The sequence below is a fragment of the Rhamphochromis longiceps genome, linkage group LG10 (assembly GCF_057381845.1).
Source record: "Rhamphochromis longiceps isolate RC_006_pf linkage group LG10, R_longiceps_female_GT1.1, whole genome shotgun sequence".
Classification (NCBI taxonomy): domain Eukaryota; kingdom Metazoa; phylum Chordata; class Actinopteri; order Cichliformes; family Cichlidae; genus Rhamphochromis; species Rhamphochromis longiceps.
This window is the reverse complement of record NC_140566.1, coordinates 19259715-19320662: the sequence shown is the minus strand read 5'-3', so window position 1 is coordinate 19320662 and position 60948 is coordinate 19259715. Positions and strand designations below refer to the sequence as shown.

At 43.0% G+C, this 60948-nt stretch overlaps 3 protein-coding genes across 8 annotated transcripts; 1 reads left to right on the top strand and 2 right to left on the bottom strand.

Moving 5' to 3' along the window:
* Positions 1–2138: 2138 nt before the first annotated feature.
* Positions 2139–8961, bottom strand: alg5 (ALG5 dolichyl-phosphate beta-glucosyltransferase). Its single transcript, XM_085420746.1, has 10 exons — positions 8619–8961; positions 7525–7693; positions 7282–7328; positions 6588–6656; positions 6359–6451; positions 6139–6252; positions 5963–6022; positions 5717–5868; positions 3705–3790; positions 2139–3454 (listed from the first exon to the last, which is right to left on the bottom strand). Exons 1-10 carry the CDS (start codon positions 8679–8681, stop codon positions 3339–3341), a joined length of 969 nt encoding a protein of 322 aa, XP_085276872.1. The 5' UTR covers positions 8682–8961; the 3' UTR covers positions 2139–3338.
* A 1091-nt stretch (positions 8962–10052) lies between these two features.
* On the top strand, positions 10053–12472 carry exosc8 (exosome component 8). The gene is made up of 11 exons (XM_085420745.1): positions 10053–10101; positions 10451–10487; positions 10575–10638; positions 10720–10793; positions 10884–10929; positions 11023–11128; positions 11235–11280; positions 11372–11468; positions 11616–11736; positions 11850–11956; positions 12334–12472. The coding sequence occupies exons 1-11, from the start codon at positions 10085–10087 to the stop codon at positions 12450–12452; spliced, it is 834 nt and encodes a 277-aa protein (XP_085276871.1). The 5' UTR covers positions 10053–10084; the 3' UTR covers positions 12453–12472.
* Positions 12473–12474: 2 nt separating this feature from the next.
* Positions 12475–30713, bottom strand: supt20h (SPT20 homolog, SAGA complex component). 6 transcript variants are annotated; one of them, XM_085420739.1, is made up of 24 exons: positions 30558–30713; positions 29949–30044; positions 29770–29805; positions 29492–29617; positions 27945–28071; positions 27745–27848; positions 27454–27570; positions 27291–27344; positions 27004–27143; positions 26639–26795; positions 23416–23472; positions 23189–23266; positions 21413–21582; positions 21282–21314; positions 21065–21176; positions 20802–20907; positions 18970–19125; positions 18291–18603; positions 18090–18205; positions 17837–17892; positions 17122–17235; positions 15437–15527; positions 14654–14742; positions 12475–13557 (listed from the first exon to the last, which is right to left on the bottom strand). In XM_085420739.1, the coding sequence occupies exons 2-24, from the start codon at positions 29949–29951 to the stop codon at positions 13408–13410; spliced, it is 2505 nt and encodes an 834-aa protein (XP_085276865.1). In that variant the 5' UTR covers positions 29952–30044; positions 30558–30713; the 3' UTR covers positions 12475–13407. The 6 variants fall into 6 exon arrangements, with proteins under 6 accessions (XP_085276865.1, XP_085276867.1, XP_085276868.1 ...); XM_085420741.1 differs by having other exon boundaries at positions 12475–13542; XM_085420742.1 differs by having other exon boundaries at positions 17122–17199.
* Between the last annotated feature and the right edge of the window lie 30235 nt (positions 30714–60948).

Genomic DNA, 60948 nt, shown 5'->3' with positions numbered 1-60948 from the left:
TTTTATAATCTTGTAGAGGACATCGCACATAGTGTGAACTTCCGCGTTTATTATGAAGGCTCAGTCTTAGTTATTTCCGGCGTTGTTCGTTGCGGTCGCTTTGACGCAGGTTTGTGAAGCTCGGAGGCTCCACTCCTCCAGCAGCCCCAGCCGAGCGCCACACAGCCTCGGCGGCGTCAGCCTGGCTGGAACCGCAGCGCCTGCATGCTAGATCCCTCCGCCTCCCCCCCCCCCCCCCTCTCCTGGAACTTTCTCAGGATTTCAGATTTAGCGCTCGCGGCAGCACGCACGAGCGTTTGTGTTCGAGCACCTGAGCTCCCAATCACCTAATCACGATATAAAGGAAAAGAAAAATAGAGAAATAAAAATCCCCAAATCACACCTGTTCTAGTATTGCTGAAGATTTCACTGACTTTACCTGATAAAACTCTAATAATTATTGTACTTAAAGTGTTTATCAGCGAGTTTTTGTTACACCCATCTCTCTGCCTGTGAGGGTCTGTTTGCTGTCATCTTCTTCCTTTACAGCAACGAGCACCTGTTGGGCGCAGGCCAGGCTATTGGTGCAATGTACCGAGTATAAGACTAAATCTGCTTCTATATATTAACTCTTAAGTTATATATAAAGTCCAGCTCGGGGAGGATCAAATCTGCTATCATATCCAACCACCTCACACTGTTACTTGCCTGTGGCCGCGCGCACGTGCACGCACATGCTGCACCTGTAGGCTTAAAAAAAGAAAAGATCAAGTAAAACATCTTCCCGTTTAGTACTCAGTCTTTATGCATGATTCCACACATGCGGTGAAATCATCTTTATTTATATATATAGTTTTTCCTCGTCTTAAAAATCCAGGTTTGTTTTTTTATCCATTGTTGGGAGCGCTGAGGTCTTTCTCATTGCGGATGGATACGATCCTTTATTGGGAGTGCCGTGACTGGTCCAGTTAATGACGCAAGCCCGGCTGGCGACAGTGAGTCTACAAGTTTGACATTTTCAGAGTTTACAGCAACTGCTGCGGGATGTAACAACACTCCCAACGCGAAGTGAAACTACTTTGAATATCTCATAAAAAAACATTTTTTTTCATCTTAACCACCAGGTAAACCATCAGGACACACCACTAAATTCAATTGGCCGGTGTGCGCCTAAAAAGGTGGGGGACTAAGAGTCCAAGGTTTGGTTCGGGGACCGCCAAAGAAGCCGCGGGAAGGTTTCAGAGCAGGACCGAGAGCAGTGGGCTGTGCAACCTGTTTGATCACCGTTTTAGATGCGAGCACAACAGCCTGGAAGGGTTTTAATCGCCCATTAGAAACACAGGGCCTATTTTGTGGAGCATTACATTTGGTTTCTTGAAATTAAATTAAATTTCATTTCATATCATGGAGCTAATTGGTGCCAATCGAATGCTTTTGTAAATCTTTAAATAGGGCACCCTAATTTTCTGCAGTGCCAAATCTGGAGGCAGGAAACTAGAAATGTGCAGCTTGCGATTCCCCACTTCTGTGTCTGGTAGGGCAGACACAGCCAGACGAGCGGGGCACAAACAGGATGCGCTCCCTGGGGCTCCGGGAGGCCCTCAGAGACATCTGCATGAGCGCGAAGCACAGACCTCAGGCTTGCATAAGAAAACAGCACTATTAAAGTTCATTTACTCAGACCACAAAAACGCTTGCTGGACTCCTTCCAAGATGTCCACACTGGGCCTGGGAGACAAACAAAAGGATGAATATTGAGATAAATACCGCAGTCCAGGGTTTCCTACTTTCTTTCATGTTGAGGAAAGGCCAGATCACACTGCCTACTGTGCTGAACATTTCCTAGAGCTGACCCCAGATAACTTAATCAGTTAAACATGATTTATACCAAATTAAACGTTTAGTGGAGTTAGAGCCTGCAGACATCTAGTAATAATATTTCAAAGGTACTTTCCTGACCCTGGTACTCTGTGTAAGAAGCCTGAAAGGTGCCTCACTGCATGTTTGGGAACATCAGTCACAATTAGTCAAGTTTTAAGACCCATTAAAGATCCTCGGCCCTACAACAAGAAACTCCTTTAGCTTCAGTATTAACAAAGACATGTCATGTCTTTACCAAACACTGTAGCTGCAGTAAGCATTGTTACAAACACAGCAGAGTAGTTTAAGTTTCTATGTATTGTATGAAACCATGTCATCACTTATGGTTCTTTAATCTCTACGTCAGAGGTGTCAAACACGAGGTCTGGGGGCCAGAATCGGTCTGGCTAAGAACTCAATTTGGGCCACTGCTCGAATTTGGGAAATATAAAATGTGAAGGAGGGCATTGATTTTGGATTTGAATTCATAGGTTTCATAGCATTTCCTGCTGATAAAGAGCTGGACCATTGCAATTAGACTTCTTTTTATACTAAATGGGGCTAACTGTGTAGTTAAACATCTTTACACTGACAGAAAGGGCAGTTTCGTTGCTACGGCCAAAGATCAAAGTGGGCTGTATGTGGCCGACCGTGTAAAATGAGTTTGTTTACTGCACATTTCTATCAATTTCTTTCTCTTTCTGCTCAGGATAAATCCTGCCTGTCACTCGGTATCAGCTGGAATAGGCTTCAGCCCAACTGCAACTAAGGTGAGAAAAGCAGTTAAAGGATTGGATTAATGGATGTTTTTCCTCCCATTCACCAATCTGATTACATACTGTAAAGCATGTTGTTGTTTTCATACCATCAGTCATTCGTTGATTCTATTTGACAGCAGTGCAAATTGGGAAAAAAAAACAAAAAACAAAGAAAATCAGCAAATTCTGACAACTCAAAATCAATCAAATGCTCATATTTTTTTGAATTAACAACAGTTGTCAGTTACATTTCTGTAGCTCAACCTATTGTTGCAGCTTTGGTTACTAACAATTATCGAGTCATAAATCACTGACTTTTTTATTATTCTTGTTCATGTCATTAAGCCCATCAACCCTACAAAATAAAATTAGTCCTCCACATAACACCACTAAAAGTCCTTCTCGCGGCTGACTGGGCACAACATGATGTAACTTAGTTCAAGGACAAGCCACAGAGATGTTCTGTAACCCATGGCAAAAGATTTTTTTTTTTTTTTTAAACATAAGCCATAACAAACAGTAATCAAATAAAAATAAAGGCAGGATCCAGGAGGAAACCACAACTGTGTCATTACTTCACATCCAGTGATGCCTGGAAAGGAGAAGTATTGATACACCGTGCTTTGCTTCTGATTACAGTGAATGATGGACACAGCTGTAACGCTTCCCCCCCCAAACCACCCAAAGGCTCGGTGGCCGTATCATAGGCCGTCTCTATGATACAAGGGCTCGTCTGATTGGCTAATCAGTCTTATGCGACGACTGCAGTTTCCAGGCTCCGGTGATGTAGCGCAGGCGAATGAAAACCAGGTCTCGTCCCATCTGCAGCCAGCTCCAAAATGGTACCAGCTTGGACCCTGTTAGAACAAACCCAGAGGCGCTTCAGCTTCAAGTCGTGCTTTCATAAGACAAATACTGGAAATATGCCTGTGTAGATCAACTTCTACAAATGCCTACAATTTTCAATTATTACAAAAGGTCTAAAAATAAATGCAATCAACCACAAACAGACTTCCAAACACACCCTACAGAGATATTTATAGCCCTCCAGATAGGTGGCATGGTGGGAAGAGACATATTTCATAGAGAGAGAAAAAAAAGTCGTACCTTCTATTTCAGTCCAGTTGACTGCCACCTCAGCTATGGGGATTTTAAAACACTGGGCGATATACAGGAGCTCCACATCAAAAGCCCTGTGAGAAGAAAGTGGATTTAAAGTTCCTGTTTTACTGCAGGTTAAAACCTAAAACCTCACTATAACTCCATCACCTGTGCTAGGTATAAATCCTCAGGACTTCTTAGTTATTTAGTATTAATTAAGACTGTTTAAATTTCACCAAAAATTCACTTCTTGGAGTTTTCACCAGTTAATTATCAGAAAACAGATGAAACATCCTTGTGACTAGTGTTTGTTTCTGTTACTTTGTATCGTGGACAGTTTGCTGCTCACCTAACGGCCACTCAGGAGGGCTCTTAGCAAGATGTCTGAACCACCTTAACTGTCTGTTTTTGATTTGAAGGAGAAGCAGATATATTCAGAATCTATTTTAAATTTCTAATGGAGAGCCCAGCAAGCTCATTTCTTTCACTTGTATCTGCACTCTCCTTCTTTTTGGTCTCTACCCACAGCTCATGGCTCTGGGTGAGGGTAGAAACGTGGATTGACCAGTAAATCAACAATTTCACTTTCACACTCAGTGCTCTCTTCACCACTGCAGATCCATCTGTGAATATCCCAATCCACTCTTCCCCCACCCGTGAACAAAAAACACAGGATACTTAAACTCCTTCACTTGGGGCAGCAGCTCATCCATGTCCCCGAGTCAGCGGCGCCACACCATTTTATGCCTGAGAATTGTGGACTCAGACTGCTTAAAGTCCTAATTCACTTTAAGCGTGTGTAAAGTTTATCTGGTTGCAATTTGTAACATGACATAAATGTGGGTCTCAGCCCTGAAAATTCCTCATGACATAGATTTGCCATCCTACAGTTCATCTGGGGTTGAGATGACACTAAGAGTACACCAACTGTAATTCCCTGAGGCATGGATTTTGCACATATAATGTCCACAGCTCCACCGAGACCTTGTACTGCTCATGTGAACGTCAAAGCTCTGTGTAAAGTCTTCTCCAGCACATTCCAAAGAATCTCAGCGAGGTTAAGGTCTGGACTCTGAGGTGACCAATCCTGCTCCCTCAACCACTCTTTGACTCATGAATCCCGGCACTGTCATCTTGGAATACTGTGTGTTGATTTAATTGATGTAACTTTCTGGGTTTGGACCCGACCAACTGAAGCAATTGCAGACATAACAATAATCTTGTACGGTAGGCATCACTCCATCTGCCTCTCCTCTCAACCTGATGTAGTCATCAGGTTGAGACGACTCATCCACATGACCACATGACCTTTTTCCATTGCTCCAGAGTCCAATCTTTATGCTCCATAGCAAATTAAAGCCATTTTCTCAGATTAGCCTCACTGATAAGTGGTTTTCTTAAGGCTATGCAGCTGTTCAGTTCCAGCCCCCTGAGTCCCTTTTTGCAGTGTTCATTGTGCACTTTGCACAATTAAACATAGCCCTGACTTCTACTGCTTTCATAAAATGGCTTTATTTTTTATTTTATATTTATTCATATATATATATATATATATATATATATTTTTTTTTTTTTTTTTTTTCTCTTTGCAGCTGAAGTTCAATTTCTTTGAATTTCTGAATAAAAGGACCTGAACAATCACACCACTGCGTTTGGCAACAAGCACGTTCGCAGCTCAAAAAGCGCACTTTACTGAATAAACAACGATGTGGAACAAGTGAAGTAACACTATTTTAGCTCAGACACACAGCTAGACGTCGCTCTGGGTCCGGCTCTCTGAAATTATTTCTCTGCCTTCTCAGATGTGGCCTCAAAACTTAATTTGACTTTTTCACAATGCGCTCAGTGTGTAATGGCCTTTAGACAAAATTTTCCAGGAATCCCTTTGCTAAACATATGACACATTGGTTAAGATTTGTAAATTTCTGCTTTTAATATAGTCGAGGTGAATGCACATTAGAGCTAATACTTTAAGCTAAGACATCATCATGTGCCAACAGTGGAGGCTGTTTCCTTACCATCGCTCTACATGGAGAGAGGAGAAGGTCTTGAGTGCAGCCTCACGTGTGAAAAGCTTGAAGCCACACTGAGTGTCCTTGATCCCCTTCACGCAAAAGAACCACACCAGGAAGTGGAAGCCATACATAAGGAACGTCCGAAACAAAGACCGCTGCAAAGACACCAAAGTGTGGTTATTTACTGCTCTGAAATTTGTTTTCGAACACATTATTTTTTTTAAGCAGAATAAAATAAAACCCTGTTACCTGAGCTACAGAGTCTTTCTCTAGGTGAGCTCTGGATCCACATGAAATTGCCATGTTCTCCTAGATGTGAGAGCAGCACATGAGGCGTTAGGCTTGGCCACATTTTAACCACTTTTACACACTTACATATCGAATAAGTGAGACTGAATTTAAAACAGAACAGAACACCATCACACCGGTTTGGGGTTGAGGTCATTGAGTCCAGCCTCCACTTTCTCAATGTCAGAAAACTTTGTGGCTCCATCAGCATCTGCCATCAGAATGACTTTCCCTCTGGAGCTCAGAGTTCCCTTTAAAAGAGATAAAAACAAAACAAAAAAACCAAAGTCAGCTCCAAACTGCTGCTTCAGGGTTCCCATTTGGACACACACTGTAATCTCACATCTACAATCTCACCATCCGCACAGCTCCTCCTTTCCCTCTGTTCTTCACCAGCGTCAGGACGCGCACTTTATCAGCACTGTACTTCGTAGTGTACCGCAAAGCAACCTGCCAGGACAACACAACAGTGTCCACTCATGAAACCGATCTATACTGGCTGAAAATGTTTAGCTGAGCAAAACGGAGTTGTGCTAAAATAGAAGGCCTGGTTAAATTTGCCCCAAAAAAGATTTAAAATTATTACCTCTGTGGTTTTGTCTTTGCTGCCATCATCCACCACGATGACCTCATAGGTAAAAGAGGGGTTTTGTTTCTGCAGTCAGAAACAAAAACAGACAAAAAAACAAAAACAGGAGAGACTTGTTTCACAACAGCCACTTTACCCAGATCATTGTTGCCACCTACTGGTAAGTCTGAGAATAACATATCCAGCAATATATGTTTTTGTTTTTTTTAAAATAATGAACGTTATCCATCATCAGTGCAGACAAAAAGGCACTAACATCAGTTATTCAAGAAACCTAAATACACAAGGTTGCGGAAAAAAAGGAACCAGTGACCAAAAAATGTAAACAAAATATAAAAAAACTAAACAAAAAACAAACTTGAATTGTATCTCTGATAAGATACAACTAATTTAAGGGCTTTCCTGTCATTAAAATTTTTAAACCATCTGTTTATACATAGTTTAGCCTTAGAGTATGTACATTTATTTATTAATAAATGTTCTTAATAAAAACACAGTCCTGATAACAGCCTTTTTTTGTTTGCTCTTTGTGTGTCAGATTTTGATTATAAATAAATATCCCAAATGTAATTACAGTTACTGTTAAATGTGGTAATTGGATATCTGGTGATACATGTCGTTGTATATGCTTTTAAATGTGCTGCTTTTTACTGTAAATATAATTAAGCTTTAATTCAGGCTCTGCACTTACCTGCCTGTTTTCCAAGTACTCCATAGCTTCATCCATCATCACAGGTACTGAAGGGACACACAGTAACACACATATAATAGCAAGTACAACCTACTGCAGGTGCACAGTGACATGACGACTGACTGCACCAACCTGGATGGATTGCACTACTAACGCCTAAGTGAAAACTGTGACTATTTACAGTGTGTGTCTAATGTGGGCATTCATAATGACTGACTGAGCAGAAAAGCAGACTTTACTCACATCGGAGCTCCTCGTTGTAGGCCGGGACCACCACAGAGAGCTCCCTGGAATGGGGATCATGCAGACTGGGGAAGAGCCGCTTCTCTCCGGTGGCGGTGAGAAAGTATTTCTCCTTCTCATGGCGTGTCAGGTCCACCATCCCTGCGGTTAAGTGTGCTATTACGAGCAACTGAAAAGTGAGAAATATGAGAATTGCATTTGATTTACAATTGAATCTTTCTTGTGATGCATTTTGGCCAAACATCTCCAAACCACATAAGTCTTGTGGTTTGTTTAGATCCAAGACTGAAAACCTACGCTTCGCTCCCATGTTGGTTTTAGAGAGAAGACCTTATAAGACTTTCTAGACTCATGATAACATATGGTACATATTTGCTCGCATGCTTTTAGATATAGACCAGTTTCTAAAGTTTTACATTTTAGGATATAATAAAAAAATAATCTCGTCCTTAGCAGATCTTAAAATTGATTAAATACAACCTACAAAATATGACATAGGAATGCAGAGAGTAATTAGCAGTCAGGTGCCTGCTATTAACTAATGATTAGCAAGTTTGAGCACCTCTATAAAAAAAAAAGAAGGACGACGTTTTCGGTCTGTGTTACCCATCCCAGGGGTGGAGTAACACAATGCCAAGGAGGAAAGCGATCAACTGTGTCTGTCATCATCAGCTTGCTTCTCTGTGCTAGAGAAGCAATTGGTGGTTTTATATATGCTTTCTATAGTCAATAGGACTAAAGCTCTGAATAAATACCAATCAATACATGACTTATTTACAACCAAAAGATCCGGTATCAGCCAATGTCTAGTTTTTCTGAATTAAATGTCCGTTTCATGCTCAGATATTTTTTCTGCATGACACTTGACCCCTCTGTTGCTTTAGAACAGAATGAAAAGGAAGTATCATAAAACTGAGGTACATGAACAGGCCTGTAAAAGTCTACAATGGCCCGAGTCAAACACAATGCTCAAGGATAACTTGGAAAAAGTACAAAAGGAAAGATACCCACGCTATCACTGTAACTGTATTTGGGCAACTTCTCCCAAAACAACTTAGCTACAGCATCTCTCATCCAAAGCACTGATTACTCACCACGACGAAAACTACAGCTGCCAGTGCGACGAGGGCTTGAACTATTTCACAGAGGAAATCCATTTTCCATCAGGTTACCTACTCTACACCCACTGACAGACAGACCACCTGCAGGGGCTAGCTCAGAAACTAGCTGGCTTTCTCCTTTCTTTTGCTTTTTGACACACAGCCTGTGCTCTAACTTCCTGGTGTGTCCAAATATATGTACCAAATTACGGGCTTACGATATTATTCAGAAGGTTAAAATGTTAAAAATGAGTCCTTATGTTTCCATTGCTGTGAGGACACTTCACCTAACTCCACTTCCAATCACAACTGAACACAACGACGATACGGAAGTAGTGACTGTTTTTCTCCCACATCATCATATTGGAGGAGGAGAACAACGAGCGGCACAGTACCGCTCGGCGCTGGGGCACACTGCCTCATAGCGGACAGGGGTGGAAATGGTGGCAAGGACTCTCTTTAACATGTACGGTACACAAAGAGAAAAGGGAGGTATAATGCTAGGAAGAATATGATTATTTGTCAAAGCAATAAAGACTTTTCTTCTAGTCCGCAACATTTTGTTGTAACATTTATGGAAAACAGGGCGATCGTGGCTCAAGAGTTGGGAGTTCGCCTTGTAATCGGAAGGTTGCCGGTTCGAGCCCCAGCTTGGACAGTCTCGGTCATTGTGTCCTTGGGCAAGACACTTCACCCGTTGCCTACTGGTGGTGGTCAGAGGGCCCGGTGGCGCCAGTGTCCGGCAGCCTCGCCTCTGTCAGTGCGCCCAGGGCAGCTGTGGCTACAATGTAGCTGCCATCACCTGTGTGTGTGAATGTGTGTGTGAATGGGTGAAAAGGAGTTTGCATGTTCTCCCCGTGTTTGCGTGGGTTCTCTCCGGGTACTCCGGCTTCCTCCCACCGTCCAAAGACATGCAGCTTGTGGGGATAGGTTAATTGGATAATCCAAATTGCCACTAGGTGTGAATGTGCGAGTTAATGTGAGTGTGAATGGTTGTCTGTCCCTGTGTGTTAGCCCTGCGACAGACTGGCGACCTGTCCAGGGTGTACCCTGCCTCTCGCCCTATGACAGCTGGGATAGGCTCCAGCGCCCCCCGCGACCCTGAAAAGGAGAAGCGGAAGCGAATGGATGGATGGATGGATTTATGGAAAACAACAACCTGCATCCCAGCAAACAGTCCCCCAATTCCCTAAAGGTCATATTTTGGACAAAAATGATTTTGTAAAACCTATCGGAAATGTTTCCTGAAAATGTCCTACAAGTTCAACAAAAATATAAAAAGCAACTCAATAAATGGCTGGAGTTTATTTACTTGCAGATAGATTTGATCAGAGACGACTATGGACAGTATAATGCTATGATTTGGTTAGAAACGCGTTTGGTTAAACTTTGGTTATGCGCTTCTTCCTACCCGGCTACCGTAGGTCATAGCGCGAACCAACGTGGTTAATCAAAACATCATGGCGGCTGGCTTCAAGTAAGAATATACAAGCTCTCCGTTCTATGTTAGTGAAAATATCACTTTTAGTTTGCTCTGTTTATTTTTTCCTGTACTTACCAGCGGAGCAAATGCATATTTGGTGTTATAATAAATTAAATTATTTATTACACAAAATAAAACGAAAATTCCGGACATCATGCACGTGACATACAGCGCACTTTATTCATTCTTGTGTCACAGCTGTAGTTTATGACTGGCTCAGATATTTGTCATTGACGTGTATAGCAAGAGTACTCGGTCACTCTCTTCGCTGTGCTGTTTCTGACGGAGCTTCTGATGTGTCTGTGCTATGGCTTTCTTTACCGCGTTCCCTTTTAACTTGCAGGACTGCTGAGCCTCTGGAGTACCACCGGAGCTTTCTGGTCAGTGTTGAAAACAAGTTTATCCAACACTTGACAGACAAGTGTTGCTCTCTGGATAGATATGAACTGTTATTTGTTTCTCTTCAGAAAGAAAACTGTCGGCCTGATGGACGAGAGCTGACCGAATTCAGAACCACAACACTGAACATAGGTGAGACTTCCCCACAGTGTGTGTGCGAGAGAGAAGTTTCTGTAACCTACATAGGATTTTTAACTTTATTTCCATGTTTAGGGTCAATTTCCACAGCAGATGGCTCAGCCCTGGTGAAGCTTGGAAACACCACAATCATATGTGGAATTAAAGCGGTAAACACATTTGCTTTTCCTTTTTGTTGTTTTATTTCGTGAGTGTGGACCAGGTTGATGAGTACTCACCTATATCTCCTCCTCCTGCAGGAGCTAACAAACCCTACAGTGGAGGCACCTGGTAAAGGCTACATTGGTAGGTGTAGTAAGAAGTCTTCGTTTTCTCCCATTCTTTCTTTGTTAATTATCTGATATCACATCATTCAAACATTGATGTCATCTCTGTCAGTGCCCAACGTGGACCTGCCACCCCTGTGTTCCTCTCGCTTTCGTCCGGGACCACCGGGAGAGCAGGCCCAGGCTGCCAGCCAGTTTATCGCTGATGTCATTGAAAGGTGCGCGACTTCAATATATGTTAGCTTTTTTAGTTTTTATTTTAAATGAGTGACAGTTTTTAAGCCTGGTGCTGGTTTAACTGAGTTTTTATGTGGCTTTTTGAAGCTCTGAAGTGATAAAAACAGAGGATCTGTGCATCGACAGAGGAAAGGTAAACCCAAGAGTCGCGGAGCTACACTGACACACAATTTGACCTTTAATTATCCAGCCATGGGTACTAAAACTGCGGACTCTTGTTGCAGCTCTGCTGGGTGCTGTACTGTGACCTCATGTGTCTCGACTATGATGGGAACATATTGGATGCTTGTGTTATCGCTCTGCTGGCTGCTCTAAAGAACAGTATGTAAATTTCTACTGTAATGTAAATAAAAAAAAAAAATTAAAATAAGTCCATGTGTCGTAACTGGTAATAATCAGTAGTTGAAACAAATCAGTAGTTTTTCTTTAAGCAGTACATGAACTTAACAGTATCCTGGCTCCTCACAGCACGACTCCCAGAAGTCACCATCAACAAGGAGACCTCTGCACCAGAGGTGAATTTAGAAAAGAGACGTGAGCTTCAGATTCACAAACATCTGGTCAGCGCTTCTTTTTGCATCTTTGATGAGTAAGTTTGTCTAGCCATTATAAAAAAAGAAAAAACCCAAAAAACAAATTTATAATTTCTATTTTTAAGTGACATGTGCTTCTTTTTCTAATCCTGGCCTAATCTTGTTGCAGTTCCATACTGATTGTGGACCCCACAGCTGAGGAGGAGACTCTGTCAACAGCAAACCTGACGGTGGTGACTGATGAGGATGACCGGCTCTGCTCTGTGCACAAACCAGGTGAGAAATAAGTTTGAAGGGATTTGCCTTTCTGAGACTGCATGGTATGTAGCATGAATCTAATTGGGTTGAAGATATTTTGGGCTTATCCCTTACTGGAAGAGCCAAAGCGTGTAGCTGATTTGCCAGATTTAATGCCAATGTCCTTCCTGGCACGATGATTTAGTATTAACACGAAAAAACCATCCTCAAAATACCCCTGTTGTATGAATCAATGCATGTGTAATAGTAACACCAACATAAACTGACGGCTTCAAAATGAACACTCAGGTTCAGTCAACAGAAATTAAAAAAACAACAACAACTCAAAAATGCCAAAAAGACATTTTTAACTTAACTGGGAAATACTGTTCTATACATTGCTACTTGTTGCTCAGGTGGGACATCACTGTCAGGAGAGAGGCTGCAGGAGTGTATCAGCCGAGCAACAACACGACAGAGAGAGATCCAGAAACTCATTGACAAAGTTGCACACAGTGTGAAGAAGGCACAATAATGACACTCGGACGATGTATTTATTTATTTTTTATCTAAAAGTTGTATTTTTCACTGTCAATATATATTCTTTTTTTTTTTAATAACAATAAAACTGCTGACAAAGACCGCTTTAAAAAATTATTTCTCAGTGTCCGGAAATGTCTCACACACACACTCAGTTGATGCCTCGTAAGAATATGCTCATGGCTCCTGTACTAATTAAAAGGAAATGCCTTTTCAAAATGTGCTGTACAAAAGCAGGTACACCATCTTGCATGATGATCTTGAGTCCTCGTTTGAGCCCTGTGCTGGGACTGCTTAAAAGAAGAAAGACTTCCAACAGACTGAGAGGTAGAGAGCTGCCCCCAGGCACAATTCCAAGATCAGATTTGCATTTCACATGTAACGGTTACACAGGGAGGATTTGGTGTCGGTACGCTCTGTCGGGATCCGTGCTTAAAGGGCAGTTTCTACCTGGGTCAACCGAGCAGAGGCAGGAGGATCGGGCTTCTCGAGGGGAATCCTCTGAGAATGTGCATCTGCGATCCTCTCAGTTCACAGGGCCTCCATCAGAGACAGCTCTTCCACAACGGAGGGGGGTGGTGCGTTATTGTGGAAGCCCACTACCTACAACAATCCTCTTCTGTGTCATCTCAAAAAATAGCATTAATAATTTTTTTTTAACTTTAGGGCTCCCTTTTCTAACACCCCCCCCCCCCCCCCCCCCCCCCCCCCCCCTCACCCCCTACGGTGGACACAGTTTTGGTTCTCTCCCAAACATCTGACAACCATTACATACAAATTTGTCAGCTAGAAAAAGACAAACAGAAAAGAGTTTTTTGTGGGGTTTTTCGTTGTTGTTTTTTTGCCTACACTCTCGACAGCGAGGCAGGTAAAGAGCACAATGTGGATCATTCACGTCCTTTTGTGTGTGGATTTGGGTGGGGGGAAGGTTTTAGTGTGATTTAAGTCTTTCATGATTTGGGGAGGGGCTGAGGCGTGCTCCTCTTCCTCTTACTTCTTGGTTGGCTGGCGGTATGGTGCCGTGGCACTCCCCCCTGAGGAGCTGCTGCTCCCATAGCCATTTGCTGCTGCTGCTGCATTTGGTGCTGCAAGAATTGCAACTGTTCAGTGCAAAAAGAAACATGGAAGAAGGACAAAAAAAATAGACTTCAGTATGTTACGACAAATAAGATAATGCAGAAAGAAATAATGATATTGACTTTAAGATTTATGTAAGCATCTCAAGCTCGTTTAACACATGTAAACTGGAATCCCTTGCTAAAACGTCGTCTAGCAGAGTGCCTTGTGTCGTACAACTGGCATGGGTTAGTGAAGCCTGATACATAGAACATACAAGAAGAGTGTGCGGAGAAACACAGGAGAGTGGTTAATGGGTTGCAGAGGGGAAGGAAGAGGAAGGAAGAGATAAGATTTGGGGCATGTCATGTTTTGGGGAGTGAGGCGGGATACAGTCAAGCAGCACCAGTGGCGTCTGGAAGACAAAAATTATTGGCTGTGATCCTGGCATAAAAACAAACAAACAAACATGCAGCTCAGCAAACCGTGCGTTGTGCTCAGAGTAAGCCAGCAACCTCAACTGGGCAAAAGAAAAAAAATCTTAACTCAGATTCATGCTTACAGTGGAACAACTTAATGTCTCTGTCGCAATGCCGTCGGCTACCTTTCAGCGGTCTGTTCCCAGTGACACAGTTTCAGAACCTGCTGCTAAATGGCTGTGCAAGAACATGCCTCCCACTCTGACACTTTGTTAGTTGTTGCCATTGGAAGTGCTGCGAGCTCTGGTGTGTGGGTTGCTGGAAGTACTGGGGCTACTGTGGTCTTTATCAAACAGCATAGTAACCAAACATACAACACAATATGGAGTGAATGGTGTTTATCTATAAAATGTATTTGAAAGAAGATTTTTATAAAAACTTTTTATTTTAGGAAAATAATACGGTTTATACTAAAACTATCTCCGTATTATATAAAGGTTATGGATGGAAGCTATTTTTAAAATCCATTAACGTGATAAAAATACTAAATCTATATGTCATAAAGCTAGTTTACCTAATTCCCTCACACTTTATGGTGCAGCACAACAGAAGCTTGCAAGATAAATAAAAACAAGGAGAGCTGGTGGAAGCAGGTGTGTCTAATCTCAACAGCTCTTATAAACTCTATATGTGTATATGGATGTTAATGTTGCCGTATTACTTGGATCTGTGGCTGGTGCTGCTGCTGAAGCCTTGGAGAAGGCAGCGGGGGCCCAGACCCGTCCAGCCCACAGCCCAACTGGGACAGCACTAAGGTGGAGGGGAAGGGGAGGAGGGAGACAGGGAGCCCCAGAGGGAAGGACATGATGGCGAGAGGGAAAGAAGCAGCAGAAGAAGGAATGGGGGGGGGGGGGAGTGTAAAGACAGGAAATGAACAAGTGAAAAAAGTAGAATATTTGCGAGGATTAGCGGGAGAGCAGGGGTGAGTTGTGGTTTCAGGAGTGCGTAAACACACACAGAGATGGAAGAGAGAGAAGCAAAAACAAATGTTGCAGGGAGGCCAAAGATAAATGACCGTGTGCGTTGAGTTTTAAAAAGCGCATTATGGAGAAATAGCGTGAATTGGGAGATTCAGGGAATTTAGCGAATAGGGCAAATTGAGAAGAGGGACAGGAGGACAGTGTAGGAGGAAAGACAGAAGGGTGGGGGCAAAAAAAAAAACCAATTAAAAAAGAAAAGAGAAAATGTGGCAGAGAAGAAGGGGAAGTTGAGTCTCTCCTGTCAGATGTTACATGTTCCACTGAGAGGAACAATGGCTAACTTCAACAAAATGGTCATGTTTAGTTACAGACTGAGAGTCCTAACGAACAGTAATTACAGTCATGAATACATTAGTACATCTTATCTTATTAGTACTAGTTAGTGTCACGGTGTCATTTTGTTTAGGAACAGGTTAATGAAGAGAAATGTTTTGCGTGTGTGTGTGTGCTTGTGCGGCTCATACCTGCTGCCTGTGGAGACATGAAGCCTCCCACTCCCAGATTTATGACAGCCGTTTGCTGGTTCCCTAAACTTTGATCTGACCCCTGGTCACTCTATGAAGAAAGTCAAAGACAACACAAGGCTGTCACACACAACTGCCACCAAAGCAGAACATGTGACAGTAAATCACACACATATATGTGGGGCAGGGATAGCTCAGTAGGTAAAGTGGTCGCCCCATGATCGGAAGGTCGGCGGTTCGAATCCACTTAACGGCTACCCTGAGGTACCCCTGAGCAAGGTACCGTCCCTACACACTGCTCCCTGGGCGCCTGCTTAGTGGGCTGCCTACTGCTTCACTGAGTGAATGGGTCAAATGCAGAGAAAAACAAGTAATTTCCCCATGGGGATCAATAAAGTATCCATTATTATTATTATTATATATTTAAAAAACTTAAAAGGGGCAAGCAGTAGTGATTTTGGTTCCATATCGTTAGGAAGTGAAATGTTTTGGCAGTGGTTACAGATTCTGTACATCACGGCCGCTAGACGCCATTCCCTGTTATTCCAATCAGATTTGTTCAAATTAATCTTTTTTAAGATGCAGAGTGTCTCAATAACTATTAAGAGGTGTAAATATTTCGCAACAACTCAAATCCAAGCAGGATTTATCAGGTTCAGTAGTTTCAAATTGTTGTTCTAAAGCCATTATTCATTCGCCTCTTTAGGACTACATTTCTTTTGTATTTGTGACTTTTTCCTAGTCAGTCTGGCATGCAGCCCAGTTACTCCATCACATTAGTTTAATTATAGCCCTTTTCCCATTGTACCTACTCAGCTCAACTCAACTTGGCCTTTTAGAGTTTTCCATTAGTTGGCAGTACCTGGTGTACTTTTGTAGTACCTACTCGCCAATCTGAAAATGTGGCATCAACAGACCACATACAACCGACTGGCCAATCAAGTCCACTGGCGAGTCCTTCCCAAAAATCAAACCCAACATTTTTACAACACAGCAACGAGGGAAATGCCAAAAACCCAGCGTAGTACACCATCATCTCGATATCCTCCATTGCTGTGTTGTGTCGCATTAAAATGACGCCATGGGACTTTTGGCTGTGTTGCTATAATGACGGAAAACCCATTGAGATGGCACTCAACTGTAATGGAAAATGAATGAAATTGAGTAGAGCTGCGTTTAATCTAAAATGGTGGCTTGGATTTTTGTGAAGGAGTCGCACTCATGACTCATTGAGTGATGCCACTGATTGGCCAATCGGTCGCATGAGATCTGTTGATGCCACATTTTCGGATCGACTCAGATCGCTTGGATCCCTGGGCTGAATAAGTACTAAAAAGTACATGGCAGGTACTGCCACCTAATGGAAAACCCTAAAAAAACCAAGTCGAGTCAACCCGAGTAGGTTCAAGTGGAAAAGAGGCAGTACAGCGCTCCCTTTAAAACCATGCTAGTTTTCTCAGTTCACAGGTATGAATAGTTTTTGTATTCTATATTTTTTTAATAGGTGTGCCTAAGCTAACTAACTAAATGATGCCAAGCTACACATCTGTGAAGATGGACACTAAACATGACCAAAATCAAACCTCTCATATTTATTAGAAGATAATTTCTAACATCCCTCTGTTGCTGTAATTTAATTAAGATGTGTTCTTCTATACTATGAAAATATGGTGTTTGAGTCTCACCGTCTCCCCCCCTTGCTGCTGAGGACTGGAGGTGGCTGACTGACTCTGCTGTGGGGAGAACTGAGACAGCTGCTGCTGCTGCAGAGAATTAAAGATGAGAGGACCAGTGGGGATCTGAAGATGTAAAATACACACACCAACGAACAAAAAGTGGTGGAATAAAACACAGGGAAATGAGGATGAAGGACAGAGGGAAGGCAGAGGGAAAGGAATGATGCACACATAACCAAAAAGGGAGGAAAAAGGAAATGGAGCGTTAACAAAGAGATCGGCACTGATCATTACTACTATCAGACTAACAGAGCTACAAAGGACTATAAAGGGAATGGCACAAGCAGTGATCCTCAAACAGGCTGTGTCTGCATTCAGATTACATCCTTTACTTCTTCTGCTGCTATTCCTCTAGCAAAAAAAACCTTTGCTAAGAGACTCTTAGCAGTTCAAGAGGTAAAGGGGGTAAAAATGTTATAAAGCTAAGTTGTTGTTCAGGCCAGGACATTGCATAACAAAAGATGCATGCCCCTTATTGCACTAAAGCACTTTCAAGGGTTTACACTACATTGCATATGCAATGAGGTGTGGGGAAATTTAAGCTGCTGATTTCACTATTTCAGGTGTGCCAACACAGATGAAGATCAGGACTAAGTCACTATGCCAAACAAATACCCAGTGCATGCTACTGAAAGTGTGTTAAGACTAAACTGTAGAGTCATACCTGGAGTAGGTTAAGAGGTCTCAACCCAGCATTGCTATTCAGGCCAAAAGGACTCCCTGGAAAACAAATCGGAGTTACCACGAAACAGCGAGACAATCAGGGCTTTATCTTATCTCTTCTAATGTCATTAGACCCAGTCTTTTTTTTTTTTTACTGGACAGCTACACTCTCTAGAACTGGATTTAATTAAAAAATAACTCTGTAAATGTAATGCAAAGGTAATAAAAAGGGGGGCATAACTATGGAATCTTACCCGCCTGTGCTGCAGACTGCATGGTAGGCATCAACCCTCCAGTTGGCAGGATTCCACTCAGGTTTAAGCCTGTGCCCAGCATGGGATTGGAGCCACTCATCAAAGCCTGAGGACTGCTACACAGACAGTACAAGATCATTATTAAAAGTGACAGTGATCAGCAGGTGCTATGTGGCATTCGAGACAGTTTAAAATTATTACCAGACTGAGCTGACCACGTTGATGAAATTGAGCCCTGCTGGATTGGCCATGACCTGTGACGATGTGGTTCCTGTGGTGATGGATGTACCCATGGTGGGCAGGGGAATGGTCATGACGGGCAGCGTCTGGCTTAAAGCTAGCGGCTGTTGGGTAAAAGGCGTGAGGAGGGCATTCTGTGACTGGTTCTGAACCAAGGGAGGGTCTGAAGGGGTAGGGGTCACTGAGAGAGGAGCGGAGAGGGCATCAGGGGGGTGAGGGGTCGAGCATGGCGTATTGGTAGGCGTTGGGGTAGATGGCTTGGGGGTTCCCGATCCTGAAAGGGGGAAAGAGGGCCAAAATAGTACAACACTTTAACAAGACACAGTACTTTTCAGTCAATTAAAATCCATTATTAAAACTAAATTTAAATTATGAGGCACTAGTTATACCAAAACCTGATCCCCCTTTTAATGTCAATTTGCGTGACATCTTAGTTAATCCTTTGATAATACTTCAGAGAATAGGGCTTGCAGTTGTCCAGTATTATGTGTATTTGCTAAGCTCCCAATATGTTACTGTTTTTCCATTTTTGTCAACATAATTTATGAGAATATGTTCAAAAACTCCAAATTGGGAAAATTCAGAAGCTTAAAGCAGATTTAAAACATTCCAGAATAACTAATCGGACTCCAGCACTCACTCTGATTGGATCCCATTGGGGAGAGGGAGGCAGGTGACAGCAGGCCCACCTGGCCCAGCTCCATTGAGTGCTTTCTGTTCAGAGACTGGCTTTTGGCTGGAGGGGGTGTAGGACACTTAAGTAGACCACTGGTGGTTTGTGAACTATATGGATTACCTGAAAAATAAAGACATAACATATTTATAATAGAGATGGCACGATACCACTTTTTTATGTCCGATACCGATACTGATATCATAAATTTGGATATCTGCCGATACCGATATAAATCAGATCTAGCGTATTTTATAATCAATAAAACGTTTTTTTAATATCTTGCTGCTTTTTGTGTAAGTTCGTACTCAAGTTTAAAAAACAAAACAAAACTAAATCTATTCTGTTATACCTGTATGCAAAAAATACACTGCACCCAAAATATTTCATAGTTCAGCAATACTGATGAATCTAATAAACTTAAACCTACACCATCCTCCCTATGCTGGTATTTTAAAGAGTAATTCGTGGAAATACTAAGCAACCTAACTAATAGGGTTGCCAACTCCCAGCAAAAAATATAAAAAAATAGGAAACCACCTCCACCTCATAATGCTTAATTGACATAATCGACTTTCATTTAATGCACGTGAAAAAAAAAAAAGAAAAGAAAAAGAAATGCACAGAAATCAATAATTTTTCTACAATAATTAAATAGATTCAACATCTTTCTTCAACAGAATTGCAGACTGCACAGATGGTACCTTCCCAAAGGAAAAATTACTGTAGCTTACTAGGTTATAAATTGGACATAATAGTTCCTATATACAATAATGGATTTCTGTACATTTCACATCAGATGAAAACATTGGTTGTAAGATTCAGATAATTATTTATTAAAAGTTAGACATAACAATTAGAAAGAAAACTATGTCTTTGTGCCCCCCCTTCCCTGTTAATGTCCTACCAGCCGTCAGCTACGTAGAAAAGGATCCTGGTGTACAAAGTAATATTAAATAAATTTTAACAACAGATTATCAAGCTTAAACGTGCTGCTGTTGTTTATCCGCTGGTTTCCTCTTTCTGGTGCAAAGTGGGCGATAAACTAACAAGAGAGACGGACTCGCGACTGAAAAGCCGATCAGCCGATCATTGATCAGTTTCATGATTGAAGTAGCAGCAGGAGAGGGAGGGGGAGAGAAGAGGCAGTCGCTCCATATATCGGTTGTTAAGCTTAACGTGGGAATGCTTTACAAACATTCAGAGATGAACTTACACACTTAGTTTACTTCTCTGGGACAGCTTTCTCAGAGATTAAATGCTGGTTTGGAAGCACGTAGCGAGTCTCCAAATGTTCAACCAGACCGCCGACAGGTCGCGCAGGCCACAGTTGCTCTATCACGTGATGTATACGGCTCCGACGTGCTAAGGTTATGAGCTCGGTTACGTTATGTCGCAGGTTTTGTGAGATGCTTTTGTGATATTGAATGGATCAGATTACATTTTGTATTTCTCTCCGATATCCGATCCAGTAATTTAGGTCAGTATCGGACCGATACGTAATATCGATCGGTCCATCTCTAATTTATAATACTCTTTTCCAAAAAGAATGCACTATTAGAGCAGATCTGGTTCCACCTTTGCTGAGAATGACCTTGAACAGACTCAGAAACATGTTTGCAGTGCACTTAATGCCTCTCTTATAATGCAACTTAATTATCCTAAAGAATCAAACTATCAGATTTGCCTGCAACCCTTTTTTCCCTTCAAAGTAGCACACAAATACGGGGTGTTTTTAGCCACTAATTAAGGATTTGTGTGACGTCAATGAACAATCGCACTAGAAGTAGAAGTTGTACCTGAGGAGCTGCTTCCTGATCCTGACGGCAGTTTGATGGGAGGGGGCCGGTGCTTCACCCCTTTTCCCAACAGAGAAGTCTGGACCAGTGGAGAAATACCATCACCCTGCGTGTGACAGTTAAACCTGTTTTTTAGCCGCACTGCATAACAAGAGTAACCCGAAAGTAATGTTCTCATCTGCACTAATTCCAAATCACCAAATATTGATTAGTTTGACACATCTGAATCTCCCAGGCAAAGAAGTATGAATCTTCATGTTTACCTCATCTTTGCTAGGGGAGGGAGGCCCCTGACCCATGTTGCCTGAGTTATGGGACACTTTGACCTGACACTTGACGTCTCTCTCATACACTCCTTTGTACTGAGTAAGAAATCTGTTAAAAAGACAAAAACCTTGCATCACACTTTCTAACACCAGATCCCTAAAAAGTCTGTATGAATGAATGAATTTCTGAAGAGCAGCCCACAATGTGACTTACCGGTCCGCATCGATCTTTGAACCTATGAGGAAACTGTGAATGACACACAAAAAACGATGAAGATTAATTTAATCAAAGCAGCATTTTAAATTCAGTTTAATATAACCAGTTTGTCTTAAAGGTGTCCTTACGGAGGATGTATGAGCTTTAGGTCTGGACTGTCGTCCTCTGCTTTTGATTCTTTAGCACAGTAGATCTTCCCGTACACAAGCGGGTCTCCCATTGACTGGAAAATAGAAACCTTGGTCCTCTGAGCTTGGCCCCCAACTTCACACTCAAATGTGTAGTCATCTACAACTTCCTGTGTAAGGAAAAAAAAAAAATAAGAGGACAAAAAAATCTAATGACAAGAACACCTTAAATGGATGTGTGCAGTGACATTATATTTTTGTGCAAAATTTAGCAACTAAGTATTGTAATCATACAGTCCGTATATTTAATGTATGGTAGAACTACCTGTAGCATCTTCAGTTCCAATGCTACAGTCACAATAGAAATTGTAGATACTGGGAGAATAGTATTGCTAACTTGGTTTATATAAATATTTTGACTTTATATAATATTAACACATTAAGACATATTGAGAAGAAGCAGAGGTTGAAGAGAGTTGGGAGTAAGCAGTCTTTAATGTGGATATTAAAAGACACATTCCCTGTATTGAGCTTCAATTCTTTAACCTTCAGGCGACCAGATGACCCCAACTTCAAATTTATATTTGCCATTATCATGTTTTTAATGGTAAAATGTTACATGCCACATGTTTAACAATCTACTTCTCCAACGTTTTTTCCCCATTTTTAAAACAGAAACTAACCGATTGTTGTAGCAAAGGATAATGGAAACTAATGTGGAGTCATAATTTATGACTTTATATTTTAGTGTAATTTGTTGGTAATTAAGCTTCTGAGTTTTTTGTTTGTTTGTTTTTTTACACAAAATATTTTAAATGCAACACACTTCAAATATGATGCATGTCTAGATTAAACAGAAGCATGGGGACAAAGGCTGAACAAGACCCTGATGAACAAGTATTGCCTAAACAAATGAAAAATTGATGTAAATTTACTTGTAGAATTTGTGTGTTTTTTTTTTTAATTTATTTTATTTTATCACATAAAAATGACTGAAAACCATCATTAATCATATCAGAAAATTTTAGCAGATTTGTGACGGACAAGGAAATAGTACAAGCAACTGGATGTATTTAAAAAACACAGCATAAAAAGGTGACAGTAACAACCTCAGCTCGGTCATTTTATTCGTCAGTCCCACAACATTAAAAGTGGGACAACCTCCTTGTGGATAGGGAAAAAAATCAGTGGTTATCTGTGGACTGCATAATTTTTTTAAATTTATTTTTGCCCTTGAAGACCAATTGCAAGTAGCTGCACCATAGTTATCTCAGTTTTTTAGAGACTGGTTGCCTCCCACCATGTATCCTGTGCAAACACTTTGCAATTGCAAAGGCTGCTTGGTGGGAGAGATGTCTCTAAACACCTGTGGTCTGACTCAGACTGACTGCTATCACTCTCAGACAAATTGGAAAAGATTAGTATATAACTGCCGCCTCATTTACAAATAGAAAAGAATTGGAATCAGTCTGTGCCAGTAAGCTCAACTTATCTGTGACATCTCTTTGCAATAGGAGACTCGGCTCAGCTGGTTAAGTAAATGCATAAAACCAAGTTGCAGAGCACCTTTATCACTTTCCAGTTAAGCTGCCATCCTGCAGAAACTGTGTCACTATTTGTGAAAGAACTACACTGTAGAGTGTGAGAATGTAAATGTTTGCTTTTCTTCCTTTAAAGAAATAATTACCATTTTAAACAAACACTCCTTGCTTATTTCTGACAGCAAACAGCCATTAATGATCTCAACAATGTAAGGTTATCTGCTGCAAAACTTACCTCAGCAGGCCAGATCACAGTTTTATGTTCAGAGCTTGCCAACTGCAAAGACCTCTCAACCACAGCGTACTTTTCCACCTAAATCAACATACATATAAAACTGTCTGTTACAGGATGCAAATTTCATTGCCAAGCAATCACTTGTGTGGTATTAAGTGTTTTTGTTTTTTTTATAAGTAGTGTTGGATCAAGTATTTAAGTGTGGGTTTTATAAAAGAGCCACTCACATCAATTTCCTTGGGCACAGTTAGTTGGCAGTTGTTCTGCTTCCACATGTCAACACACTGCAAGAGATGATAGTTGACAAGCCAGAACCACAGGAAGAAAAACAGGAGGTGTTAGAGAAAATCTGTGAGAATTAAGTGACGTGAGATTTTTGTCAACGATAGTTAACGGTAAAGAGGAACACACCAGAGTACTGACACACCAACTTGTTTTCACCTATTGTTCTAATGACTCCCTTTGGGTTTAGTCGATAATTTAGAAAGATGTAAATAGACAAAAAAAATGGGATCTGTGCTTTGGGACACAGTGAATAGACCCGAGATTTTACCATGGCTGTTATGCAAAGTAACATCATCTACAATTATATTGTCATAACAAACAGGCGAATGATTCTCATTTACGAAAACGTCTGCCAAATTTATGTGTCACGTTTTCATGTAAAACTGTAAATGATCACAAAAGTATCAGCTTTTAGAAACATTCAAAAACACAGAAAGTGTCAGTGAGATAGAAGCTCATCCAGCTCGTGAGCCATCACAATTCAGAAGTGATTGTGCAGAATTAAGGTTATAAGTTCTGTTGTCACTGATTGGCTGTGTAATCTAACGACGATTTAAATCCACTAAGAAATCAAAGAATCTTACAAATAGTCATATCCAGAATTATTAATTATTATTCTTTCACTAAAATCTGACAGATCAAGGAGGAGTAGCAATTCTTGTGAATTGTGGAGGGATGGAACAGACAGATACCTCACCGTTGAATAAACTTATAGGGCCATTGACTGGATGAGCTAAAAACAATTAATGCAGCAATCAAATTGAAACAAATTTTTGGCATTTATCTTAACTCTTCTGTACAAAAGGTCAGATATCCTTGAGCTATATCTTCCCAATGAAGCAGAAGATGCTCATATTGGTGCCACAGCAACTCTGTTATAAATACGGCTGTACCTCGAATTTCCAGGTCAGTGTTACTTTTTTTTTTTTTTTTTGCCTGTCCCATTTGGTTCTTTAGCCGTCAGAATTGTTGTCTGAAGACCAACAAGGATACCCAATGGATTTACTTTGCCAAATGGATCATCACGGCCTTGCCGTATTGGTCCATTTGATCAACCTTTGTTGTTATTATTTATTTTATTTTATTTTCAGTTGTTACAGACGGGGCAGACATGAAAGAAAGAAAGATGAAGGAAAAGAAAAACAGAAGGGAAGCGGGACAGTGAGAAAGGGTACTTAAAAAGAGAAAGAAGAGGAAAAAAAATCTCCTGGGTCACCTGTTGAGAGAAAAAGAAGAGAAAACAAGCAAAAAAAAAAAACAGCAACATCAATCTAGCTAAGTGTAAACAGCAGTAAATACTAAATGTTCAATGTTGTTGTGTAGCAAGCAGGACCGACAGCGCACAATGTGCTTGGAAATAGCAGCCAATAAAGGTGTAGTTTATATCCCTCCTCTGCACCCTGGTGACACACCCGCACCCCAAGGCCCTACTTGTGTGGGTGGGTGTGTTGGAACAGGAAGAGGGAGGCAGCCGGGGATGGGGAGGAAAAGAAGGGAGGAGCAAGATGCCCCTCCCTGGGGCCAGCTCCCCCGCTGACCCCAGTAGGCACCCCCGTCCTTCGGCACCCACCAAGGCAGGGGAGCCCAGGCCCATCCAGATTGGGGCCTACGGCAGCAGGACCGCCCAGCCCCACAGGACCCGGGGCAGCCCACCTGACCCCACCGCATAGGAAACTGTACCCACCCTAACATTCAATCATCTCCCAGACTGCACAAGACAATAGACACCCAGGTTAAGTTTATTCTCCACCTCTCCTATGACTCTCCCCCACCTGCAGAGTGGACAAGGATGGAACAAACTCCCTGTCAGTTGAAGAGCCCCCTAGTTAGGCCGATGCGCCAGAGGCCCCCTGCGCCAGGGCTAAGCCCCCATGCACCCACCCGCCCACAACCTCGGCCCCCAAGGCCCAGCCAGAGCCCTAGCACGGAGGCGAAGCACCCATGAACCCCAAGCCCCCACGCCTGCCCCGCATCCACTCAGGGGCAGCCAGGCTACCAGACCAGTAACCTACGTCCGCCAGCACAGACCCTCCCCCAGCCCTGCTGCACGCAGCCACAAGGAAAACACCTTGGTGCAGCTACTTGCAGAAAAGGTCAGTGTTACTTACTAAATGACATAGTTACAGCGGGAAACGCAGCATCAGAACTAACTGTGCTGTCTTTGAGAAGGGCTTTCTCAGAGTCAATCACGCGTAGCCTAGAGGCTACCAAAGCCTCCAGTGGATGTAAAATACTGCACCAACAGTGCTAACAAGACACATCATATTTCTCCCATATTAGGTTCTCTTCATTGGCTCCCTGTTAGAATTGAATGAATTGAATTTAAAATTCTTCTCCTAAAATACAAAATCTTGACCAATCAGGACCCATCATATCTTAAAGGCCTCTTAGTATCATGCTATCCCAAAAGCACACTTTGCTCTCAAACTGCTGGCTTACTTGTAGTTCCTAGAATTCCTTAAATTAGAACAGGAGACAGTGCCTTCAGCTATTAGGGCCCTCTGCTGTGAAACCAAATCCCAGTTTGGATTCAGGCCCTCACCTTCCACGTAACCTGATGTGTACCTCCCGAGAAATGCAACAACACTTGGGGCTGACGCAGCATGACTGGCGCGGATTATGGCATATGTCTAAGAGGGGATTGCAGTTACACTGCAAGTTACAATGTTACAACGTAGATTTCCTGCATGTAGATTTCATAGATTTCAGACTAATGCCTGAACTAAAGCACAATTCAGGCATTCGTCTGTGTTTAGTTTTATCTCCTTTTTCGCTCTCTTTGCTCCCTGACCCTGATTCTGCTGGAGGCTTCTTTAAATATTTCCTTCCAATTGTCCCAATTTCTTGATCATGAGGGGGATTGCCTCATTGTTGGGGTTTCCTCTTGAATACCGCAAGGTCTGTAACTTGTGATTTGAAGCGACATAAATAAACCTGAATTGAGGGGCATGGCATAAAAAAATGGATCACCTGCATCCATTATAATAACATGGACCCTCAGGTTTTACACAAACTTGTGGAGTACATACTGTTAATAAAGCCAAATGGAGGAGACAAAATACAAGGAGATACAAATATAATCTATAATAAAATAGTAGTAGTCCCAGTTCATACTTTTGGACCTTGATATATACTCTACAAACTGTGTGGATGTTTCCCACTTACGTTTCCGATCTTTGAGATCTTCAGGTCTATGACAGGCGCGGGTTTCCTCTCTTTTCTTCTCTGTAGGTAGTCGTAGAGTCGTAGCTGTGGTGGTATGGGAAGGTGGGACAGCTCCTGCTGCCTGTTCAGTGCAGCCCGAGAGTGCCTCTTGAAACACCTACAAAGCAAACAATTAACGCGTGTTAACAAAACCAAGGTCTTTGCTTCATTTATTGGCTTTTTTCCTTTATACAGTCACAGAGCTTGCACTTCCCTGCCTTCAATTTCACAAAATAAACATCCGTAAATGAGATCTTTATCCTGGCATAACCGATTTCACACTGAGCTGGCTTCAACCTAGATGAGCATGAGAGGGTATTCAATACCGTTTCATGGAGCGAGTGTTCATTTTCTGTTTGTTGTAAAGCAGGCGGTTAGCTGTGCAAGTAACAGAAATGGAGGGGTCCAGGCACAGAGGTTCAGCTGTAGCCAAAATCAACTGACTTTCCAACTGCAGTTTGTCATCCTAAAGCAAAGAGAAAGGACATGTTACAGAAAACACCTGAGCCTGGAAAATTCTGGGATGGAGCACCACACTAGTAACTCCAAATGCACTTTAAATGAAAACACACAACTACATGTTTCAGATAAAACATACTGAACAATACTTTACCTGTGTCCACTTGTGGTGGTCACTGGTCATGGCATGGACATCACAGATGAGAGTCTGCAGGGAAACAAAGTTGTTATGAATATAATGTAAGTCAGATTTATTGTGCTAAAGATCTAATGTGGTTTTCCACTCATGCCTCCTCATAATCTTATTCTGTCTTTACCTGCATGGTTGGCCGCAGTAGGATATGTCTGCTCTGATAGGTGGGAATCTTGGTATTACCAGACTGCCGGTAGTCTCTGACCTCTACTATTACACAGCCACAGTGGAAGATGTTCACCTGACACACAAAGCATGACCGAGAGGTGGTTACAAACACAGGGAGCTCATTAATCAAAATAGAAACCTTACATGGTTCTTAGCTCTTTATATAATTAAGCAGAAATGTGACACTTTTGCACCATCTTTTGTTTAAAATGATTGGATTTCAAAATGCACCACGCTTGCACACAACCTGTGATTTCTCCAACAAATCCACCAAAATAGGAGGCAACTCCTCAGCGTCGAGGTACTCCAGCAGTTCTCCTTCTTCATATGGCAGGCGAATGGTTTCAGAATCTAGAAAGTAACACAAACATGCAGGTGAGACAACTGCAGCACAAAGAGCCAAAAAACAAAACCCAACGGTCAATGTAATGATCTAACTTGACTTACCAGATCCATTTTTGCCCCTGAGCATTAAAGAATAGCCTTCATTCCCAGGGTACAGATTGACCACCAGACATGATACAGACTCCTGAGACACCAGCTTCTCCAGTAGATTCACATTCCTCCTCAAATTCTTCAGAGAGACAGCAAATGAAACACACAAAAGGCAAATTCTCCTCATTAGAAGCACAAACCTTATTAGTTATACCTGCTTAATGGCATTTAAAAAAAAAAAAATTTTCTTAAAAAAAAAGAAAAAAGATATTTCTCTTGTGGCGAGTGCTACAGAACCAAGGACTCCTCGAAGTGAAGCCTAAGATGCCGCCCCCCCCCCCCCCCCCCAAAAAAATGAAGAAACATGTATACAGATTAGCAGCAGTGTCTCTTTCCAAAGAAAAAGAAGAAAATCCACAAACCTTGTCATAAGCAACTTAACATAGGGTCTATTTTACCTTTCTTTCTTTCTTTCTTTCTTTCTTTCTTTCTTTCTTTCTTTCTTTCTTTCTTTCTTTCTTTCTTTCTTTTCCTTCAATGAAAAAGCAAGCATGCCACTAGGGAGGACGACTCCGTAAATGATTATATCCTGTCATGCTGTTACTGGCAATAATCTCTTATCACAGCTAGATATAGACTTCCTTCTTCAAAGTTATGTAGTGAATGTGGTTAGTTAGAGGGAAAGTAGTTCCTGCAAGAGGCTGCTGAACAACATTTTTTGTTGTTGTTTTTTGAACAATTGGTGGGGTTTAGGTTACGATTTATTTGAGAAAAGACATCTTAAAAATCTGACAACTCTCATCAAAACAATCGAAACAACAAAAGAAAAAGTATGTCAATCTATTCTTGAACAAATTGTCTCTCTAAGAGAATTTTTAGCCAACAATTTTCCTCCCCAGTGGCATGACAATTTTAAATAAAAAATACACAAATAAAATAAAAGGTACTTTGAAATGCTCCCTTATTCACAAGAGGTTGCCACAGCAGGTAGCATGTTGGATTTGGCAGATCTTTACGCTGGATGACCTTCCTTGCTCAGCCCTAAAGAAATCTGTGTCTACTCCCCAGATCAAACCAAGAATCTTTAACTTGTTTGGCAAATTTGTGAAGCAGTAATATACAGATCCATTAATTTATAAAAATGATAGAATGTGTATTCTCCAATGAACAAATACGAAAGCCAATTTAGATATTCCTGAGCTAATGTTTATAATACTTTAATAAACATGTACATGCTTATTCCTATATTATTTAAAGATAATAATGTGAGTTATGTCACGTTAATTCAGCAGGTTTCGCAGTAAACAAAAGCAGGAACCAACTGTAAGTTCTGGATCCACAAGTTACTGGGGTAAATAACTGTTACAAAATTGTTGTTTCTCTAACTTTACTACAGCTAAAACGTGTTTGTGCAGGTGATGGGAAACAAAGCGGTTTTGTGTCGCAAACAAAAAAAAATCCACTTTTTCCAAATCATTCCCCAAGCTTGGTTTTAAGTAAGGTTTTATTAGATCCAGTAATTACCAAGTAACAAGTGAGTCATGGTGCATAACACAAACCTTTAACTCTGGCTCTTTCTCACATTCCTCTATGTAGAGCTCATAGAGCTTCTGGTACAAACTCTTCCTCCCGCCAGATGAAATTCTTCGTTTGGCTGGTCGTTGTCGAGCACTTTCAACAATGTACTGAATAACAAATAACACACGCGTTATTAATGAATAATGGGGCAGGAAAGAACTTAATAACACGATGAATAAATTGTGCTTCATGTTTCTGAGTACATAGTTTAAATTTATTTCAGAGCAAAAAAACCAACAAAAAACAGTGGTTATATTACCTCCGCTCGATCCAATGCATATTCCAAAACTTGTTGCTTTGGGGGATAAAATTAAAGTGAAACAGATCAGCAACAGCTGGAAGTCACAGACCAATAGAGATCGGAATCTCACATGAAACACTACAGCAGGAGTCCTTTGTCTATGTAGAGATGAATGAACTGACAGAGATTAAACTTACCATTGTGGTCCACCGCCAGCTGCGAGCTGAGTGACGGTAGACGATGCTGTCCTTTCTGACCCACACTGTCACCTTCCTAAAGTGACCATTCACAGCCTGCACGGCAACACAACAGAGGACACGCAGGCAGCGTGAAGAGAAAACAAAAACACAGATTACTGGTACATTCATAGAGATGCACTCAGTGTGTTGCTGGCACGCTGGTAAGAGAGTGCTGATGCCAAATCATCCAGCTGACACTCAGCGATGCCACACACAAGCAGCTGCAAGGACTGAGGAGCCAAACTGTTCCATCTAAGTTCTTTTACCATTAGCTTATATTTTAAAATGCAATAACAAAGTAAACGTGACCACACGATGTGTCAGAGTTAATACAACAAAACGGCAAAGGTTAGTGAACTCTGGTGACTGTGAGCCCAGCCAAGAGAGAGCAGCTGAATAGCAAGAACTCGTTGATGCCTGACCGTTGGGCTAACATAGCCACCGTTAGCATGCTAGCCCGTTCCGAGTGGGCAAAGCTGTAAGTTACAAGCTACGCTGCCAGGCTCACGTCTTCCGAGACACAACCCGAACAAGCGACGACAGTCTAAACAAACAGAGTCGACTTGCCTTTTAGATTGCATAGCGGTCGACTGTAGCTCCGATGTAAGAAAACGAAATGAAATTGAAATATCGGTGTCTTCATTGAAAAAAAGTCGGAGCAGCAGCCATTTTCTTCCAGTGTGTCAACAACAGCTAAACTTCCGGTTTGAGCAGCTGTGGGCGGAGCCATACTGAGCGCCTACAAAGTTGCGCGTACTCTTGGACTTATAGGTATATTTATATATTTACAATAGGCTATAACTGTTCATAAATAGAGGCTGTCCCAAACTTTAAAGCAAGCACATAACTAGTTGCAGATGTAGACCTCTGGAGGTTTCAACTTTATTTACTTTCATTACTTCAAGCAGTTAATTTCATAAGTGAATAAGTTCATAAAAAAGCAAAAACATGTTGTAAATGCATCTACAGTTACATGTCTTATAATATTGTATATTTTTAAAGGTTTTTTTTTAAAACAAAAATGTTGCTAGGCTAAATTATACCTAATGTACTATGTCACCTTTATTACTAAGCTTAAATATGTTTTGTTGATCTTTTGTTTTTTTTTCTGTTTTTTTTTGTCAAGAAATAAAAAAAAACAAAACTAAAAAACAGCTCTTATGATAGTAAAGGTTGCTGACTCCCCTGAACCAGACACATTTGCTTTTTTTTTTTTTTTGCAAAATATATGATTAAATTAATCTGAAGATTATAGTTTACATCTTGATATGAAAGTGGTGGAAAAACAAATGTGTGCAACTGCTGATTAGCCAATGCTATCAATTTAAAGGATGTTAGTAAAATAGAATTCTTTAGAACTGCGGACTGAACACAAACATCCCCCCAAGGCAGCTCACTCTCTGGGCAGCATCTTCTTTTAAGGGAATTGTTTTATAATGTTTATATATTCGTTTTGTTTCCAATGTTATATTTAAAAATACTTTAAGAAGTTTGTAGTGCAGTAAAAACCTGATAAAGGTGGTATGACAGATGTTTACTTTTATTACCAAACATTATGTATTAGGTAATGGATAATATTAGGTACTAATTTTTAAATAACTGGACATAAACGACTTAAGCTTATGTAACTTGTTTATTTCTCAGCTCATTCTCTTTCTCTTGACAATACTTCAATACTTTATTTAGAGATATAACACAAAGAAGGAAAGGCAAAATGTGAAATGTAAAACTGAGGTCAGAAGTCAAATGTTACATGATATTTGGATGCAAACAATATTGTGATATTTACATCATTTCATACATGTTCCCAGTATAAACAGAGAAGGATAAAATAAATTTTATTCAATTCAATTTTATTTATACAGCGCCAAATCACAACAACAGTCACCTCAAGGCGATTGTAAGGTAGACCCTACAATAATACATACAGAGAAAACCCCAACAATCATATGACCCCCCCTATGAGCAAGCACTTTGATGACAGTGGGAAGGAAAAACTCCCTTTTAACAGGAAGAAACCTCCAGCAGAACCAGGCTCAGGGAGGGGCGGGGCCATCTGCCAAGACCGGCTGGGAAGAGAGAAGGAAGACAGGATAAATCTTTATGAAAGTTTGACTTTATTTGACCTTGAAAAAGAGGTCAGAGATCCAAAGCACTGTGATATTTAAAATCCCCATATATCATTCCCTACATGCCTACATGTTGTCAACGCAAATAATGTCAGTAAGAAACATAGTTTTAATAAATAGCTCTGTATTATTATATTATTATCAATTTGACCTTCAGATTAATCTATTGACCTTAAAGGAGAGGTCAGAGGTCAAACGTGACATGATGTTTTAAATCTTTTTATGGTATTTTCTATTTTCAATACACCAGCATTTGTAAGAGTCATAGTTTCTAAGTTATAAGGCTTTTTGTCAACCAAAAAGTCATTAAGCCGACCTTGAAGACCTTAGTGGATGCAAGAAAAATTTGAATGGATTGTTCGCATGACCCCACTCCAAACCCCTACAAAGTTGTATCCCAATTTATTCCAAATGTTTCGAGTTATCATGTTTATATTCAGACAGAATGAAATGCAAGAGGTTTGGAAGAGACAATGAAAATGATCCGAATGGATGCATTTAAAAACAAACAAACAAAAATCGTTTTAAATAAGACAGAGCAGCAGTTGCAGTATATTAATTCAGGTTTCCAAGTAATTTAAGAATTTATTTGTTAATCAAACAGCAGCTACTTTGTTGCCAAATTTTTTGCAAAAACAAATCGTTCTTCTAATTCTTGAAGGGATATTTCAAAGAGGATGAGAAGCCACTTAAATGATAGTAAGTTTTACATACAGTTACAGTGTATGCAAATTGGTTGATTGAAATGCCATGACTGTGCAGTAGGGGGAAGTGTAGGATAGCCAATTCATCATGCTCATGTTTCATGTTCCATTTGGCCAACAGATGAGGTGCACAAATATAAAGGAAAATTGATTTCATATGCTATAAAGTTACTGTGTGCTTTTTTTCTTTCATTCTTTTCTTTTTTTGTACAGTTTTTGTACAGTTTACCTCTGAACTTACCTCGTAAACTTAATATTCACTTTAGAACACAACAGAATTTTAGTTTTGAGCATATAGTAACTTCAGATTGTGCTTTAGAAATGTATATAAAAGCATTTTATATAGCCAAAAGAATGGGCATGATTATGATTTCAAAATATACACTTCACAGAGAAGTTAGATAACTGAAAAGTTCTGAATATTATTGGTTTATTTCAGTATTAGTGAGCACCATAAATGTTCTGGCTGGGAATCAGTTAGGACCAGTACTCACTTGCTCTGCACACACACATGCACACAGGCAAACACAGGACGGGGCTTGCCTGAGGTCAGTCACATTTCAAATGAAAGCTTCTAAAACATTTGTATGTACACAAAGGGCAGGACTGCAGTTCATTTGCCTGTGGAAACGGCTTTGACTGACTCAGTAATGAATGTTTCTCCACTGACTCAAATCCCACAGCTAGCTTTATGAAGTGATGAATTGACCAGAAATGAGGCATTACAGCAACACCACTTCTTGGACAGTTATTTGAAAGGAAAATAACAATCAAACGGATGGGTTACTGAATTTTTGTGTGCACATATATAAACAGATTAAGAAAATGAGTAAAGGAAAAGTCTGTTTCACATTGGATAATGAACACCATTCTCTAGCTTTTATACTCTGACTTGTTTCTGTCCAGGACTTTCACAAAGACCCATGCTGCGATGCTGAATTGACATATCTCCTCACAATAATTCATTCTTTATGTCATTACAAGCTGAAATTCATTGGAGTTTGGCATGAACAGTGAAGTATCACATAATACTGAACAGCGGGAGAGTTGGAGACTGTGCTGAAGAAAAGCGCAATGTGACTAAATGTGATGCCAGTACTCCGTAGAAGTGCCCAGATGAGCCTTCCTTACTGGATCTGGAGCATTTCTAGATGTGTGAAAAGATTAGCATCAGAGCTTGTGCAAAAAGCAAAGTCACATAAATCTGTTAAAAGTTACTGCAGACATGTGCACCGTGAATGCATACGAGGAAGGTATGTTCCATTTTAAGCTTATTGGGATGATTATGACTCCGAACACAAGTGATGGGAAATATTTGGCAGGAGGTCAAGTGGGTGGCAACTGGTGCAATACATCATAATTTATCTTGCTTGGTCCTGAGTTCAATTCAACCATCAGGCCAGGGTCTTTCTGTGTAAAGTTTGCATGTTTTCCCCATGTTTGCGTGGGTTCTCCCCGGGTACTCCGGCTTCCTCACACATGTCCAAAGACATGCAGTTAGTGGGGATAGGTTAATTGATCAATCTAGGTGTCAATGCGGGAGTGAATATGAGTGCGAATGGTTGTTTGTCTCTGTATGTTACCCTGCAACAGACTGGCGACCTGTCCAGGGAGTACCCCGCCTCTCGTCCTATGACAGTTGGGATAGGCGCCAGCGCCCCCCCCGCGACCCCGAAAAGGATAAGCGCAAGCAAATGGATGGATGGATAAATAAAGTGCAATTCAGTGTTTTAAAATGAAGGATGCTTGTTTCCATACAGATTTTTTTGCTGATTTTTCACACTGAATGTATACATTTTTCTATTTACAGAAACCTCTGTAATAGTAAAAACAAAAACTGATGGCAGAAAATTACCAGCACATTTTCCTTTTTTGTTGGAATGTATTTCTTTTTTCTTTTCTTTCTTTCTTTTTTACAGTGTAGTAATCCTTTGTTCCTGACAAATTAAAAATGACAGCTCAATACTCATGAACTACCACTCATGAATTGTGGAGAAAGTTGCATTTGGGTTTTTGGATATTGTTTCCAAAATAGACCTGCAATCATTTTGCTCATCCATGGTGCACTCTGGAAAGGTAGCCAGAGGCCAAGGCTGTCGACTTACTATATAGGACATATTTGTATGCAATGGTGGGATTGCAGTATAAACAGCTCTTGGTTTTCATAGGAGTGTACTGAGTCCAGACCACATTTGTTTTTCTTTGGATAAACAATATAGTATATTACTTTATTCTATTGTAAACAGTATTTTATTCTATTTTATCTTATCCTATTCTGTTGTGTTTTTCTTAATTTTTACTGCTCTTAACTTGTACTTTCTGGCGTGACCAAAAATTTCCCGTGTGTGGGACTAATAAAGCTTTATCTTATCTTATCTTATCTTAAGACATCTTTTTTCATAGCTGTCTCAGATCTATTGGGGATACTGTAAGGATGCTTGACAGTGATTACATAACAATTAAACAAATTAATGTTCAAATTGACATTTGCTTTAATCAACAGCTGTTGTGTTTTTCACTAATAACTACAGAATAAACTTGTTCTGGCTTAATTAACTGTGTGACTTTGACCTATTCTTTCCTGTACATCTGCATTTGTTATAAAAATGTACAAAATCATCATGGCAATATTTCTAATTTATTCTTACATGGTGGAATTTAATGTGTGATTTTACTGGATTGGCACAAGCAAGGTTGACAGGTGGTCTACATATTTGTATACCATGGTTGTGAAATAAGCAAAATTAGTTATGACAAGCAAACCTTGAGGGAACAAAATAAGCACAGTAAATGACTTTCAGGATTCACAACGTGGCAGAGTTTCAAAGTCATTTAGATGTGATTTCTTACTATAAAAATCTTAAAAACTAATCATGCTGGTTTACTTACAGAGCACAGGGGGCCTTTTTCCAAATGCATTGTCATTATTTAGCTGTGCCGTGAGCTCTATTCATATTTTTCCACTCCAGGGGGAGATTTGAGTGAACTTCACGCAGGCACGTCATGGTAAGAGAGACATTTGAACATAGTAGCAGATCACGAAATAACAGGGAGATAAACATGTGCTGAGGAGGAATGGCAGAAACAAATTCTTTACACACTGATGACAAGCAGCTGGCCTAATTATGCACACATCTACCATTAGTCTGTTCCCCTCCACGAATTCTCCCACCTTGTTAAATATGCAACCTGGAAAACTATGGGAAAGAAGACTTTTCCATCGGGACTTGAGAGTCAAAAGATGGAGACTGCAGCTGTGCTGGAGTTTATAACATCAACCTCAGCTGAAGGCAAAGGATGCACTGATTTTCCAAACCCAATACCTTGAAAAGCGGATGAGATAATTCTCTGGAGGATGTGGCTTTTCAATACTGCACAATCTGACTCCACATTTACATTTATCTAACTTTAATTATAAACCAGACAGTTGCCTCTATCCCGAGGAAACTGACTTACGGCCATGAATGAAACACAGGAATTGTTTGAATGTGAAACTAAAATAAGTGAAATGCCTATTTTCTAGAAATGTTTTCACCTAAAATCTATTTACTCAAAGCTACCTGAATTTCTGAGGATCATCCACTCAGTGCTCTCACTAAGCGAGCTCTTATTATTACTTAACAGGGAAAAATGTGTAGCATGAGTTATTATTCATTAATATTAACCATCCTTGAAAATATTCAATTTGCATCCCCACTTGAGAAGCTTTTATCCATGAACTTTCTGCTGTGAAATTTAATAATTCAACTCAATAATTTGATCGTGTCACATCCTGACCATAAAGCGAATAGCGAACTGTTCAGAAGTGGATCCAAATGTAGCAGCAAGCATGAGCTGCATATGATTACTTTATGAATGCTGGGGAAGATAACAACGCTGTGGTTCTGAGGGCCACCAATCACCGCTTCAAAGGGCTCAGTTGTGGTCCTGAGGGGATTATACTGTAGCTGTATAGTTGGACCTGCATGCTGCGAGCTTGTGACTTGGCTTTTGTTCCAAACAATGAGCCATTTGGTCCTGTTGCATGGAATTACACTGCTGAAAAGGAATCTCATTATTTCACATGGAAGAGGAGCAGGAGACCCACAGAGAGTTGGCCCGTAGCAGCAGTGAGAAAACCGCCTTTCACTTTATGGATATGATTGAAATATAGCCCGTGTTTTACTCAGGGTTTGAAAAACAAAACAAAGTCTCGTTTGTTTTAATACACTTCCTTACTTTTTCAGATTTCTCATTCAATATTTACTTCTTATGACGCATCAGACACAGGTGATAAGTTATGCATTACATGGTAAAACAGAGAGGAGAAAACAGTTGAGTTTCTAAAGGCTGCCTTCAATTATAAATCTAATCTTCAGTTCAAAAAACTCCATTCCTGTGACATGCAGTAAACACTCACACATATTAAATCAGTTTATTATTATGACTTTCATCAGCATAAGTCTTTTGCTGTTGGAGGTCTAAGATGACTTCATCTGTTACAGAGGCAGAGCTGAAATAAAAAATGAAAACGTTTCTTTGGTCATTTGCTCAAGTTCAACTCATACTACACTAGGAGCTTACGAGAATTCAAAAAAAAAAATTCTCAGCATTACATTTCCAGTTCTGGGGAAGATTTGGAGATTTACATGGAACCAAGCTGCCAAGTTGTGATCGTCAGTCCCACTGACATCACAGCTGCAGCAGTTCAGTAAACTGTACACATTTCTTGTTTGTCTTTGACAAAAACCACAGCCGTGAAACTAGCACACTTCTCCTTTGTTTCAGGTGGACAAATATTAAGATAATATGCTGTTTAAACCAAGATTCATGGCTCAAGATAATCTTGCTGAATGGTAGGGCTATTGAAAACCTGTCTGACCCTGTGGTTTCATGTTTCTTGGTCACTTGGGGATTGGTATAGTAGGGATGCTGCCACATTTTAACAACTGACAAATAATAGACACAGTAAAATAGAATAGAATGTGGTGGAACTGGACTAATACAGCATAAATAAATATTTATAATCTCTGTTATATGTAAGACTATAAGAAAACATATTAGTATATGAAAAACTGTACTGGATCTTAGAAATACATATATTGCACACCATCCAGTGTACATACACCATTTTAGATATTTTGCACAGCCCTAATTATACAGCCATTTAAAACAGTTCAGGAACAGTTTCAGCATGTGGCTTATGCACATATTGAAAGAGGGGGAAGCAGTTGGGGAGGGGTTGCTGTGGGTTACTGAGAGTTCAAGAGTCTGATGACTTGAAACAATTACAGAATCTGGCTGTCTTGGTCCAGATGCTACAAACCCTCTTACCAGAACATTGCATGATGGGGGTGAGCAGAGTCTCTGTTGATGCTGCAGGATCTGCTGAGACAGCCTTTCTGCGCGACATCCTGGATGGATGGAAGAGACGTCTGGATGAGGTTTCTTTTCTGCAGTCCTCACTACTCTCTGCAGGACTTCTTATCTGGGGCCTTATCTGGAGCTGCCAACCCAGACGGAGCAAGAGCTGGTCGGCACGCTCTTTATTGTTCCTCTACAGAAAGTGATGAGGATAGAAGAGGAAAGGTGTGTTCTCCACATCAAGCACAGAAAGTGCACATGCTGCTGAGCCTGTTTAACCAGTGATGATGTGTTTAGTGACCACTCCACGCTGTCAGTCATCTGTACACCCCAGAAACTTGATGCAGCTGACTGCCTTCAGCTCCGCTCTATAGGGCTGATTTTTGCTGTTCTGATGCGACCCATCACTGTTGTGTCATCTGTATACTTGATGATGTGATTAGAAGCAGATGCAGCGTAAACAACAGTAGACTGGGGACAAAACCCTCAGGGGATCTGATGGAGAGAGAGAGATGGAGCTGGAAATGCTTCCCACTTTGTTTCACACTCTCCCTGACTCTGGTCTGTTGTTAAGCAACACTAGCAGCCAAGTGAACAGAGAGATGCTGGTACCCAAGTGGCTCAGTTTGCTCACCAGCTACTGGGGGATGATCATATTCAATGCTGAACTAAAGCCAACAATCAGCATTCATACATGAGTGACTTATCCATGCCATGCTAGTGTTGTGTATTTGTGTGCGAGTTAATTTGTTGCACAAAGTTTTTTAGTCCTGTGCTGATGCTGGGGGAAGAGCAAGAGCTGAGGGCTTCCCTTCTGAGGTTTTAAGTCGTGTCATGAACAACCCCAAAGCCAACTAAAGAACGGAGCTACAGTTTAAAGCTTGAAGCTTTGGCAACCGCCTCTCTTTACTTGTAATAGCATGGTAGCAGACTAGGTGTCTACATTTCAATAATGTGACCTCTTGGCACTCTCTGTTGTTAATGGCAGCTTCAGAGTTCAGGCCAAAATGGGGTGATTCACATCCAGAGAGGCAGCTGAAGAGCTGCTGGATAAGTAATAGTGAACGTCAGTTACCCAGCAGCTCTTGGAAACAGTCCCGAAACTGCAGGAGGGACCAACGAATATGTGGGTGTGGGGGGTCAAGGGAGGAACAGAGTGAGAAGTGGATGGTATCCAAACCAGCAAACATTGTTCAAGTTTAGTGGGTAAGCACTGGTGGTTATTAGTCTTGGATGCATTTTCCTGGTGGAGGCATAACAAACAACATCCTTGAATGATATACTGGGTAATGAGGTCTTCACTGGCTAAAGGAGCTTGTTTCCCCTTGTTTATTCGACTTGGGCATTTTTTTTTCACAATAGTCTTACCACACCACTCATTATCTTGATGGTTTTAATGTCTTTATGGACGAACTAAACTGGAGAGGGTTTGTTAACTGGTAAGTTTACATACTTGAGCTAATAAAAAAATACATATAAGAAATATGTCTGAAAACCACTAACCTAATTAAACTCTTACCTACAGTGTGTGTTGCTTTTGTAACAATTATCAAATTAACAAGTTAAAATTGCTCTGCACTGAGGCAGCTCCTCTTCCTCTGAGTGAAAATGAGACCACAGAAACAAAGTGTACACACCAATCAGACATAGCCTTATATTTAATATTGTGTTGGTCCTGCTATTGTTGCCAAAATAGCCCTGACCTCTGAAGGTATGCTTTGGTGTTTGGCAACGAGATGGTAGCAACAGATCTTGTAAGTTGTGAGAAGAAGCATCCACGGATCAGAATTGTTTGTCCATCACATTCCATAATTACTTAATTGGATTGGGATCTGGGGAAGTTGGAGGCAAAGTCAATACCACAAACTTATTTTTTGCTCCTTAAACAATTCTTGAACCATTTTTACTTTGTGGCAGGCTGCATTATACTGCTGCAAGAGGCCACAGCCATCAGGGAACTCGGTTTCCATGAAGTTGTGTACATGGTCTGCAACAATGCTAGGTAGGTGGTATGTGTCAATGGACCCTAGCAAGGGCGTAGATTTGGTTTTGGCATTGGTGGGGATGGATGATTCACCGAACCCTGCCGTTTCTTTCCCCCCCCTTTTTGTCTTTGCTTCTTGATAAAAAAGGAGAAATATACTTGCTTACACAGGGCTCTAGACTAACTTTTTGCCATGGGCGTACCGGTAAAAAGTTAGGCGTACACAAATTTTATAATAATTTATATAATATAATGTGTTTTTCTGGGTACACTGTGCTTTTTCAGCATTCAAAGATTGATGACACCATGTCAGAGCACTGGCTATGAATTTCAGAAGGATCAGGCCTTAACTTAACAGAAAAGTTAGCAATAGTTCTTTTCCTATTACAGCTACATCCACGTCTGTCGTGCCTAGGCTGCTCACTAGGGCTGGGTATCATCACTGATTTCTATAATCCATTCGATTCCGGTTTTCAAAGTCCAGATTCGATTCATCTTAGCCTCAGACAGTCAGAAATATTATAATTCTGATCATTTATCAGTACTGACTTCTTCAGAATTGTGAACATCACAGCAGATGCCTTTGTGTGAAAGTAACTGAGAATAAAACACAGAAAAACATGAAGGAGATTTTCCTGGTCTGGCTTTTTATAGCAGATAACCTTAAAAATATTCTACAATGTTCTGCATATAAAGTTTAAATTTCTTCAGTATTGAACAACAGAAAAAATAGGCTTTCTTGTCCGTCATTTAAGTGAAAAAAAGAATAGAAAAAGACAGCAGCCACAGCGCTGTAAACAACGGTAGACTGGTGGGTAATAAGCGAATGAATAATACAGAAAACAGAGATTGGAGACGGGAAACTGTTCTTGAAGTACAGAGAGAGATAGAGAGAGAGCTAGCTGTGCATGAAGTGTGATTTTAATTGTCGTGGAAGCAAAACAGCAAAATTCATGACGCATTGATCAAATGTGAAGCGCAGTTTGCTGCTTCTTTTGCTGCTGGCTCGGTGAATTTTGGTTGGAGAGAGACAAAACCTGCAGCTCAGAATCAGCGCAAAAAGACGTAATCACAGCGCGGACCCGACGCATCAGGATCGGTAAGCTCTGACAGCGTGTCCGTCTACGGGCCGTCGGGTGAGAAAGCCGAGAAAGACAAAGTTGATTCTGATGCGTCGGGTCTGTGTTTACGTCTTTGTGTGGAATCCGTGTACCTGCTCTCATTTGCTGTTTGGTTGTTGTTGAAATGGTTTTGTGAGCTTTAATCGGAGAATCTGGCGTTTCTGGCAAAACACAGTTATATTTAAAAGTCGATTCAGGATTTAATGAATTGATATCGCTTTATTCAAGCTACTCACCTCCCACTTCCACCTGCACTTTCAACTGGACCACGGCGAATCAGAGAGGTCCCGCCCCTGATTATCTCTGATTGGTTTAGTCCACGATAGGGGCAAAATGTGTGTCTGTTGTTGACCACAGGGAAGGGTTTTTTTTTTTTTGCTACCTGAACAGTTGGTCGCACAGGTGCAACCAAATATTTTTTTTAGTCGCACCACTGAAAAATTTGGTCGCATTTGCGACCAAATTGGTCGCACTCTAGAGCCCTGTTACATATGCTATTCTACATGCTTTTAAACCATTTAAAATTACAATTCATAGTTTTATATGTGAATTATATAATGTTAAATTACTATTAAACAAATGACTGACTAAGTATTTTAGACTTTAGTTTACTTCAACCATATTCCATATAAATCAGGTATCATACAAAGATAAAAATACAGTCATGACAGTAAGAAAATATGACTTTAAGGACTTAACAACATTACTTCAGTTATATTACACCAACATCTCTTATACATTAGCACTAAGGGAACACTGAATGACCTGATGGTTTTTGTCCATAAAACTACTCATCTAAGATTTCCACAAAGTAAAAGACCTCTCAGCAAAATGATGCAACATTTTAGCCACACTATTGGCCCGATCAAATCAGTGAGCTGGGATTTTTTATTCTAAACATGAACTACTGCTACAGCAACAGACATAGACTACTGGTGTCTCACACAACAACTCAATGTCCACTATGTGAAGGAGCCAAACACATGCCTGCTCCTCTCGTTAACTGAGATAAACTGCTGGCATATTGGTTTTTACATCTGTACTGTCCAGTCTGTCCTGGTGGACATACAGCAGCATTGTTTAATCTCATTTGAGTCACTGTTGACCGTAGCTATGTTTTTAGTCTTCTGAGAGCACTGAAGCTTCTTTTAGCCTCAGTACATGCGTTTTATCCTCAGATTAAAATTATTAATTATGTGCTTGATGTGCCTCATGTTTGGCCCTGGCTCTTCCCTGCCTCTGTCACCTGATAAATAACAATTCCAAATACATGCATCAAATTTCACCTGTAATCTTGTATTACCATTGCTCTCTGAGCTTTGTGTTGGTTGGAATATTTGCAAAATCATGACTACCTCGTGACATTTTGTCTCAAAAATTAACCCTATGAATATGTCAGTACCATTAGGATGAAATTATTGTGTCACCAACATTTAATGTTAGACGTATAATTTTAACAGCCTCTGTAAACTAATATCCTGGCTTGCTCGAGGCTGCCGTTATCTCTGACAGCTTCAATCAAAATTAGAAATGCTACTGTGGGAGACTGAGAGAACTAATAGTGCTGCCTGTTGTGCATTTAGTTTCCAAAACACGTTATTCATGGTTACATACAATTTTATACTGATGTGGGCCAAAGCCTAGCATAGCCTGTAACGTTATTATGACGGACACATTTTATGCGTGAACTTGACTTTAAGTGACTTACAGGTTTCTTTGAAAAATACTTTCTTATATCCAGGTTCTTCATTTTTGCTGCCATCCTCCTCTCCTCCTTGCAGGGCCTCGCAGCGCAGGCTTGCCGCTGCTAAAACTAAACAGAGCTCCCTAAAAGGCACAGCCAATCACATTGGCCATATTTCTCACATGAGGTATGACTCCATTAGAGAACGTAATTTAACTCTTTCTGCACCGCTGGGTGAATGAGACGTCGACAGATCGTTTTTTTCTTTCTATCAGGTTTGTTTTTCTTTACTCAAAGAGATCAAATTATTGGTGGGTACAATTCAATAATTGCTGGATATTGGTGAGGACATGTCCCTTCCGTCCATGCCAAATCTACGCCCTTGACTCGAAGAGATCAAATTATTGGTGGGGACAATTCAATAATTGCTGGATATTGGTGGGGACGTGTCCCTTCCATCCATGCCAAATCTACGCCCTTGGACCCTAGGCTTTCCAATACAATATTGCCTAAATCATCCACATCCTCGATGTGGATCCTGTTGCCAGGTTTTCCCTGGGTAACCAACACACATGCAGCTGGCCATCCACATGATAAAACAGAAAGTGTGATTCACCAGACCAGGCCACCTTCTTCTTTTGCCCATTTTTTGTGCTTCTAATGCATCAGTGACTGAACTGCCTACAAGGAGATTTGCAGAGATTTCCAACACAAGTGCTAATTAAATTATCCTTGTCAGGAATTGACACTCACTACATTACCAGCACTAACTGTCTTTTTACAAGAGGCACAGTGCAGCTTCATGCAGCTGTGGCTCCAGGGTAAAGTTGGTGGACTGATGCCCGACTCGTTGAATCTACGCGCTGAGGTATTTTTGAACTCTGAGTTGCAACTGATGCATCCATCAGAATGCAAATGTTAGAAAGTGTTTAGGCATGTGTGCATGTGACTGGGTGAATCATGACTTGCAGTAGAAACTGCTTTTGATTGCTCAACCGAGTAGAAAGGCACTATATAAATACCATGTGCTTTTGACTGTCTCAATGTGCGGACAGGCAAGAGCAAGTCACTCGTTTTCTTTGTCACTGACTCATTCTTTCTACTTTTTTTCAGCTGCAAATAAAGACTCGAAGGGCACGGCGTCACACTGAGAAACATGAAAATAAGGACAGACATAATGTAAGCCAATTACTGATGTTAGTGACAGGATACTTTGGCTGCTGCCATGCTGACAAAAACATGTCACAGCAATACGTAACCCAAATCAAGGAAATGGTGAAAACTAGTAATTGCAGTGAGCCATAAATTAACTTCTGCTCAAGTGCAGGAGAAATCCTATTCTCTTATGACTCATGCACTTGTGCAACAAAGGGGGTAAAGCGATCCTTTATGGCGATACAAGACATTACCGAGGATGGATGCCATGTAAAGCAGTAAAGTGCTACTCCCCACCAGTTACACTGGTGCAGGCATAATTATACCCATCATTACTGTTCTTTTAAAGATAATGAGATGATTTCAAAGTTTCCCAATTCATTGCAACATAACACACATATGGATGTTGTAGTTTGCAAAAGAAGAAATAAAAAAAGCCACTCATACCCCCCTTTGTTATAGAGGGCTATGGACTGAGTGGGAAATATGAGTTTCTACCTGGAATCAGTAAGATGAGCCACTTACAATACATGCTGTGGAAGGAAATGAGGAGCAACAACTGTCAAAGTGATCGGGGGGGGGGGGGGAGTGGGGAATAATTTTTAATTTCCTGTTACTTTTATATTAGTGGAAAGTCTCAACATAGCTTTAATATTATCAAGTGTCAAGGAAAAACACCAACAAAAGCTGGCCGTGGGATATACTATGACAGAAACAACTGCTTTATTGTGACAAATAAAACCTCACAAAAACACAAGTAACCTTAAGCCGGTGTAGCATTCCCAATTCAATGAGGCAATTTATGACATTGCCAGGACAGATGCAGTAAAAGTGAGAAATGTAAGTTGAAGCAAACTGCGTACGCGCTCACCTCTGGCGAGGAAAATTAATTTAGTGAGAACTGGCAACATTTCAGGCTTTAAATCCAAAAAAGTGTTAGGATAAGATAAAGAGTCTTCGTAGTTTCAGGCAACACTCGTGAATTGCAATAAACTGCTGCACAACAGGTGTGAAAGTCTTTGTCCTTCAGTGCACGCGTGTGGAAAAGGCAGACTCGGCAACAGTAAGCTGATGTGAGCTGATGTGTGGTGACGTGAGTTGGCTTTCGATATAAAGTGCTGCTCTGGAAATGACCCAGATTTGTTCTGTCTTCGTCCCATGCTTTTGATTTTATCTTAGCATGGGCAGGCCTTGGACTTTGAAACAACACATGGAGGTCCTTTATGAACATTAAGCTGGGAACAGACCCAAGCTAAGTGTGCGATAGTGTGCTTGTGTTTGAGACAGGGAAAAGGAGAAAGCCAGGAATAATTTCAGACGGGAATGGCCTGATGGGTCAACTTAGCATGAGGCCCTGGCCAAGGGAAACACATGCAGTGCCAGTGAGTGAACACATGTCCTCTGTTTTCCAATACAGTGACAAGTTTACTCCATTACAACTCTTCACACTTTAATACAGCAATTGTCTGTGAGGATTAACTGGACATTCAGGGCACATGAATGTGGAACAGCCTTGAATACAACAATAGAAAGTCCTGTCATGTAACTACAATGGCAAAGACCACTGAAGGTCCTTAAATAAGATTCAGAACATTCAAATCGTTAGTAGCATCAGAATTATTAGGCTTGGAGCTCTGGGTGACATCTATTGAGTGTTAAATTCCATTTTGACCCTAACAAGGGGAAAACGCATTGATTATACAGTATTATAGCTGGACAACAGCTTCTCAGACAGTGCTGCTCATAGGGTTTAAATTTCTGCAAGATTGGCGAGATTGCTGAGGTGTGTTTTCCTACAAGTCCTTCAAAATTCAGTCCCCGCACTGAGGAAATGTTGTGAGGCTAGCCAAAATATATACACTACATGTCTCCACAACTCTAAAACAACTAACACTTTTTTCACCCCGATGACTTCAATTGCTTTTAAAGCTTACTTTAGTTTATTGTTCAACACACGACAGGCCAGAAATATTTAGATTCCTATGATGTAGTCTGTGTAATGGAGGGGTGTCAAACAAAAGGCCCGGGGTCCAGAATCGGTCTGCTGAAAACTTAAATCCAGCCCACAGAACAGCTATAGAGAGTGCATAGATTTTTATTCTACGATTAAATGACAAATACTTTTTTTATAACTATTAATAGGTTGACAGTAAATTAACAAAAGTGTGTTTATATTGAATGTTTATTGTAAATTACCAAAAAAAACCTTTATATTTTATAACGACAGAACAGTCTGTGCAGTGGACTGCCATACCCTTTTCAGTAATTTTACTCCTTGATCATGTAGATTCACTGTTCTGACCCATTTAAAATCACTTAAGATCAAAGTGGGCTGTATGTGGTCCACGATGCAAAATAAGTTTTGAGCTTCCTGGGCTAATGGTTGATGGTTGAAAAATTGAAGGGCTTAATGAAATATAGACATTTCTTTTTCTTCTGGGAATAAAAAGTATTGTATTTCAACAAAATCCACAAATGTAACCCTTTCCCTTTTTATTTATTTATTTTTTTGTACATGTATCAACAAGTGAAACCTTCTCTCAGACACAATCAAAAGACTTTTTCCATTAAGTTTTCTTCTATTTGTTTCAAACCTGACGTGTAAATGTCTTTGCTTATTTAGGACTTCTAAAATTGAATGCTTTATATTTGATCTTCTCTGGTCCTTGAACAGCACATTCTGACTGTGCCAGTTTTCTTAGTATTAAAGAGTTGACATAGTCTAAGGGCAAGTGACTCACGCTTACATCAACCCTTTAATATCCTGCTTCAGCATGTTGAACCGTAGTTCACTTTGTTCTCTTGTCTCTGTCTTTTCTGGCCCTAAAATCTTATGCAATGTACAAGGAAAGTATGATCAGACAGACAAAGTATTTGCCAAGGTCAGTGTGGTGACATGAAGCAATAAATCATCCTAATTTCCCTGCATGTGTTTTAAGTGAAATCCATGGTTGTTTGATTTTTTGTTTTTTTGCTGAAACTTTTATTACAGTGAAATCAAAATAAAAAAGCACTGTGTGTCACGGTCCTGGGTCTCCTGACCCAGCGTTTTTAGTTCTTTGTGATTTTTGTATTATTGTACTTGTGTGTGATTTATTCTATGGCTTCTAGTTTTGATCCCTTGCCCTTCATGTCTCTCTGTGTCCCCTCTGTTCTGTGTAATTGTGTCTTTGCATGTTTGAGTTTCTTGTTTTCTGTCACTCTGCATTGTGCATTATGTTCTCATGGTTGGTTTTTTGTTACTCTCTCTAGTCTAGTCTCTTGTGTTCCCAGCTGAGTATTTCCCTGTGTATTTTGGTTCTTAGACCTCTGCCTTATGGTTTATGTCTCTGTATTTCTTAGTTGCTGTCTCCACTGTGTCAAGTTCGCGTCTCTGTGTGATACTTCCTGTTTTACTTTGATGGTCCGTGTCTCATGTGAATGCGTCCTGCTTTGCTTGTCTCGTCAGTCCTGATTTCTCCCAGCTGTGCCCTCCTTCTGTGTCTCATTCCCCTCGTTACTTCCCAGTGTATTTAAACCCTGTGTTTCTCTGAGTCAGTGTCACGTCGTCCCTCATGCTGTGTGTGGATCTCCCTGTGTCTCCCTGTGAGTTCTTAGTTTATGGTTTCCCAGTTTAGTCTAGTTTTGTATGTTTGTTCTACCAGCAAATAAAGCTGTGTTTTGAGTTCACCTCCCCGAGTCTGTGAGTCCTGCATTTTGGGTCCAACTCCTGCCTGCCGCACAGCGATTCATGACAGTACGACGCGACCAGACATGGACCCAGCAGGCTCCTCCCGGGAAAGCGATTTGGCCCGCATCTTCAGCCTGTGGGAGCGAGTTTCCCATGCCTCGGACATTAAAGCAATGTCCATTGGGATAAACGCCATCGAGGCAATTCTCAAGGGGAATCCCCATCTTCGCGAGCTCTCAGGATTTTCGGGCCTACTGTCCAATCTGCAGAAAGCCAAGGAGACAGTACAAGCTCGCGAGCTCGTCATACCGCAACAGCGACCGCCACAATCGGGAAACGTTTCCACGCCGCTGCCACTGGACTCCTCTCCATCCACCCTCCACTCTGACTGTCACTCACCCGCTGCTTTTCTCGCAGCAATGTGGTCGGAGGATGAGGAGCCGGCCGTGATCTCTCCGTCGTTGCCAGTTTCCTCCATCACCGCACCTCCGGCTTCCCGAAGAAAACGGCATTCACGCCGCCGACACCCACCGCCACAGCCAGACCCCAAGACGTCTGAGTTGCCAGCTGTGGTGAGTGGAAGGGACAATCAAGAGTTTCCTGACTTTGGGACTGTTTATTCCGGGGCTGTGTTTTTTCACTTAGCTGCCCAGCCAGAAGCGCTAGCTCCATCTCCTGTGTCCCCGCTAGCACAGCCATTAACTCCACCACACGCTCCATTTTCACCTCTACCATCGCTTCAGTCATCAGTTCGGTCTGCCGCTCAGTCGCCCTTAGTTCCGTCATCCACACTACCACCTGTTTCCCTTCCACCACCACCATCACTACACCCAGCCATTCAGGCTGCTACTCAGTCAGACATTCAACCCATAGCCCTGCCGTTAATATGCTCTGTAGCTGAGCCACTAGCCGCCCGACCCGCAGCCACTTCAGCCACTCCTCCACCCGTCACACCTCCACTACAACCATCACTGCAGTCTCTAGCGCAGTCTCCTGCAGCTCTGCTTTCCCCAGTGCAGTCTCCAGTGTCCCCAGTGCAGTCTCCAGTGTCCCCAGTGCAGTCTCCAGTGTCCCCAGTGCAGTCTCCAGTGTCCCCAGTGCAGTCTCCAGTGTCCCCAGTGCAGTCTCCAGTGTCCCCAGTGCAGTCTCCAGTGTCCCCAGTGCAGTCTCCAGTGTCCCCAGTGCAGTCTCCAGTGTCCCCAGTGCAGTCTCCAGTGTCCCCAGTGCAGTCTCCAGTGTCCCCAGTGCAGTCTCCAGTGTCCCCGCTTTCCCCAGTGCAGCCTCCTGCAGCCCTGCTTTCCCCAGTGCAGCCTCCTGCAGCCCTGCTTTCCCCAGTGCAGTCTCCAGTGTCCCCAGTGCAGCCTCCTTTAGCACAGTCATCCACTCAATCACCAGCTCCACTTTCCCCTCAACTATCACTACCACCTCTAGCTCAGTCTCCTGTGCACTCACCTCTGGTTCATTCTCCTGTGAAGTCATCAACTCCCCTGCCTACTCCGCTCTCACCACCTCCGTTACAACAGACATCAGTTCAGTCCCCTGTGCCAGTGCAGACGCCCTCAGTTCAGTCTCCCGTGCAGTTATCTACTTCACCACCATCAGTAGCTCAGCTCCCACTCTCACCCGTGTCGCCAGTAGCTCAGCTCTCACCCGTGTCGCCAGTAGCTCAGCTCTCACCCGTGTCGCCAGTAGCTCAGCTCTCACCCGTGTCGCCAGTAGCTCAGCTCTCACCCGTGTCGCCAGTAGCTCAGCTCTCACCCGTGTCGCCAGTAGCTCAGCTCTCACCCGTGTCGCCAGTAGCTCAGCTCTCACCCGTGTCGCCAGTAGCTCAGCTCTCACCCGTGTCGCCAGTAGCTCAGCTCTCACCCGTGTCGCCAGTAGCTCAGCTCTCACCCGTGTCGCCAGTAGCTCAGCTCTCACCCGTGTCGCCAGTAGCTCAGCTAGCTGCCCAGCAGCCTCTCTCTGCTCAGTCTCCTGTGTCGCCAGTTTTGCTCATTCACTCCATGCAGAGAGGTAACTTGATTTCTACTCAGGGTACTTTTCATGGTTTAGCCGCCGTTGGCACAGTTGGCCACTCCAGGGCTTCCCCAGAGGCTAGGTCTCAGTCCCCAGCTGATTCTGGACCCCTGAAGTTTAAGCAGCCCCCTAAGAACTGCACCATGTTCGCATTGCCTGGGCAGAGTCAGTGCTCAGTGCAGCGCCAGTTGTCCTCATGTCCGCCAGAGGACTTCATGCCTGTTGGCTTTGTTTTAGCCTCCGCTGGAGGGTCCGAGGGGCCCGTTCAGCCTCACGCCGCATCAGCTGGAGGGCCCGAGGAGCCTGTCCAGCCGCCACCTGCGACCGCCTCGTCATCGCCTGGTCCGGCTGCATCCGCCTGTGCTTCTGCTACGCCTGGTCCGGCCTCAGCCTGTGCTTCTGCTACGCCTGGTCCGGCCTCAGCCTGTGCTTCTGCTACGCCTGGTCCGGCCTCAGCCTGTGCTTCTGCTACGCCTGGTCCGGCCTCAGCCTGTGCTTCTGCTACGCCTGGTCCGGCCTCAGCCTGTGCTTCTGCTACGCCTGGTCCGGCCTCAGCCTGTGCTTCTGCTACGCCTGGTCCGGCCTCAGCCTGTGCTTCTGCTACGCCTGGTCCGGCCTCAGCCTGTGCTTCTGCTACGCCTGGTCCGGCCTCAGCCTGTGCTTCTGCTACGCCTGGTCCGGCCTCAGCCTGTGCTTCTGCTACGCCTGGTCCGGCCTCAGCCTGTGCTTCTGCTACGCCTGGTCCGGCCTCAGCCTGTGCAGCCCCGCCTGGTCCGGCCTCAGCCTCTGCAGCCCCGCCTGGTCCGGCCTCAGCCTCTGCAGCCCCGCCTGGTCCGGCCTCAGCCTCTGCAGCCCCGCCTGGTCCGGCCTCAGCCTCTGCAGCCCCGCCTGGTCCGGCCTCAGCCTCTGCAGCCCCGCCTGGTCCGGCCTCAGCCTCTGCAGCCCCGCCTGGTCCGGCCTCAGCCTCTGCAGCCCCGCCTGGTCCGGCCTCAGCCTCTGCAGCCCCGCCTGGTCCGGCCTCAGCCTCTGCAGCCCCGCCTGGTCCGGCCTCAGCCTCTGCAGCCCCGCCTGGTCCGGCCTCAGCCTCTGCAGCCCCGCCTGGTCCGGCCTCAGCCTCTGCAGCCCCGCCTGGTCCGGCCTCAGCCTCTGCAGCCCCGCCTGGTCCGGCCTCAGCCTCTGCAGCCCCGCCTGGTCCGGCCTCAGCCTCTGCAGCCCCGCCTGGTCCGGCCTCAGCCTCTGCAGCCCCGCCTGGTCCGGCCTCAGCCTCTGCAGCCCCGCCTGGTCCGGCCTCAGCCTCTGCAGCCCCGCCTGGTCCGGCCTCAGCCTCTGCAGCCCCGCCTGGTCCGGCCTCAGCCTCTGCAGCCCCGCCTGGTCCGGCCTCAGCCTCTGCAGCCCCGCCTGGTCCGGCCTCAGCCTCTGCAGCCCCGCCTGGTCCGGCCTCAGCCTCTGCAGCCCCGCCTGGTCCGGCCTCAGCCTCTGCAGCCCCGCCTGGTCCGGCCTCAGCCTCTGCAGCCCCGCCTGGTCCGGCCTCAGCCTCTGCAGCCCCGCCTGGTCCGGCCTCCGAGTCTTCGTCCTCGTCTGGTCCGGCCTCAGCCTGTGCTTTGCCTGGTCCGGCCCCCGCATCGCCACCGTCTGGTCCTGCCTCGTCTGGTCCTGTGCCCACCAGGCCATGGCCAGCACGCCTGAGACTGGAGGGCCGCCGCTGCCTTCCGCGCGGTCGGCCCCCTGAACTGCTCCGTTGTCTCCTTCGCCGCCGCCGCTGCCTTCCGCGCGGTCGGCCTCCTGAACTGCTCCGTTGTCTCCTTCGCCGCCGCCGCTGCCTTCCGCGCGGTCGGCCTCCTGAACTGCTCCGTTGTCTCCTTCGCCGCCGCCGCTGCCTTCCGCGCGGTCGGCCTCCTGAACTGTTTCCGCGTCGCCGCCGTTGCCTTCCGCGCGGTCGGCCCCCTGAACTGGTTCCACGTCTCCGCCGTTGCCTTCCGCACGGTCGGCCCCCTGAACTGCTCTGTGTTTGGGTTGTTTTCTTGGGCTCCGGTGTTTGCCGTGCTCTTCTTTTGTTTTCTGTTCCGAGCCCTCCGTCCTGGGCCCCCGCCGCCCGCCCTGGGTTGTTTTCTGTTTGGTTTTGTCTTTCTGTGTTTGGGCTGTCTGGAGCCAGCCCTTGAGGGGGGGGGTACTGTCACGGTCCTGGGTCTCCTGACCCAGCGTTTTTAGTTCTTTGTGATTATTGTACTTGTGTGTGATTTATTCTATGGCTTCTAGTTTTGATCCCTTGCCCTTCATGTCTCTCTGTGTCCCCTCTGTTCTGTGTAATTGTGTCTTTGCATGTTTGAGTTTCTTGTTTTCTGTCACTCTGCATTGTGCATTATGTTCTCATGGTTGGTTTTTTGTTTCTCTCTAGTCTCTTGTGTTCCCAGCTGAGTATTTCCCTGTGTATTTTGGTTCTTAGACCTCTGCCTTATGGTTTATGTCTCTGTATTTCTTAGTTGCTGTCTCCACTGTGTCAAGTTCGCGTCTCTGTGTGATACTTCCTGTTTTACTTTGATGGTCCGTGTCTCATGTGAATGCGTCCTGCTTTGCTTGTCTCGTCAGTCCTGATTTCTCCCAGCTGTGCCCTCCTTCTGTGTCTCATTCCCCTCGTTACTTCCCAGTGTATTTAAACCCTGTGTTTCGCTGAGTCAGTGTCGCGTCGTCCCTCATGCTGTGTGTGGATCTCCCTGTGTCTCCCTGTGAGTTCTTAGTTTATGGTTTCCCAGTTTAGTCTAGTTTTGTATGTTTGTTCTACCAGCAAATAAAGCTGTGTTTTGAGTTCACCTCCCCGAGTCTGAGTCCTGCATTTTGGGTCCAACTCCTGCCTGCCGCACAGCGATTCATGACACTGTGGTTTACCAGAATCCAGATTTACTGTTTTAATTTAATCTAGCAACATGTTTTTGTTGTTGATGTTGTTGTTTTCAATCAAAAGCAGATGGCTGTTTTTGGTGAAATATATACAAACACACTTTGTTAGGTACATGTGTTCAACTGCTCATTAAAGCAAATATCAAATCAGCCAATCACACGGCAACAACTCATTGCCTTTGGACATTTAAAGATGGTCAAGATGACCTGCTGAAGTTCAAACTGAGCATCAGAATGGGGAGGAAAGGGGATCTAGCAGATTTTGAACGTGGCATAGCTCTTTCTGTGAGTGGTCAGAGTATTTAAGAATCTGCTGATCTACTTAGATCTTCCCACACAACCATCTCTAGAATTGACAGAAAATAGTCCAAAAGGAAAAATATTAAATGAAAATGACAGAGATTAGAGGAAAATGGCCAACCTGCTTCTAGCTGATAGGAAGTCAAAGAACCAACCAAGGTATACAGAAGAGCATCTCTGAATGCACAACATAGCAAACATTGAAGCAGATGGGGTACCGCAGCAGTGCTGCTCATGTCAGCTAAGAACAGGAAACTGAGGGTACAGTTTGCACAGGGTCACCAAACTTGGACAGACGACTGAAAAAATATTCACGAGTCCCTGCGTGGATCCATCTCGCCTTGTATCAGTGTTTCAGGCTGGAGGGAGTGGCTTAAAGGTTTAAAACATGGGTGCCAAACACAAGGTCTGGGGCCAGAATCAGCCTGGCAAAGACTCCAATCAAGTCTATTGAACAGCTTTGAAAAGGAGCTTTTGGAAAGGAGCGACGGAGTCCATACATTTGAAACTTTTAGCTGTATTTTCACAGGTTTTACAGCTTTTCCTATAGAATTTAGAGTATAGCGCAAAGTAAAACAGACAGACTTTTTGATTTAAATTTGTCATTGACACGAATGACTCCCATGAATGTTTCCGAGGTGATGAAGTGTTGGCTTTTTCTTAAATATTTTACTGAATTAGTAGGACAGTAGGCTGGCTTTCAGACAGCCTTTGTGACCCACACAAAGGATGAAAAAGAGAACTGCTGGTGGAGGCGGAGGTTTTAGTGTTCCTGTTTTTTTGTCTAAAACAAGTGGACCAGAACTTGACTGGAGATTCATACAACTGCCTGAGGCTGTTGGAACCCTTTACCTTTCACCAGACCAACTTTCAGCTCTCTGCTCTGTGAAATCACTGCTGAGCCCTCCTCCTAAAAATGTAATTGCTTTCATCCTTCACCCAAATACAGTTGAATGGCTGTTTAGTTACTCTGTGATATAATCAAGATTATAAAGGAGCTTTATAAATGAATTCCACTGACTAATATTACTACCACTACCAGTAGTAATAATGATAACAATAAAGGTTTATTCATATTAAAAAATATTTTGTAAATGAGAATTGTTGTCCAAGTCTACAATTGAGAATAGTTTTAAATTTTAAAGTCTTACATTTAATCCTCCTGTATACCTTTAGTCATTCTTAAATCTAGACAGAATTAAAACTGCCAGCATTCAGTACGTATTTAAAACAGTTTGTGCCTGTATCACATTATAAATGCCCGAGGAATGGGTAAAAGTACAGTCAGTTGTGGAATCACAATGCCCTGGCCAAGTCTTATTTAACCATAAATCATTGATACTGTCTAATATTATTTCATGGTTTGATATTCTTTTAAGATTTATATCGCTGATAGCCTTGGCTGTACTGTGCAGTTCAATGGATGATTGAGCTGGAGGGATTGTTGGCTGTAAATGTATTTGGCAATGGTTATTGGTTACTTTCTGACTCCTTTAATTGCAATGATGACTACTGCCTGAGAGAAAAGTGCTAAAATGATGGAATGACACCCATGCATGCATGAATATATCCCCATGGGCTTTCCAAATGCACATATTCCATTTGCATTAAAAAAAATACTTGTTGCTTATTAGACATTATGGAAATCATTAATTGTCTTTTTGGCTCCAAAATCTCAACTGAAAACATGCGTGCACAGTAATTACTTGGTAAACATTTTCCCCATTTTCTGGCATGACCTAATATGTCTGGATAAGTGACACTGAGTGGAAAACCTCAATAGGTGGCAAGAATAGAAAATATATAATGTAAAAAATCTATTTCTTATGTAAATGGATGTTTTGGCAGTGTTTGTTGCATGCATCAGTTGCATTCCTATAGTTTCCACCCAAAGGGGAATGTGTCCTGTTTAGGATTTAGGGGGGGGGGGGGAAATCACAATTGTTATATGTTACACCCCGGCCTAGGCAACCGGGGTGCAACGTAGAAAAAACAAAGATAAGGAAAATAAAACCACGAAGGCTCTCCACCAAAATCCCAAAACGAAAATATCCCATGACGAAAAGTATTGACAAACCCATTCACAACTATTTACAACAGACTATTTATTTACAACAAAACACCAAACTATTTACAACACGGGGGAGATCGCGACCATGACACACTGAAACACAGGGTTTAAATACATAGAGGGAGCAATCAGGAAATGGACCACAGGAGGGAAACACAGCTGGGGCAAATTAGAACTGACGAGACAGGGAAAACTGACACACTAAGATAACACAGACTTTCAAAGTAAAGCAGGAAATACATAAGTCATGCAAAAACAAAACACTGACACACCGAAACGTAACATTTCCCCCTACCCAAAAATCAAACATGTAACCCCAAGTGAAAAGTTTGATTCAGACAAACGAAGGCTGAAACGAAGGCAGACGAAGCTGATGGAGGCTGGAGCGGTCCCACTGACCCTCCAGCAGACGACGAAGGCTGGAGCGGTCCCTCGGACCCTCCAGCGAAGGCGGATGAAGGCTGGAGCGGTCCCACGGACCCTCCAGCGACGACAAAGGCTGGGGCGGTCCCACGGACCCTCCCCCCAGCGAAGGCGGATGAAGGCAGACGAAGCTGATGGAGGCTGGAGCGGTCCCACGGACCCTCCAGCAGACGACGAAGGCTGGTGCGGTCCCCCGGACCCTCCAGCAGAGGCGGATGAAGGCTGGAGCGGTCCCTCGGACGCTCCAGCGAAGGCGGATGAGCAGCTCACTAGCTGCACACACGGACACGCAGCCCACCAGCTGCACACACGGACACGCAGCCCACCAGCTGCACACACGGACACGCAGCCCACCAGCTGCACACACGGACACGCAGCCCACCAGCTGCACACACGGACACGCATACACAGTAATGGCCTTTGGCATGAAAAATGCCCCAGCTACTTTTCAACGACTGATGCAGTTGGTGTTGGGAGATGTGCCCCAGTGCAATGTGTATCTAGATGACGTGGTGCTATACACAGACACATGGGCAGATCATATGTCCCTTCTGAGGACAGTGTTTCAGCGGCTAGCCGAGGCCTCGTTGACCCTCAATCTCGCTAAGTGTGAGTTTGGTAAGGCAACCGTCACTTACCTAGGTAAGCAGGTGGGGTTTGGGCAGGTCCGCCCAGTGGAGGCGAAGGTTGCTGCAATCCTGGACTACCCGAGTCCAGCCACCAGACGGGAACTAAGGCGGTTCCTAGGGATGACCGGATATTACCGGTGTTTCTGTAAGAACTTTTCTGTGGTCGTGACCCCGCTAACCAAACTGTGTAGCCCAAAGGTGCCTTTTGAATGGTCAGTTGAATGCCAGCATGCCTTTGAGTCGGCAAAATCTCTTCTGTGCAGCACCCCTGTATTGGCAGCTCCAAACTTCTCTCGCCCCTTTAAGCTAGAGGTCGATGCCAGTGCCACCGGAGCCGGGGCAGTCCTGCTGCAGGATGATGAGGAAGGTGTGTGCCATCCGGTCTGTTATTTCTCTGCAAAGTTCAAACCCCATCAACTGAACTACTCTACCATAGAGAAGGAAGCCTTAGCTCTGCTTCTAGCTCTGCAGCACTTTGAAGTGTATGTGGGCTCCAGCGCTTCCCCGGTGACCGTGTTCACAGACCACAACCCCCTTGTTTTTCTGAACCGGATGTACAATCACAACCAGCGACTGATGCGCTGGGCACTCCTGGCCCAGGATTACAATCTGATGATCATACACAAGAAAGGTACTGACAATATAGTGGCTGATGCACTCTCACGCAGCTCGCAATAGGTTGTTGTTGTTGTTGTTGTTTTGGTAGGGCTTCAATGTAAGGGGGGGGGGGGAATGTTACGTTCTGTGAGGCTGTGGGAGTGTGTGGGTGGGGTGTTTGCCCACTCTCCCCGCCTCCACCCCTCTTGCCACTCCTACCCCCCTCTCTCTCTCTCTCTCTCTCTCTCACTCTCCTCTCTCCCCAGGACACAGCTGCTGCTGATTAGCCTCGTTTGCCACCTGACTCCAGTCAGCAATCATCCTCTGAGGCTATTTAAACTGGGGATGAGCTGTGAGCAGGGTGGCTTTTTCCTCGGTGGCTCTACGCGGTTCTGTGCTAGATTTTGGACAGACAGCCTCTTTCTGCCCAGTGAGCAGACGGGCTTGTGGGCCCTGAGAGTGTCTCCCCGTGGTGGGGAGTAGGGTAGGAAGTGTGGGAAGTGCCTCCTTTTTTATTGTGTTTGTTTGGTAGTCCTCCTGCCTTTCGTGGCTGCGAGCGTTTTCTTTGTTTCTTTGGCGTTATTGGTAAGACGGCGTTGCCGGCCCTTTAAGTTAATGTTAACCTGTACCATTTTGTAATAAAGTTTTATTGATGCAGAACAACTCTGTTTGTTTTCCTTTTTCATTCTGATTCCGGACTCATTTGTTACTGGTCCCCTCTCTCACATGCCTAGACCCCTTCGGGGGGAACGTAACAATGAATTATCAAAGTCAAAGTCAAAGTCAACTTTATTTGTCAATTCTGCCACATGTACAGGACATACAGAGAATAGAAATTTCGTTACTCTCAAACCCTAGATGAAATAGCAAATGAACATTTAAATATAAGAGAGTGATTAAAAAATGCAAATAAAATAATTAAAAAGTAAAAATTTAAATAAATAAATACAATACAAATTAACAAGAAAGCTATGCAATATACAATATACAATATTCAGGTAAGGGTAAATGACATTGAGTGTAAACCAGGCAGAGTAGTGCAAATAGGCAAATAGTGCAAATGGAGATTTAGTAATGTACGGTAAGAGATAGTATAACAACAAAGTCTTATGAGGTAATGGCAGTCCAATGCTCCACAAAGTGACTGGTAACTGGTGCAGGCCAGTGAGTGAGTCAGAGAGTGTGTGTGTGTGTGTGTGTGTGTGTGTGTGTGTGTGTGTGTGTGTGTGTGTGTGACAGAGTTCAGTGAGACCATGGAGGAGAAGAGGGGAGAGGGGGCAGAATCGGAAGGGAGTTAAGCTTCCTGACAGCCTGATGGATGAAGCTGTCCTTCAGTCTGCTGGTCCTGGCCTGGAGACTCCGCAGTCTCCTCCCTGACGGCAGCAGCTTGAAGAAGCTTTGCATTGGGTGCATGGGATCAGCTGCTATGCAAAGGGCTTTTTTAGTGAGACGGGTGCTGTAAATGTCCTGGAGGGAGGGGAGAGAGACACCAATGATCCTCTCTGCAGCTCTCACTATGCGTTGGAGGGTTCTATGACAGGACGCATTGCAGGCTCCAAACCACACAGTGATGCAGCTCGACAGGATGCTCTCGATGGTGCCTCTGTAGAAAGTGTACATGATGGGGGCTGGTGCTCCTGCTCTTCTTAGTTTGCGGAGAAAGAAGAGACGCTGCTGTGATTTCTTGGCCAGTGCTGTGGTGTTGTACGTCCAGGAGAGATCCTCTGTGATGTGCACACCCAAGAACTTGGTGCTGCTCACTCTCTCCACAGACGCTCCGTCAATGGTCAGAGGAGCATGTTGGGTGTGCATTCTCCTGAAGTCCACAACAATCTCCTTCGTCTTCTCCACATTCAGAGAGAGATTGTTGTCAACACACCACGTGGCCAGGCGTCTCACCTCACTTCTGTAGTCGGTCTCATCCCTGTTGCTAATGAGACCCACCACCGTTGTGTCGTCCGCAAACTTGATGAAGAGGTTGGAGCTATATGATGGAGTGCAGTCATGGGTCAGCAGAGTGAAGAGGAGGGGGCTCAGCACACATCCCTGCGGGGCCCCCGTGTTTAAAATGATGGTGCTGGATGTATTACTGCCGACCCGTACTGCTTGAGGTCTTCCGGTGAGGAAATCCAACAGCCAGTTGCACAGTGAGGTGTTGAGCCCCAGCTGGACCAGTTTTTGAGTGAGCTGTTGGGGGATTATAGTGTTGAATGCTGAACTGAAATCTATGAACAGCATTCGAACATATGAGTCTTTTTTGTCCAGGTGTGTGAGTGCTGAGTGGAGTGCAGTGGAGATGGCATCATCGGTTGAGCGGTTGGGCCGATACGCAAACTGGAAGGGATCCAGGGAGGGGGGCAGGACAGTCTTGATGTGTTTCATGACTAGTCGTTCGAAGCACTTCATCAGGATGGGAGTAAGTGCAACAGGACGGTAGTCATTAAAGCAGGAGGGAGATGACTTTTTTGGAACCGGAATGATTGTGGTGGCTTTAAAACATGTGGGGACGACAGCCTGGATGAGTGATATGTTGAAGATGTCTGTGAAGACATCAGTGAGTTCCACTGCACAGTCTCTCAGTACACGACCAGGAATGTTGTCAGGACCCGGAGCTTTACGTGCATTGATCCTGCTGAGGGATCTCCTCACGCTGTCCGGGGACAGAGTCATCACCTGGTCACCAGGAGGGGGTGGGGTCTTCTGTGCAGTGGTGCTGTTTTGGACTTCAAAGCGAGCAAAGAAAGTATTCAGCTCGTTCAGCAGGGGGATAGTGCTATCACAGGTCTGTGGTGGGGGCTTGTAATCTGTGATGGAATTATTGTTCTGCACACACACACACACACACACACACACACACACACACACACACACACACACACACACACACACACACACACACAGAAAGTAATGATAATTGGGCAGTAAAATCCATATTGGCATGAATACAGAGACTATACTTTCTTGTGTTTATTGTCCCCAGAGTTCTGGATTATAGGGTTGCAGTGAGGTGAAATCAGAACTTTTTGGATTTCTATACTCAGAAACTCATGCTTGTCATCTGTTTTTTGTAGATGGCAAACAAAGCTTACTGCAGAGTGCAATCATTAAGACACCTCATGTAGTGCTCTTGTGGGGTTTAAAAATGAATTATGAGTTGTGATGATGCAAATGATAGAGCCGTATATTGCATTTGAAATAAGATATACAGCGTTGATTTGAAAAGCGCAATACTTACCACACACATATGTATGGAAGGGGCGAGTCCTTGGTGTCAGAGATGATAGAAACCCTCAGGTTCCCATCACTCTTTTTCACTTCTTGCACTCCTTCTTTTGAACCCACTGACACCCTATTAGCATTCCAGCTCCTTTTCTCTGATTGTTGCCAAACATAAATCACAGGTTTGCATTGAGAGGGGAATGGCTCAGTCACGATAGTGAACCTGCTGGTTCAGGGAAATGACATTATACTTATCCCTCTGGTTTAAATTTGCACTTGGATAACTGACTGGTTAGTGTGATGTCCCTGGGTTATTTTACACAGAGGGCCTGTGAGACTGTTAGGCGATGATGGCATCTTGACTAAGGATAAAAGGAAACATTCATTATCAAAATACAATAGAAAATGTCAACTAAAAAAACCACTAAGAAACAACAAAATGAATATTTCAAGAAAGCAATGAGAGCACTAAATGCACCATTTAAAAAGCAAAGAGATTCTGGGCTATGTACAGTGGGGCAAAAAAGTATTTAGTCAGCCACCGATTGTGCAAGTTCCCCCACTTAAAATGATGACAGAGGTCAGTAATTTGCACCAGAGGTACACTTCAACTGTGAGAGACAGAATGTGAAAAAAAAATCCATGAATCCACATGGTAGGATTTGTAAAGAATGTATTCGTAAATCAGGGTGGAAAATAAGTATTTGGTCAATAACAAAAATACAACTCAATACTTTGTAACATAACCTTTGTTGGCAATAACAGAGGTCAAACGTTTACTATAGGTCTTTACCAGGTTTGCACACACAGTAGCTGGTATTTTGGCCCATTCCTCCATGCAGATCTTCTCGAGAGCAGTGATGTTTTGGGGCTGTCGCCGAGCAACACGGACTTTCAACTCCCGCCACAGATTTTCTATGGGGTTGAGGTCTGGAGACTGGCTAGGCCACTCCAGGACTTTCAAATGCTTCTTACGGAGCCACCCCTTTGTTGGTGTGTTTTGGATCATTGTCATGTT

Bases quoted from the DNA above. Each gene is read 5' to 3' on its own strand.
- alg5 (XM_085420746.1), bottom strand. From the start codon at position 8,681: ATGGATTTCCTCTGTGAAATAGTTCAAGCCCTCGTCGCACTGGCAGCT. The intron at 7,694-8,618 runs GTGAGTAATCAG...CTCACTTTTCAG, and splicing joins CAGCTGTAGTTTTCGTCGTG to TTGCTCGTAATAGCACACTT. The intron at 3,455-3,704 runs GTACGACTTTTT...TTGTTCTAACAG, and splicing joins CAACTGGACTGAAATAGAAG to GGTCCAAGCTGGTACCATTT.
- exosc8 (XM_085420745.1), top strand. The intron at 10,794-10,883 runs GTAAACACATTT...CTCCTCCTGCAG, and splicing joins TCATATGTGGAATTAAAGCG to GAGCTAACAAACCCTACAGT. The intron at 11,737-11,849 runs GTAAGTTTGTCT...ATCTTGTTGCAG, and splicing joins TCTTTTTGCATCTTTGATGA to TTCCATACTGATTGTGGACC.
- supt20h (XM_085420739.1), bottom strand. The intron at 27,849-27,944 runs GTAAGTCAAGTT...GTTACTTTCTAG, and splicing joins CAGGGGCAAAAATGGATCTG to ATTCTGAAACCATTCGCCTG. The intron at 27,144-27,290 runs GTAAAGTATTGT...TCTTTGCTTTAG, and splicing joins ACCACCACAAGTGGACACAG to GATGACAAACTGCAGTTGGA.